At 31.8% G+C, this 72,089-nt stretch overlaps 1 protein-coding gene, 1 long non-coding RNA gene and 1 other non-coding gene across 3 annotated transcripts; 1 reads left to right on the top strand and 2 right to left on the bottom strand.

The window, feature by feature from the left end:
* Window positions 1-38,635: 38,635 nt before the first annotated feature.
* On the bottom strand, window positions 38,636-44,908 carry LOC128296499 (uncharacterized). Its single transcript, XR_008287115.1, has 3 exons — window positions 44,751-44,908; window positions 39,620-39,707; window positions 38,636-38,862 (listed from the first exon to the last, which is right to left on the bottom strand). It is a non-coding gene; the product is annotated as an uncharacterized LOC128296499 (long non-coding RNA).
* Window positions 44,909-51,289: 6,381 nt separating this feature from the next.
* LOC108462511 (UDP-glycosyltransferase 88A1) lies at window positions 51,290-52,942 on the top strand. Its single transcript, XM_017762454.2, has one exon. The coding sequence runs from the start codon at window positions 51,385-51,387 to the stop codon at window positions 52,822-52,824; it is 1,440 nt and encodes a 479-aa protein (XP_017617943.1). The 5' UTR covers window positions 51,290-51,384; the 3' UTR covers window positions 52,825-52,942.
* Window positions 52,943-67,090: 14,148 nt separating this feature from the next.
* Window positions 67,091-67,197, bottom strand: LOC128281411 (small nucleolar RNA R71). The gene has a single exon (XR_008271618.1). It is a non-coding gene; the product is annotated as a small nucleolar RNA R71 (small nucleolar RNA).
* Between the last annotated feature and the right edge of the window lie 4,892 nt (window positions 67,198-72,089).

Raw genomic sequence — 72,089 nt, 5'->3', positions numbered from 1 at the left:
TTCTTTTGTAACTAATGTACCCAGAAAAATGCACCAGTCTGATGTTCGGTATACATTGATGAACGATCAGTATAATTGCTTCTACCCTATGACATCAACCTAGTACTAAAGTTGAAATTGAATGTCAAGCCCAAGTGTCCAGACTAGGGTTATGCTCAAACTCTGACTAGTACTGGCCATTGAAGTTTAGATTTGAGCCGGAGACCAAAAAGTGTCTACTCATAGATTTTTCAGGAACATCATAGCATCCAATTTGTAACAGGCCAATGAACCTACCGTACAACTGTGTAGTAAGACTTTTTACCTTAACTTTGGTTCTCATATTTGTCGCAACAGTGGTCGAAGATTGGCCAGATCTATCAGCCCCCGTAAACTCGACGTATAACTCCATTACAACACTTTCGCTTAAGCAGTGCAATGATATGACTGTCTCGAGATGGATCTCTCCAGTCACATCAAATAGCTCATACCTATAGGAGTCAACAGAGGCAAGATATCTACATTGCAAATTTGAAATTTTTCACCGGGTCGATCCCCTGACTTTTCTCCTGATTTTGCTCTATAGCTCGCGCAATTGAATGGTAGGATTGAACACCAATTCTATAGACTTCGTTTCTACAAACACTACCCCGACCTCTGTATTACAGATTTGACTGTCATAGTAAATAACAGATTTCACTTGTCGACTCATTACCATATCGGGCACGAATTGGATGAGCAAACGCAAAAAAGAAGTACAAGATTGTCCAAAGTACACAGAATGAATTTCGAAACACAACTTTTTGGTAGTTTGATGTTAATTTGTTATGTGTCTAAGTTATGAAAATTACATCCCTTTTATAGGAAATAATATAGGGAGAAAGGGAATACGTGCTTCAACAAAAGTCATAATTTCATCGCACTCATGCTCCATAGGTATTTTGCACCTCATAACATGCTCCTCAAGTATTCTGCAAAGTTACTTTAACTTTTAGCAGGAAATAAAAATGTTGGAGAAAGCTCCCCCAACTGGGCGTGCTTTCTCTATCATTTGTCTTCTGCATATATTTAAAAGTATCTGACACTTCATATTTTTCAACCACTTTAAGCACGTTTTGAATATATTTTCCTATTTTTGTCTCGTGTTTTTGACCACGACAAATTTTTACTTTGTAATCCAACCTTTCCCTGCACCTATAAAAATGGTCTCACACACCAAGCTTCATCGTCCCTCAAACATCTTCTCCCCCACCCTCTTTCCTTCCTCAATAAAAAAATTTTTGGGTGTTAACAATTTTGGTCGCTAAAAATATTTTCTTAATGTTCAAGGTATTCTTAAGTCATCAGTGATGCAATATTGCTCAGAGTCACACAAATTTCATATATCATGCCGAGTGGGGACTATTACCTTCGAAACCTATCTTGGGGAACTCAGGTTCAAGAGTGGTTTTGCTTTGTACAGTTAAGGCTAAAAGTCTACATAGAGGTTTCAATCGACGGTTGTTATGAAACTACAAGCTCAAACTTTTCGGAAACCCGAAAATGTGGCTCTATAATACCAATAGAAGTTTGAGCGTATCATCATACAGAAAAACTCAAGGCTTCCTGCTATAATCGGTGTAGTTTTTATCTCCATTTTTAGACAGTCGATACATTCAACCTTCCTTCTTATTTGAAGGTCGGCACCATCATGGACGCAATAGAACTCTCAGGCAAGGAGTGGCTATTAGGGTGTAGTAAAGGTGAAGCTCATTTCGGGGCAACGATAGTTGCCGTTATTAAACAACCCATTAACAACTACAACCGCTGCCGCTCCAACTAGAGTTTGACATTTATTATTTTGGAACATCCCTCTCCACCTCAGAGCCATCTTGTGTCCACCTCAGTATCAGCCTTTAGATAAGAATGAAAGGTTTAAAATATCTGTTGCTTTGAAATAGAGAAAAAAAATTATGTTAATTACACTGAAAATCCCTAGCATTTTTTCTGTATAATTATGGCATCAGTCTTATGTATGGTATATATAAGGCACCATTTACAAGTATCCAAAAAGCTTAAACTTCTGATTGTATAACGATTGTAACTTGGCTGCTGTTATACTTGAACCTGTAATCACATCAAGACTATCGACTGAGACCTCCACTTAGACTTTCGAAACATAATCGTATCAAGCACCATCACCTCGAAACCTAATATCCCCAATATGCGTTTCTCAGGTGATGGTCCTATCCCGCGGTGACATATGAAGTGTAACAGCCCGTTTTTGCTCAAATCAAAATAGTAGTTTTGAAACCACAAATATGAAGACAAAATAATTATTATATTATTATTTTAATGTTTACAGTATGATGTCATGTTGGTGTGAAAATTTCGTTAAGAAATTTTATCGTTTAATTGCTCAATTTGAGAAAAAGGACTAAATCGCGTAAACTACAAAAGTGGAGTTCTATTAGCTAAAAGTATCTAATAGATATATAACCTTAAAGTGGAGTTCCTTATGTGATAATTAGACCATTAATGAGTTATTGGAATGTGTTGGCTTGGAAATTGAGTAATTTTTATATGTTTTAAAGGTTAATTAAGTAATTAGGTTATTAATGATAAAAATAAATAAAACAAATTTGTTATCATCTTCAACTATCATCTTCCACCTATTTTCATAAGGGAGAGAAGCCATTTTTGTGCTTGATATTCGGCCAAGCTTCCATTTCTAATATTGGTATGATTTTTGTCCCGTTTTTAATAATTCCTATGTTTTTATAATCGTTGCAACTAGTATTAGCTAGCCCAAGGGCTAATTTGCAAAACTGTTAAAGATTTTGAGTTTTTCCATTGATGAATATATGAGTATTTTAATGTTTAATTCTAGATTATGAATGTTTGATGTTAGTTAAACAAGTTTTGTTCAGTGATTTTTAGTGAAAATGTAAAATATGGATTAAATTGTGAAATGTGAAAAATGTGTGGTTAAAATGTGGAATAAATGAAAAATATGGGCTGTTAGGGGTATAATGGTAATTCTTCTAGCATGGGTTTAATTGGAATTTCATTAATTTTTGAATTCATGAATTAAGGACTAAATTCTAAAATATGTGAAATACGTGGGTCAAAAATGTAAATGTGTTTTAAAGTGTATTTTGGACTAAATTGAATGAATTGCTGATTAAATAAGTTGATTTTGATTACTTATATATCAATAAAAGAGGAATTTGAACTTAGATCGGGGAAAAAAGAAAAATAATTGAATAGTCGGTCTGTTTCATTATTTTCGTACACGAGGTAAGTTCGTATATTTGAACTTAAATGTATATTTATTCAATGGATGGATGGTATTGAGATTGTATTTATCCTATGGTTAAATGTGTAGAACTTAACTTAAATGTACGATTTAAGTGGACGAATTGTTGTAAAAGACCATAGCTGGGCTATGGCAAAACGAATAATAAAACCATGACAAGGTTATTTCTTGTGAATGTAAGACCACAGCAGGGCCTTGGCAACGTATGTGTAAGACCATAGTTGGACTATGGCATTTATAAGCTCAAAGTAATTTGGTAAGAGAGTCGGTGATAAATAGTTATGTATTAGTACAGGTATGTATTGAAATCTATTCAAGTAACGAGTTAGAAGTTGAGGACTTATGAGTTCGATATGGTTAAACTTTATGTTAGCTCATTGATTGATGCTTTAAATGTTAATTATGTTATCCATTTTGAAGTGCTAATGGTTGTTGAGATTAGTTCATATTTACATACGAACTTACTAAGTTTTATAGCTTACTTTGTTTAATTTTTGATGTTTTATAGTTCTACGAAGCTAGCTCGGATCCGGGGATCATCAAGGTCTTCATCGCACTATCGAACATCTATTTTGGTACTTTTGAAATGTGTTTATATGGAATATGTCATGTATAGGCTTGAGTCATTTTGGTATGTGATGAAAATGTATTTTGGCCACTTGAGTTGGCTTGTGGTGATGCATTTAATGATGTTTATAAATGTGCAAATGGTTTTGTTTTGAGTTTGGTAATTGACTTATATTGTGTGTTTGAAGTTGGATTTATGATTCCTAATGATATTAGGTAATTTGAAGGGTAAATGATTTATATTTGGGAAGCTTTATGCTTGTGAATTGGTACATGATAATGTATGATTGGAAGGGTATAGTTAGTTGAATTGTATATGTGAATTTAGGTATGAAATTAGATGGCAAATTGTAGCATATTTGTCATTGTATTGATGGTAAAGAAATGGTATGATTTGAACATTGGTTGATGGTATTTTGATGCATATTAGTGTCTTAAAATGGTACCATTTGAGCTTGAATAGGTATGTGTAAAGTGGGTGGTAAAATGGCTTGGTAAATAGCCTATTTTTATCCACACGGGTAGAGACACGGGCATGTGTCTCAGCCATGTGTGATACACGGTCGTGTGTCCCCTAGTGTTGAATTTGAAAACAAGTCAGTATGCTCCACACGGTCTCACACATAGGCGTGTGACTTAGCTGTGTGGTATAAGTTAGTATACCTTACAGGTTTGACACGGCCCAGCACATAGGTGTGTATGGCCATTTTTAGGGCACAAGGGCGTTTGTGTTGGCCGTGTGACCCAAGTCAGAGAGTTACACAGGATCAGACACGGGCTGGGACACGGCCATGTGCTTCCATTTCGAATGTCCACATGGCCTATGACACGGGCATGTCTGGTGGCCGTGTGTCTGGCCACATGGGAATGTGTCCCCTATTTTGAGAAAATTTTCAAAGTTTCTTGAAAGTTTCTTAAGTTATCGTTTAGTCCTGAACCACTCCCAAAGCATGTTTAGGAGCTTGTAGGCTCATAATAGAGACAAATTGATTGAGATTGAATGATGAATGGTTGAATTGAGAAAATGTATGCTAAATAGATGTTTAAAAGTATTATAAGTTCGGTAATGCTCTATAACCCTATTCTGGCATTGAATACGAGTGAGGGGTGTTTGATTTATTGGTATCAGTGCTACGGTTTAGTTGATTCTAGGACTAACGTAGCTTGTGTGAGAGTCTAGCTATACATGCCATATATATAACCCGTGATAGTGTAATGAATCCTGACATTTTAAACTATGTTTTTGTATAGTAATGAATCTGAACCAGCTGTAACAGATGATGTTGAGAGTAATGCGCCAGCTCCTGCTCAAGGGACAATGCCTTTTGAATCTAGACCTGTGTCGAGTAGTCACGAAGGTGAGGCTAAAGAAGCCTTCTTTCAAATGATGAACAAATGGTTCACACAACACATTCATATGAACCCTGCCGCTCAACAACCTCTACCCCTGCCAATTCCTCAACCAATCCTTAAGTTACTGATCCAATACGATTGAATAAGCCACCAATCTATAAAATTCATAAGCATAGGGCTGAAAAGTTCAAAGCTAATGTTGATGATAATCTTGAGAGAGTCGAGTTTTGGCTTCTAAATACGATCCGAGTGTTTGATGAACTTTCCTATACACCGGCTGAATGTTTAAACTATGTTATATCCCTTTTGAAAGACACTGCATACCGGTGGTGGAATATATTAATATTTATAGTACCGATAGAGAGAGTCAACTGGGAGTTCTTTCATACCGAGTTCTGAAAAAAGTACATAAGTCAACGATTTCTGGATCAAAAGCATAAAGAGTTTTTAGAATTGAAACAAGGCCGCATGTCTGTAACTGAATACGAAAGAGAATTTGTACGGTTGAGTAAGTATGCTCAGGGGTATGTTTCTATCGAAGAGATTATGTGCAAGTGATTTGTTGATGAGTTGAACGAAGATATTAAACTTTTGGTCAGGATATTGGATTTAACAGAATTCGTTGTGTTAGTTGAGCGTGCTTGCAAAGCTGAAGTACTGGGCAAAGAAAAGAGAAAGGCTGATTCTGAAGCTAGAGATTCGAGAAAGAGATTGGTGAATAAACCCTATCACTATTCATCAAAGAAATCCCGAGATTCATATAATCGATCATATGCATTAGTGGAGTACTCTAATAGATATCATGGGAAGCAATTTACGAGTTCAAAAACTCCAGCTACATTAATGGCAAGTATGGGTAATGCTAGACCGAATAAACCTGAATTTGGATGATGTGGAAAATGATATTTCGGAGAGCGTAGAATGAATGATAAAGCCTGTTTTAGATGTGGTTCACACAAACACTTTATTCGAGATTGTCCTGAGTTAGATGAGAAATATAAATCTCAGAGTGGAAGACAAAGCAACAGGACCGCGAGAGGAAGACCATTCTGTAATGTTGGAAATGTGAGTGCTGATAGAGGTGTAACATGAGATGCTGCTGTGAGATCAGAGGCTAGAGCACCTGCCAGAACTTATGCTATTCGCACTCGCGAAGAAGCGTCATATCCAGATGTTATTACCGGCACATTCTCTCTTTATGACACTGATGTAATTGCATTGATAGACCCCAGATCAACTAATTTATACATATGTGAGAACTCAATGTTTAGTAAGAATTTACTTGTTGATTTTACTGAGTTTGTTATAAAAGTGTCGAACCCCTCAGGCAAATATGTCCTAGTTGACAAAGTTTGCAAGAATTGTCAGTTAATGACTCAGGGTTACTGTTTTATGGCTGATTTGATGTTGTTACCTTTTGATGAGTTTGATGTTTTTCTGGGTATGGACTGGTTGACGTTGCATGATGCAATAGTAAATTGTAGACGAAAGACCAGTGAGTTGAAATGTCAGAATAATGAAACTCTCCGAATCAAATCAAATGATTTGAAGGGTTTACCAGCTATAATTTCGTCGATGTTAGCTTAGAAATATGTGAAAAAGGGATGCAATGCATATCTTGCATATGTACTTGATACAAAGTGTTAGAAACAAAGATTGAATCAGTACCAGTTGTTTACGAGTATCCAGATGTGTTTCTAGATGTAATATCCCGAAAATTTTTACAATAAAATATTATCCCTGATATAGTAAAATAAGGAAATAAAGTGACAAAAAGGGAAATTTTGAGTTATGACAATATTGGGAAGTATATTATGGTATATTAATTCAAGAAAGGACTAAATTGTAAAAGTGAGAAAAGTTTTGTTGCACAAGAGTAAATACTCAAAATTTGAGGGGTTAAAGTGTAAATATGAAAAATTTGAAGGACCAATAGTGTAAATATTTTAAGGGTGGAATGATCTAGAAACTAAGAAAAATTGATGAATTAGGACCAAATTGAATAGATGAAGAACTATGAGGGACTAAATTGTAATTTTACCAAATTAAATGATGACTCAAGGATGTAATTTTAAAAGAAAATGAAGGGAAAAATGGTCAATTGGAAGAGAGAGAAATCTAGAAAGTAATAATGATGCTAGAGATATTTTGATATTTTATAATTATTTAATTAGATAAATATTATTTTATTAATATTTTAATAAGATATTTTATTATTATTTTATTAGTATATAAAGAAAGAAAGATGAGAAATTCTCATCCATATTTCCCATGCACTAACGTGAGAGAAAGAGAGAAAGAAAGAAAATTTTACTTTCTTTACAATTTGGTCCTTTTACCAAAAATTCACCATTTTTACTCAAAAATCAAAAGAATTTCCATAGCTACTAAGAGAGAAAAATGTTAAGGAGACTATGGGAAGTTAGAATATCAAGTTGGATTCAAGAAATGGAAGCTGAAGGAGAGAGAAAATCAAGATGAAGATTGAAATCAATAGAACAAGGTAAGAACATCATGATTTCAATATATTTTTAAGTTTGATATTATTGAAAAAACATGGGATTAATGTTAATGTAGAGTTTCCTTACATATGGTCCTATGTTCTTGATATGTTAGTGAAGAGAAAACAAGAGAAAGTGGTGAGAAATAGTGTAGAGAAAGAAAATAAGGGTGTTATAAATATGGTAAATAATATCTTGCACTAAAACAGTTTTGGACAGCAGCAGTAGTCTAATTTTGAAAAATCACCAAAACTTGTATAAATCGAATTATAGGGTGAATAAAATATGAAATTAAAAATTATTGAGTCTAGTTTCTTATAGAGGAAATTATGTAAGCAATGGAATTATAAATCATGAGATATAATAAATTTTATGAGACAAGGTCAAAATGATTTCAGGTTCCCCTGTTCTGACTTTGGAAAATCATAAAAATATTGGATAAAAATAATTATGAGCTTAAATTTATATGTTTAGAATCCTGAATGAGTATATTTTAATATAAACAAACAAGAACATCATTTGAATTATGTACGAGGAGATAATTAATTTTTAGTGAAGAAGGGCCAGAATTGTCAGACAGCAGAACAAGGGTAATTTTAAAGAATAAACTGTACTTATTGGCTAAACCAAAAATTTTGAAAAGTTTATGGTAAGAAGATATATGAGTCTAGTTTCAAAAAAAATTAGCGGATCTTAATTTGAAGTTCTATAGCTCCAGATATGAATAATTTAGTGACTATGACACAGATGGACAGCTTGAATATTCATAAAAGTAAATAATAAAAAAATATAGATAATGTTACTTACAAGTGTGTCATATACATTAAGGATGTGGAATGGAGAGGAGGAGGAGGAAAACATATATGAATATTCATTTAGCATGGCTAATTTACTTTTAATAATACATATAACATAATATTCATCATTGACATGTATTATAAAACATTTATTCATACTTTTTTTTGTACCGATTCATCATAATCAACTTTCTACTCATATACTTGAGTATCGCTTTTATCATTATCGGAATTAGCTTGGTTAAAAAACATCTCTTTCTATAAATAAAACAAATCTCATCAGAGGCGAAAGGTATCATACTATCACATATTATAATGACATGTATTTTTAGACTTCACATATACTACGTTTGGTCTGAGAACCGACTAAACCTGGCTCTGATACCACTAAATGTAACACCCCCTTACCCTTATCCATTGCCGGAATAGGGTATGAGGCATTACCGAAGTTTACTAAATATTTTCAGATGATTCTGAGTCATTTATTATTCATATTTTGAAAATAATCATAACGTCTCTCTATTGGGCCCTCGAAGCCCCAAACATACATTAGTAACCAACCGGAATTAAATCGAGATTATAAAAAAATATTCACAAAATCTTAAATTTTATTTTCATCTAAGTACTTACTATTTCAATGCTCCTTATAATTAAACATGTTACCATTCAATCAATAGTTTGGCACTTGTCTAAGCGTCAAACAACATCATTGTTAATATACTTGCACATATTTCATCTAAATTCAACATTGATATACTTATTTTCTCTACATATCGCACTTGAGTTTAATAATAGTCTCAACTTATATAATTTCCTTGTATCAACATATCAAAGATAATCATATATGTACATGTCATGAAACATATCATACTCTTACCGTTTCTTTAGAAGCATATATCATTCATTTCATTATATCAATATTTCATGCTCCATCATTTCCATATATTTTATAGATATTTATTCCGGTAATAGTTTATATCAAACTTAACATAAATTATATTCCATGTACTTATACTTATTTCGTTTATCTATCTTCATAATTATTTCATACAACTATTTTGTACAAATATTTCCATATGACCAGTTCTTGTAAACATTTCACACAACCATTTCATATAACCATTCGTCATCTGATACATATTACCTGAATATCAATTGTTCAATAGATGTCATAGCGTCTCCCATTCACGGTCTTATTTATCTTTGACATGATGCCATAGTGTCTTTCAACTTTGGTCTTACTCATTTTCTGTCATGTTGCCATGGTATCTTTCAACCATGGTCTTATTCTTTTCATGTCACGTTGCCATGGTATCTTTCAACCATGGTCTTATACATTTCATATCATGTTGCCATGGTATCTTTCAACCATAGTCTTACACATTTCATATTAGGTTGCCGTGGTATCTTTCAACCATGGTCTTACACATTTCATATCAGGTTGCCATAGCATCTTTCAACTATGGTCTTACACATTTCATATCAGAGAGCACACTCTCGCGAACCTTATCCTTACAGTGGGATTACTAGTCCAGGCTAAATCCCCTGTAATATAAACTCATAGAGTATTGTCGGGATTACCAGTCCAGGCTAAATCCCCTGCAACGACAATTACTCTAAATGAGCTTGGATCTGAATTACCAGTCCAGGTTAAATTCAGACCCTAATTTGGATTACCCGTCCGGGCTAAATCCATTTTACACGTATTCTTTGAGAGGGCTATATCAGAATAGGATCACCCGTCTGAGCTAGATCCTTTTTACCGTCAATTCCTTTTCAGAGATCCATCGAATTTTCCTTTCATTCAACCGAGATTTATTTTCAATTTATATCGAGTATTAGCAATATTTCATCAATTATCATGAATTGAACATTCAAATCATATTTTCATCACATAACCACATATTTCAAGTATTTGAAATACAATTCAAGTTACACAAACTTACCTCATTGCTTGTTTGTGTTTATAATTTCATTAATCCGATATCTTTTCTTTTCCACGATCAAGTCTCATATTTGAGTCGTCCGGATCTTTATAAATATATTTGATCACCATTTTCATTCATTTCATATTCTAATACATTTAATTAATGCTCTAGGAAAAATTACCATTTTGCCCCTAAACTTTTAATTAATGACAATTTCATTCTTAGGGTCAGGAAAATAAAATTCTTGCAATTTAATCCTTATTTATAGATATTATTCTCACACATATTGATAACAATCCATGAATTCTATAAAATATCAGAATTTTCCATAATTTCAACACTTTTCAATTTAAACCCTAAAACATGTTTTCCCCCTATCTTGAACTAAATTAATAATTTCATTCAATTTTGTAATTTAAACAATAAAATTAATCCATTTCATGCAATTTGGTCATTTTTGAAATTTTTACAAAATTGCCCATAAAGTTTTACTTTTATTCAATTTAGTCCCTGAGCCTAAAATAAGCAAATTAGCCATGCTAAATGAATATTCATATATGTTTTCCTCCTCCTACTCCTCTCCATTCCACATCCTTAATGTATATAACACACTTGTAAGTAACATTATCTATATTTTTTTATTATTTACTTTTATGAATATTCAAGCTGTCCATCTGTGTCACAGTCACTAAATTATTCATATCTGGAGCTATAGAACTTCAAATTAAGATCCACTAATTTTCCCTGAGACTAGTCTCATATATATTCTTACCATAAAAATTTTATAATTTTTGGTTTAGCCAATAAGTTCAGTTTATTCTTTAAAGTTACCCCTGTTCTGCTGTCTGACAGTTCTGACCCTTCTTCACTAAAAATTAATTATATCCTCGTACAGAATTCAAATGACGTTCTTCTTTGTTTATATTAAAAAATTACTCATTCAGGATTCTAAACATATAAATTTAACTCATAATTATTTTTATCCAATTTTTGATGATTTTCCAAATTCAGAACAGGGGAACCCAAATTCATTCTAACCTTGTCTCATAAAATTAATTATATCTCATGATTTATAATTCCATTGCTTACATAATTTCTTCTATAAGAAACTAGACTCAATAGTTTTTAATTTCATATTCTATTCACCCTATAATTCGATTTATACAATTTTTGGTGATTTTTCAAATTTAGACTACTGCTGCTGTCCAAAACTGTTTTAGTGCAAGATATTATTTACCATATTTATAACACCCTTATTTTCTTTCTCACCACTTTCTCTTGTTTTCTCTTCACTAACATATCAAGAACATAGGACCATATGTAAGGAAACTCTACATTAACATTAATCCCATGCTTTTTCAATAATATCAAACTTAAAAATATATTGAAATCATGATGTTCTTAACTTGTTCTATTGATTTCAATATTCATCTTGATTTTCTCTCTCCTTCAGCTTCCATTTCTTGAATCCAACTTGATATTCTAACTTCCCATAGTCTCCTTAACATTTTTCTCTCTTAGTAGCTATGGAAATTCTTTTAATTTTTGGGTAAGAATGGTGAATTTTTGGTAAAAGGACCAAATTGTAAAGAAAGTAAAATTTTCTTTCTTTCTCTCTTTCTCTCACGTTAGTGCATGGGAAATATGGATGAGAATTTCTCATCTTTCTTTCTTTATATACTAATAAAATAATAATAAAATATCTTATTAAAATATTAATAAAATAATATTTATCTAATTAAATAATTATAAAATATCAAAATATCTCTAGCATTATTATTACTTTCTAGATTTCTCTCTCTTCCAATTGACCATTTTGCCCTTCATTATCTTTTAATTACATCCTTAAGTCATCATTTAATTTGGTAAAATTACAATTTAGTCCCTCATAGTTCTTCATCTATTCAATTTGGTCCTAATTCATCAATTTTTCTTAGTTTCTAGATCATTCCACCCTTAAAATATTTACACTATTGGTCCTTCAAATTTTTCATATTTACACTTTAACCCCTCAAATTTTGAGTATTTACTCTTGTGCAACAAAACTTTTCTCACTTTTACAATTTAGTCCTTTCTTGAATTAATATACCATAATATACTTCCCAATATTGTCATAACTCAAAATTTCCCTTTTTGTCACTTTATTTCCTTATTTTACTATATCACGGATAATATTTTACTGTAAAAATTTTTGGGATATTACACTAGAAGAGTTACCAGGTTTACCACCGATCAGAGAGGTTGAATTTGCTATTGATTTAGTACCGGGAACCTCACCGATATCGATAGCTTCATACAGAATGGCTTCGACAGAGTTCAAAGAGTTGAAAACTCAGTTGTAAGAATAAACTGATAGAGGATTCACAAGACCAAGTTTCTCTCCCGGGGGTGCACCAGTGTTGTTTGTAAAGAAAAAGGATAGTTCTATGAGAATGTGTATAGACTATCGACATCTCAACCAAGTGACAACAAAGAATAAATATCCTCTACCGAGATTTGATGATTTTTTTGATCAGTTAAAAAGAGCTATAGTGTTTTCTAATATTGATTTAAGATCTAGTTATTATCAGTTGCGAGTTAAAGATGCTGATGTACAGAAGACATCGTTTAGGACTAGGTACGGACATTATGAATTCCTTGCTATGCCTTTTGGATTAACTAATGCTCCTGCTATCTTTATGGATTTGATGAATTGGATTTTTAGACCGTATTTAGACAGATTTGTTGTTGTATTTATTGATGATATTATGATTTATTCTCGAGATAAATCCAAGCATGCTGAGCGTTTTATGATTTATTCTCAAGATAAATCCAAGCTTGCTAAGCATTTGAAAATAGCGTTACAAACCTTGAGAGATAAGCAATTGTTTGCAAAGTTCAATAAATGTGAATTTTGGCTCCCAAAGGTTGGATTTTTAGGGCATATCGTTTTAGCCAAAGGTATTAGAGTTGACCCGAGCAAGATTTCTGCAATTATAGATTGGAAACCTCTAAGAAATTTATCTGAAGTTCGAAGTTTTTTGGGACTAGCTGGCTATTACTGATGTTTTGTGAAAGGATTTTCTATGATTGCAACACCGATGACTCGATTACTTTAGAAAGATGTAAATTTTGAATGGTCTAAAAAGTGTCAACAAATTTTCCAACAGTTGAAAGTGTTATTGACAGAGGCACCAGTGTTAGTACAGCCTAAGTCGAGTACAGAATTCGTAATTTTTAGTGATGCATCATTGAATGGTCTAGGTTGTGTATTGATGCAGAAAGGCAAAGTAATAGCTTATGCTTCTAGACAGTTGAAGTCGCATGAAAAGAATTATTCGACATACGATTTAGAGTTGGCCGCGATTGTGTTTGCATTAAAGATTTGGCGACATCACTTGTTTGGTGAGAAATGTCACATTTATATAGATCACAAGAGTTTAAAATATTTAATGAATCAAACAGACTTGAATTTGCGACAACAAAGATGGCTTGAATTACTCTAATATTTAGTTGATTATCATCTCGGGAAAGCAAATGTAGTTACTGATAGCAGAAAGTTATTATTCGCTTCGCATGCGATGAATACACAGTTAGCTTTGTCTGATTATGGTTCAATTGTAGCTAAGTTGAAAGCGAGACTGTTATTTCTTTAGCAAATCGGTGAAGCCTAGAAATGTTATAAAGAATTGTAAGTTAAACGACTTCAGTAAGAGTCGACTTCTTATTCAAAGTTCCAAATCAGATCTAATGATTGTTTGATGTTCCGAGGTAGAATTTGAGTATCGAGATATCCAACGCTTATTCAGAAGATTTTAAATGAAGCATATAGTGGTTGTTTATCCGTACATCTGAAAAGCACTAAAATGTACAACGATTTGAAATAGTTATATTAGTGGTCAGGTTTGAAACGAGACATTTCAGAGTTTGTATCGAGATGTTTAGTTTGCCAACAAGTTAAAGCCTGATACGATCCGCCTCGGGGATGAGTCGAGTCGAATGTGAAATGCCCAATCGTCTAAGAAGAAGTATCGTTCAGTTTGTTCAAAAGGATGTTTTTTTTTAAGTAAATAATGCGGAAGCTTATTCAAGGGGTTTAAAGGTAGGGTTTAAAATATAAATATTAAAGGAAGAATGGAAAGAAGGAACTCAAAAGTAAGCACGAACCAATACTAAAGAGTATTGACCCAATTACTTATAGGCTTTTAAGGTGATTGAATGAAAGAAGGTAAACCTCGACCCACTACTTAGCAAAGTAAGAACCTTGGTATTGTTTTGAACGCCACACTATAAATAGTGATAAGTTCGGGATAAAAGAAAACAGGTTGATGCCACTAGGCTTCCTAGATAAGCCAACAAATTTCAACGAAATTAAGGAGAAAAGTATCTCACCAAATAGCTTCATTAACAAGAAACAATGACAAAAGTTCAACAACCTTTACAAATAAAAGTAAACAACTATTTATAGCCTAGTTCTTGGGGTAGCCGAATGGACATAAAACAATGCTTAAAGACTAAGTAAAATTCGGCTAGAAAATCCTAGAATAAACTAGAAGATAATTATTAAGTGACTAAGTCTAAATTCACTACTTGAAACACCAATGAGCATGCTTTGTAGAGAAGAAATTCGGCTGAATGAATGTGAAGCATGGAAGCTTAACAGCCATGTCTAGATTCGACTAAGGAGAGGATGAATGGAAGCCTTCATGCATGTTTTTTGGCCGAATGGTCACTTAGAAAATATCAACCAACATATGTCCATTGGTCTTCACGAAAAGGCGTATGGGAAGAAGGAAAATTCAGCAACTCATTTAAGTCGTCCATGCATGGTAAACACTTTAATAAATGCTGTCCATGAACATGTCTTGGCCATGCACAAAACACCCACTTAAATCCTGCACATTAAATTCGTTTCTTGCCATGAACCTACAACAAATTAATGCATCAAGTAAACAGTAATTAATTCAGCCATGCATGCTTGCCACAAACAGCCTCTTTAATGGACGCTCCTTGCATGCTGGACAAGTCCTTAAATTCGTCCCATGCTTGCTCCAACACCTCTTTAATTCGATCAGCCATCATGCACCATAAATTCGGCTGGACAAAGTAGCAACGTGCATTAAATTCGGTCAAGACATTAAACCAGCATCTCATTAAATTCATCCCAAGCTCCAACACTCATTGAATTCGGCTTTTTTAATGCTGATTCATTCATGTGCCTGAAAGCAATTTAATGAAGCAAATTAATTCATGTTAAACACATTAAATTCGGCACATTCAACCTACAGCAAAGTTGAGACAATTTAAATTCATGGTTTTAATCACAAAACATATTAATAACATGTCTGAAAAAGGACATATTCATGACCCACGTTTTAATGCTAGGACAACCATTAAATTCGGTTTAGACAAATAAATAGCAACAGTTAATTAATTTGTCTTAAACTTGACATATTAAATTCATGTCCTAAACTAAAACACATTAAAAACTTTATTTAATTATGTATTGATTTGACAAATTAAAATGAGCTAATTATTTTAAGCTACCTAAATAAACTCACTTAATTATTTCAGCAAATTAAAATGCAAGAAAATAATTTCGAATCGAGCTCAATGAGCTTGCGTCAAAAACAAAATTAAATCGGTAACAAGCTGAATTAAGCTGGACAAAGCTCGGGGAGCTAGAAACGAGCTAGGATTAGCTTGCCAACAGTGCAATGCTCGGCTTGGTAAGCTTGACCAAAGTAGTTCGCGAGGCGGGTTCGTATCATTCCCCCCATTTTGAGGGCGACTTGTCCTCAAGTCGAGCCGTTTGTCCGCTGGAAAATATTTTCTCTCACACGACTTTCCTCGGTCAAATGGAATAAAGGTTATCACACAAACTTTTCCTCATTTACTCACCAAATTTGGCAATGAAAAGTGCGACGAACTCAAATTCAAATAACACATATAAAATCCAGTCCAAAGATCATATGGCAAAAATTTTATTCATTCATAACATGGATGCTTCATATTATCACACAATTTCGATATGCCATCAATATGAACGATTGAACAGAGTGAAAACAGGGAATGATTAATCATGCAATTTAGCAAACAAGAATGCATTCCTCGTTTCAACCACAACATTCCAAATGGATCAAAACCAAGGACATATACGCTTGGCTTTTTTTATTTGAACAACCTCACCTTGCCGTATTCGATTGAATAGACTTACAGAAGCAGGATGAACAATATGACCACATTCCACAAAGTCATCATCAACAACACCGATTTCTTCATCTTTCAAACAAAACAAAGATATTGTTGACTTACCTTGATTATCTTGGAAGTTACATGATGAAAATTTGATTTTACCTCGTTTGCGCAAAACAAACCTTCTCTCCTTAGCAAGGTAATGTAATCGATATTTCAAACTCGAATAAACCTGAAAAGGTGAAAAATTAAAGAAGTAACTCGCGCTCTTCAAAATGTAATTTCCACAAAGATGGAAGATGTCAAGTCACCATTGTTAATGTACTTAAAAGGACATAATGAGATGCTATTCACAAGTTGATCACATGAATCAATTCTGGGATTAAAAAAAAAATTCCAGAATCAAAGGCTTGATTTTGACTTTGTAAACTAACCACAAGATTTATTTTCAGAAATGAAGATAAAAGTGGCAATGGATGAAAAGGTACAACAAATTTATTTACAAGGGAATTATGATGCTTACCTTCTCTTGGTAACAACTTAAAGTGGCTAGCTCCAGGCTTAAACACTCGATTTTGATCACTTATCCCAAAATACAGCAAGAATTTTGTTTTCTCAAATAAATCACAAAAGTATATCAAAGAAGGTTTAGGCAGACGAACATGCAACCATTCATACTTCACAAAACCCAATCGAATAGGCAGATCAATACATGGAAACTTCGCACAAAAATTTAAAGATTTCTCTTGAATGACAAAATCAAACGGATTATTCATTGTATGTGAAAACCTTTGAACACATATGTTGAACAAAGAAGTTGTGTACATGTGACCTTTAAAAAGTTCAAATCCATCACAGACCAATCGAATAGGCATGTTTAAGCAAAAAGGTTTTGCACATATATTCAAAGAGTTTAAGAATTCAAACACATCAAAATTTTTATGTGCAAAACTTTTATCACACACCTCCACGATTCGCATAGGCAAAACCAACTCAACAGAAGGGTTAAACATGTCATAAGACAAAATTTTCGTGGTTCTTCTTGTAACAAGGTCATTAACATCAAGAGTTGAACAGTAACTAACCAAATCAAAATTTTGAGACCTTTTAGAAATTGAACGACCAAAACCTTTATTAGCAGTTTTTAAATCAAATGATCATGACTCGATAATCATAGAATCCTTACCTCTCTTACCTTCAGACAAAAGTGGGCGGTTGTCTTTCTCGTTCTTACCTGTCTTGTACAACTGAAATCGCCGCTCGTTGGAAAGGTATTGAAGTTGTAATTGGTCATGCGGATTTTCAAAAACTTGGGAAAAAATATTACAAGAAGAACTAACAAGTGGGTTAGTGGAAACAATCCTCGCTTGCTCACTAACATCTTTTTCACTCGAATCTTTTTCTTCAAGATCACTTGTTTCTTCCACTCTTTCTTTTATCTCAATCTCTTTTTCAACTCTTTCCTTTTGTAAACATTCTTTTTCTTTTTCAATGTCTTTTTCGATTTTGTTTTCTTGTTCACTTTCTTTTCTTTGTTTTTCTCTCTTTTCTTTGTTTCTTCTCTCGATTTCATTCAAAATCTCCTCATTTTCCCTCATAATCTTTTCTTGCCTCTCTTTTCTTTTGATCTCTTTTTGCTTTTCGTCTTTTTCTTTTCTCATTTTCTTTTTCCAAGAGGTTACAAAAGATTTAGGAAAAAAATCATTTTGTTCTTTTCATTTACATATGATTCACGAACAATCCTTCGTGAAGATCTCTCTGTGGCTGTTTTCTTCGGAGCTCTTGAAGAGGTGTATCTTTCATCTCGCACATCTTCTCGGAATGATTTAAAATCAAAATCAGCTTCTCTTCTTTTTGAATTCCTTGATGAAAAGGAATCTCGATCCTAATCTCTTCCCGAGTAGTCGTTGGATATGTATCTCCGTGATGCTCTCGAATCCGCTTTTTGACTTGATAACATTCATTCCCGTTGGTCTCTTTTCTCCACACAGTCTAATCTCTCGTGCAATTTTTCAAACTTAGTCTTCACCATTCTTCGCATTTCTTGCACCAAATATTGATAATCTGATTCGGTAAATTCTTCGCAAGACATGATAGTGATCGTTGAAAAGGAAACTTGTTAAGTAAAATAGAAATAAAGTCCTCACTACAAAACCCTCACGAGTTCACTTGGAAAGAAAGAAGGAAAGTGACACTCACGCTCGTGTTTACACTCTTTATAGGCTTTTTCTTCACTCGCATAATCTCACACGCTCGTGCCTTTTACATCTCAAACTTTTCTCTTGCAACTTCGTAGTCGGACTTGCCTAGGCCTTATCGTAGGCTTAGGGGTTGGTTGCAAATGGTTTAACAAAGGATAAAGATGAGGGGGTTAAGGGTAGGCTGAAAAAAACAATTAGAAAGGTTTTGAGTGTGGCGATGGAGTAGGAAGTGAATGGTAGAAAATCAAACATACTTGATTGGGAATACAAAAAAAAAATCAACAAACACCATAAACTTTCACACACTCTTTTTTTTTTTGATAACTTTGAATATATTTTTTTAACATTTTTTTTCTCTTCGATTTTTTTTAACTTCGATTTTTTTAACACTTTTTTTTTTGCTTTTTTTTATATTTCTCCTTTTTTTTCCAACAAAAATGCTAAATACAATGCTTTTGTTACAAAAAAATTAAAAAAAATTTTGAATTTTTTTATTTTTACTTTACGAACCTACTCTCGATGCTCTGATACCAAATGATACAATCCGCCTCGGGGATGAGTTGATTCGTATGTGAAATGCCCAATCGTCTACGAAGAAGTATCATTCAGTTTGTTCAAAAGGAGTTTTTTTTTAAGTAAATAATGCAGAAGCTTATTCAAGGGGTTCAAAGGTAGGGTTTAAAATATAAATATTAAAGGAAGAATGGAAAGAAGGAACTCAAAAGCAAGCACGAACCAATACTAAAGAGTATTGACCCAATTGCTTATAGGCTTTTAAGGTGATTGAATGAAAGAAGGTAAACCTCGACCCACTACTTAGCAAAGTAGGAACCTTGGTATAGTTTTGAACGCCACACTATAAATAGTGATAAGTTCGGGATAAAAGAAAATAGGTTGACGCCACTAGGCTTCCTAGATAAGCCAACAAATTTCAACGAAATTAGGGAGAAAAGTATTTCACCAAATAGTTTCATTAACAAGAAACAATTACAAAAGTTCAACAACCTTTACAAATGAAAGTAAACAACTATTTATAGCCTAGTTCTTGGGGTAGCCGAATGGACATAAAACAATGCTTAAAGACTAAGCAAAATTCGGCTATAAAATCCTAGAATAAACTAGAAGACAATCATTAAGTGACTAAGTCTAAATTCAACTACCTGGAACGCCAATGAGCATGCTTTGTGGAGAATAAATTCGGCTGAATGAATGTGAAGCATGGAAGCTTAACAGCCATGCCTAGATTCGGCTAAGGAGAGGATGAATGGAAGCCTTCATACATGCTTTTTGGTCGAATGGTCACTTAGAAAATATCAACCAACATATGTCCATTGGTCTTCACGAAAAGGCGTATGGGAAGAAGGAAAATTCAACAACTCATTTAAGTCGTCCATGCATGGTAAACACTTTAATAAATGCTGTCCATGAACATGTCTTGGCCATGCACAAAACACCCACTTAAATCCTACGCATTAAATTCGTTTCTTGCCATGAACCTATAACAAATTAATGCATCAAGTAAACAGCAATTAATTCAGCCATGCATGCTTGCCACAAACAGCCTCTTTAATGGACGCCCCTTGCATGCTGAACAAGTCCTTAAATTCGTCCCATGCTTGCTCCAACACCTCTTTAATTCGATCAGCCATCATGCACCATAAATTCGGCTGGACAAAGTAGCAACGTGCATTAAATTCGGTCAAGACATTAAACCAGCATCTCATTAAATTTGTCCCAAGCTCCAACACTCATTGAATTCGGCTTCTTTAATGCTGATTCATTCATGTGCTTGAAAGCAATTTAATGAAGGAAATTAATTCATGTTAAACACATTAAATTCGGCACATTCAACCTACAGCAAAGTTGAGACAATTTAAATTTATGGTTTTAATTACAAAACATATTAATAACATGTCTAAACAAGGACATATTCATGACCCACATTTTAATGGTAGGACAACCATTAAATTTGGTTTAGACAAATAAATAGCAGCAGCTAATTAATTTGTCTTAAACTTGACATATTAAATTCATGTCCTAAACTAAGACACATTAAAAACTTTATTTAATTATGTATTGATTTGAGAAATTAAAATGAGCTAATTATTTTAAGCTAACTAAATAAACTAACTTAATTATTTCAGCAAATTAAAATGCAAGAAAATAATTTCGAATCGAGCTCAATGAGCTTACGTCAAAAACAAAATTAAATCGGTAACAAGCTGAATTAAGCTGGACAAAGCTCGAGGAGCTCAAAACGAGCTAGGATTAGCTTGCCAACAGTGCAATGCTCGGCTTGGTAAGCTTGACCAAAGTAGTTCGCGAGGCGGGTTCGTATCAAAGATAAACATCAAGTACCATCAGGACTACTTCAACCAGTGATGATACCTGAGTGGAAATGGAATAGAATTACGATGGATATCGTATCGGGGTTGCTCCTGTCATTGAAAAAGAAAGATGCAATTTGGGTTGTCGTTGATAGATTAATGAAATCTACAGATTTCATTCCTGTGCGTACTGATTTTTCACTCGATAAATTGGCTGAGTTGTATATTTTTGAAATCGTTAGACTATGCGGGGTGCCAGTTTCAATTATTTTGGATAGAGATCCGAGGTTTATGTAGCAGTTTTGGAAGAAATTGTAAGAAGCTCTGGGTAAGAAGTTGAATTTTAGTACAGTTTTTCATCCTCAAATTGACAGTCAGTCTGAGAGAGTAATTCGAATTCTTGAAGATATGCTACGATGTTGTGTTTTGGAGTTCGAACGCAACTGGGAAAATATTTTGCCACTGGTTGAATTTGTGTATAATAACAGCTTTCAATCGAGTATAAAGATGGCACCGTACGAAGCTTTGTATAGTCGCAAATGCTGAACTCAATTGTATTGGACTGACATTGGCGAGAAACAGATTCACGAGGTTGATTTAGTTAGAGAAACTGAAGAAAAAGTGAAAATGATTCGCAATTATTTGAAAGTAGATTCTGATCGACAGAAATCATATGCAGATTTAAAACAAAAAGACATTGAATTTTAGATCGGTGAAAAAGTGTTTCTAAAAGTATCTTTGTGGAAGAAAATACTTAGATTTGGTCACAAAGGCAAATTAAGTCCGAGATTTATCGGGTCGTATAAAATCATTGAAAGAATAGGCTCAGTAGCATATCGATTATCTCTACCATCAGAGTTAAAAAAGATCCACAACGTGATTCATTTACCGATGCTACATCAATATAGATCTTATCCATCATATGTGATTTCTTGTCCGAGATTGAAATTCAACCTGATATGACGTACAATAAAGAACCAGTCATAATTCTAGCTCAAGAGGATAAAGAATTGAGAAATAAATGCATAGGTTTAGTGAAAGTTTTTTGCCAACGTCATGGTATTGAAGAGGCTACGTGGGAGCCCGAGGAAGCAATAGGAAAAAAGTACCCTACCTTTTTCACTTGTAAGATTTTCGGGGACTACAATCCTGAAGGGAGGAGAGTTGTAACAGCTCGTTTTTGGTCAAATTGGAACAGTGGTTTTGAAACCACAAATTTGAAGTCAAAATAATTATTCTATTATTATTTTAATGTTTACAGTATGATATCATGTTGGTGTGAAAATTTCGTTAAGAAATTTATCGTTTAATTGCTCAATTTGAGAAAAAGGACTAAATCGCGTAAAGTGTAAAAGTGGAGTTCTGTTAGCTAAAAGCATCTAATAGCTATAGAACCTTAAAGTGGAGGTCCTTATGTGATAATTAGACCATTAATGAGTTAGTGGAATGTGTTGGTTTGGCAATTGAGTAATTTTTATATGTTTTAAAGGTTAATTAAGTAATTAGGTTATTAATGATAAAAATAAATAAAACAAATTTGTTATCATCTTCAACTATCATCTTCCACCGATTTTCATAAGGGAGAGAAGCCATTTTTGTGCTTGATATTCGGCCAAGCTTCCATTGCTAATATTGGTATGATTTTTATCCCGTTTTTAATAATTTCTATGTTTTTATAATCGTTGCAACTAGTATTAGCTAGCCCAGGGGCTAATTTGCAAAATTGTTAAAGATTTTGAGTTTTTCCATTGATGAATATATGAGTATTTTAATGTTTAATGCTAGATTATGAATATTTGATGTTAGTTAAACAAGTTTTGTTAAGTGATTTTTAGTGAAAATGTAAGACCACGGCAGGGCCTTGGCAACGTATGTGTAAGACCATAGTTGGACTATGGCATCGGAAAATCAAAGTATTTGTATTGTAAACATTTATAAGCTCGAAGTAATTTGGTGAGAGAGTCGGTGATTAATAGTTATGTATCAGTATAGGTATGTACTGAAAACTATTCAAGTAACAAGTTAGAAAAAGTTGAGGACTTATGAGTTCGATATGGTTAAAGTTTATGTTAGCTCATTGATTGATGCTTTAAATGTTAATTATGTTATCCATTTTGAAGTGCTAATGATTGTTGAGATTATTTCATATTTACATACGAACTTACTAAGCTTTATAGCTTACTTTGTTTAATTTTTGATGTTTTATAGTTCTACGAAGCTAGCTCGGATCCATGGATCATCAAGGACTTCATCGCATTATCAAACATCTATTTTGGTACTTTAGAAATGTGTTTATGTGGTATATGGCATGTATAGGCTTGAGTCATTTTGGTATGTAATGAAAATGTATTTTGGCCAATTGAGTTGGCTTGTGATGATGCATTTAATGATATTTATAAATGTGCAAATGGTTTTGTTTTGAGTTTGGTAATTGACTTATATTGTGTGTTTGAATTTGGATTTATGATGCTTAATGATATTAGGTAATTTGAAGGGTAAAGGATTGATATTTGGGAAGCTTTATACTTGTGAATTGGTACACGATAATACATGATTGGAAGGGTATAGTTAGTTAAATTGTATATGTGAATTTAGGTATGAAATTAGATGGAAAATTGTAGCATATTTGTGATTGTATTGATGGTGAAGAATTGGTATTATTTGAACATTGATTGATGGTATTTTGATGCATATTAGTGTCTTGAAATGGTACCATTTGAGCTTGAATAGTTATGTGCAAAGTGGGTGGCAAAATGGCTTAGTAAATAGCCTATTTTTGTCCACACAGGCAAAGACACGGGCGTGTGTCTCAGTCGTGTGTGACACACGGTCATGTTACATGACCGTGTGTCCCCTAATGTTGAATTTGAAAACAAGTCAATATGCTCCACACGGTCTCACACACAGGCATGTGACTTGGCCGTGTGGTATAAGTCAGTGTACCCTACATGTTTGACATGGCGTAGTACACGGCCTAGCACACGGGCTTGTATGGCCATTTTTAGGGCACACAATCGTGTGTTTTGGCCGTGTGACCTAAGTCAAAAAGTTACACGGGTTCGGACACGGGCTGGGACACGGCAATGTGCTTCCATTTTGAATGTCCACACGGCTTGCGACATGGGCATGTCTGGTGGCCGTGTAAGACACACGGCTTGACCACACGGGCGTGTGTCCCCTGTTTTGAGAAAATTTTTAAAGCTTCATGAAAGTTTCTTAAGTTATCAATTTAGTCCCGAAGCACTTCCAAAGCATGTTTAGGGCCTTGGAGGCTCATAATAGAGACAAATTTATTGAGATTGAATGATGAATGGTTGAATTGAGAAAATGTATGTTAAATAGATGTTTAAATGTATTGTAAGTTTGGTAATACTCCATAACCCTAGCATTGAATATGGGTGAGGGGTGTTACATGAAATGTATGTGTTCTGAGGTGCGTTACCACATCCCCAACTCTTCAAATCTACTTATGAACTGTCGAGGTTTTAAACGAAAACACTAAACCAATTTTAAAAACCCTGAACCCTAAAAATATTAAAAATCCTAACACTACCCCTAAAATATTAAAAACCTTAAGCTTAAAAATTAAAAACCTTAACCCTATGAAAGAGAAAGGGAAAGCGCATTGGAACGACAGAAATGTGCAAGTGTACATAATCGCAACACGGAATAAAGTGACAAGTAAATGACAAGTAACAAAGTGAACATACTCACCTACCAAAATCCATTTATCTATTGATTATATCTCTATGTCAATTCAACCGATTAAACAAATTTTAGTAAGCAAATGTATTAACTCACATACATACTTATGAAATTAAAAATAATCTCTTGTACAAATCTCTATGCCAATTCAAACTATTAATTCAATCTCATAAGCACATAAAAGATTACGTGAGGTAACAATGTATTCCTACCTTGAAACAATTTAATCACAATAATCCTGCAAGTTATGCAAGGCTAATGTATCGTTAGATACTATTGCTAATTTAACCCTCACCTACCTTAGATGATTAAACATGCACTGATTAAGTATTGTGTCAATTAACTACAATTTCAATCAATTTAAATAATTAATTCAATAGTTATCTTACAATTGTAATGCAAGAATAAGTTAGTCAAAGTTTTACTTAATCAAACATCTTACCAAGGCCTATAACAACACAAACATAATTTTAATAAATTAAGTGGACAAAATGCAATCAACCTAACACAAATTAAATTTCATCCATATTAATTAAATTAAACATATCAACATCATAAATATTCATAGGCGTGTTCATAACAACAACAATAAAATTAAAAGGATAAGGAACAAGAATCAAATCCGGTGTTTCTCCGAGGCTTGACTAGTTTGCTTTACTCCTCCTTCTCTACTTGTCTTTGTTGAAGCGTGGCTTCCATGAACACTTGAACGATGCTTCCAATGATGGTTGAAAGACTCTTTCTCAAGAGGTGAAATCGGTAAGGGAATGGGGAAAAATATAAAGAACAAGGAAGGGATTTTGAAAGGAAAGAGTGAGAAAGAAGTGAAAGGATGAGAGGGTTTGAGATGTGTTTCAAATGAACAGCCAATGGGAGTTTTTATAGGTTTAGTATGCTGCTAAAAATAGTAAAAATCAGCAGCCATAGAGTCCTCCCATGGCTAGCCACACATGTGGAAAGTTTGAAGGTTTCAAACTTGCTATTTTAAGGTAGGGGAAAATCTAGAAAGGCATGAACAGTGAAGGGGTTTGAATGCAAATTCAAGGATATTCAAGGGCTATTTTGTAAGCCAAATAATCAGCCAAACAAAAAGATTGGGTTAGCATGTGGGACAATTTTGGGCTGCCCAATTCTCAGTCGGATCGGTTTTCTCGGTTCAGCTCAACTAAGCCTCTTTTCATAATTAATTAATAATAATTTAATTAACCCAAAATAATTTGGATTAAAATTAAAATTAATTATATTATGAATTAATATTCATAATTTGGACCGTCTTCTGCTGAAAAATTAATTCGTTTCGAAAAATCACTTCTCAGTTTTGCGCTTCTAGCAATGTTTGCCGAGTCAATTTTAGCTCTTTGTGCGAATCTATTGAAAAATGATGAAAATTTATAAAAATTTATTATAAAATTAATTAAAATTAAACATGTTAATAATTTAAGTACAATTCAATTATTTTATAATTATTATATATTTTTTGAGTTAAAAAGGGCATGAAAAAGTGTGTATATTTTCGTGTTTCCACACATGTAGCTGGGCGCGCTTTCGCCTCATCTAACAGGAAAGTGTGCCCAATTGGATGCGCTTTCCCCTTCTCTTTCCTAAAAATGACTTATTTCCATAAATTAAAAAAAAATGGCGCAAAAGCCTAATTTAAAAAAATCGGCATACATCTAATTTAGCCTAACTTTTATTACAATAATACTAACTAAATTTTGAATAATCACATTACATAGTTGTTAATTTATTTCAATAAATATTTTCTTTGTTTCAATCATCTTCACTTGAATCAGGTATATCGAGAATCTTGTGATATTCAACTTCGCAAAATTTAGGTCCATCACGATTTTTGTGCCCCAAGGGTGCAATTAATGAGACAAAGTTCGATTGGCCTTCAACAAATACACCAGTGTTCTCTTTCGTGCTAATATATTTTAATAAGTATTTTCTCTAGTTCAATTATCTTTTGGTTGAATTAAGTCCATTGAGAATCCCTTGTTATTCAACTTTGCCTGATTTGGGTTTCATTAAGAATCTTGTGCCCCAAGGGTGCTTTTAGTGAGACAATGTTCGGTCGACCTTCATGGATTACACCACTTTAATAACTAGAATCATGGCCACACCAAAACTGCCATCAACTTGTGTCCACTGTAATCGACATCTCCTCTCTAAAGGGTTCCTTTGACAGCAAAAACTCTATAGCACTCGTGACCGCATAACCAATGCAAACCTAGAGCTATCAACTAAAAGCCCTATTTATACTTGAACCCGTGATCGCATAACTATCAAATAAGAAATGAAATATCCAAGTGTGATACACTCCCCAAAACAGCAAGTGAAATCTTCCGATGTCCGAACTTTGCCAGATCACCATTAAATAAAACAAACTTTGAACCTATCAAGATTTCTATCTATAACACAAACACAAATTTAAGATAAATATTCTTCTCCCTCCCTTTTCTCAACAATTAATATTTTTTCCTATTCTCTCCCTTTCCTTCATCTAGACAAAATTTGGAGGAAAAAAAAAGGTCATTTTTTCCTTTATGTTTTCTCAATACTGATGTTCCACCGAGGATAGTATATATAGACTAGTGGTGTTGCCAACGAGAAAGTTGACACAAAAACTTTCCAAGAAAAACACTTGTGTTGGTAATAAGAAAACCAATACACAAAAAAAAAAAAACAATTTTTACGATTTCCTAGCACTAGTGTTACCAAAAAAGAAATTCTGACATCGATGTCAACAACAGGAACACTAACACCAAAAAAATTATTTTTGAAAATTTAAACCAGTGTCGACAAAGTGAACACCAACACCTATTAAATTTTTATTTTTTTTATTTTTTTTAAATCCAAAATATGAGAATTTTTAATAGGTATTTGGGAAACTTGCATACCATTGTCGACGATCCCAGTGTCGACACCAATTTTTTTATAATGGATAAAGCAATCACGGGTCAATGATTAGAGGATGATGGAGGGTGGTGCCAGCGGTGAGATGGCCAGCACCTAGGTGCATTATAGAAAATAAGTCATTTTCATACAAGATTTTGCACCTGAATAATTTTCGTTAATAATCATTTTATTTAGGTCAATTTTGAAAAAAAAAACTTAAAAAACCAAACTAATCAATTATAAAACAGAACCAAACTATTACAATAGAAATAAATAAACAACTGGAACAATTTAGACTGAAACTGACTAATTGACTACTTGGACTAAAACCCACACATGACAATAGCACATGTTAATACTCAAAGACCTGCACATGTAATTGCATATGGTAGGTCTCGTACCTGAATACTTAAGACTTTTTGTACTAATTTCACTAAGAGAAGTGTTCACCAAGACCAAATCTTGTTAGAAATATCATATAACCTCCATAAAATTCAAAAATATTCTCTCCTTCATTCATTTTAAAAAATTTTAACCTGGTAGTTAGAATTCGTAGTTTAGTCATTTTAACAACTATATTCCTTTCATGTCAACTCCACTAAATATAACATGGAACGACCCAGTGTCCAGTGGTGTCAGAAACTCCAGTTCTGAAACGCCATTTCAGTAAACAGTGTTCGTAAATTTAATATTTATGAGGCTAGAATAGAAATATATTAAATTCTGGTCTAATAATTTTGTTTGATTGATATTAATTAAAGTACAAGTGTAACGATCATAAAGTCAATGGTATCAAAAAATGCAGTTTCGATACCCCGTTTTCGTAAACCAGACCGTAAATATTTTTATTATATATTTTTGGAGATTATATTAGAAGTAAATTGAATTTCGGTCTAGTAAATTTTGGCGAATTAGGGGTTAACTAAAGTATAGGGACTAAATCGCATAAATGATAAAAGTGTAATTTGCTTAAGGAGAAATAATTAAAATTCAAATAAGGGGTTTATATAATAATTGTCCCCTATATTATGTGTGATTTTATATTATAAAAATTAATAAATTAATAATAAAATATAATAATAATACATTAATAAAGTTTAAGTAATAATGGCTTTAGTAGAGTGAAAGAGAAAATAAAAATTTCTCTCATCCTCCTTGCATTTTGTAAATAGAGAAAGCAAAACCAAAAATTCGACCAAGGGAATCTAGACTTTGAAGCTAAATTTGATTAGTGTAGTTTAGTCATTTTTCTTGTATTTTTTTATGTTTTTGAAATTTCGAGAACTCAAGCTAGTTGATTCATGTTGTATTTTTCATTACTATTAAAGTTTGTGGATGTAACCATTATTGAGTAATTGAAGTTTTAGGGATCAATTTGATAGATTTTAAGTTTAGTATTGAAAAAGGACTAAATTGTAAAGTCAATTGAAGATTTTGTGCAATAGGAACTAAATTGCACAAATTTCAAAATTATAGAAATAAAAAATAGGAACTTAAATTAGGTCTAGAGTGAAATTGGTATAAAAATTAGAGGTTTAATTTGAAAGTTATGTTAGTCCCGGTTTTAAAGACTAAATTGAATTAAATTAAAAAGTCACATAAATTAGCAATTGAATGTTATAATGATTGTGCATTGAGGATTTAGTGTATTTATGTTATTTTGTAACTAACGTTGACCCGAATTCCTCAAAATAGAAAGGAAAAGATAAAGTCATCGACAAATAGTTCAGAGTTTATGCTTTGTATTTTTATAACCTAAACCTTTTCAATTGTTGTAATTACGAACTGCATTGCATGGTAATAACATAAGGTAAGCTAAAAATGATTGAACAAGCTGAATTGAATCGATTTGAATTAGCTGATTGTGATAAAGACTAAATTGAATAGAATTGAAAAAATGATATATCGTTATAATTGTGTAATTGAATTTAGTTGGTGTTGAATTATGCTATCACATTTGTGAATTGATGATTGATTGATGATATTATGTTGTGGAATTGTGAAATCATGTATAAAAGAAATTGAAATAAGGGTGGATAGTGGATATTAGTTTATAAGCTCGGTTTAAGATATGTAAATAGATTGAATAATTAAGTAATGTATTATGACTTGTAGATTGACATGTTGAAATGCATTATAAACTTTATATTATTTTTTAATATTTGATTATAGAAATATTACTGAGTATACTTAGTGTACGGTTTTGTTTTTTGTGCACAAGCTAGGTATTTTAAGATTGCGGTTGTCGACTCAACATCAAGCGGCAATCCTGAACTCAAGTGTTGGTGATGTTTTCATTTTAGTTTTGACATGTACCTAGGATGTCTTATGGTTATAATGATCATTTTGGAATTTATTGGCATTTTTGGGATTATGGATATATATATATATATATATATATATATATTTGTAAGTGTTGGAAATGGTCATGTTGTTATCTTGTTAAAGTAGTTTTAGCTATATACATAATGGTTTAATGGTTGAGAAAGTGATATGCTAGATGATGTGTTTTGGTTGATACTTGGTTATAGAAATAAAGATCGATATTTATGCTTATAAGTTGTTTAGATAATATGCTATGCAATAAGTACAGAAAAATGCATGTTTTATAAGGTTGGGGTGAGATTGCTCATATGGCAAAAATTGGATGTAAAATTGTTGATTGTGCTGAAGTGTCTTTGAAAGCATATTGAAATGAGTTGAATGTGGCAATTTGGTTGCTTTTGAATTGCTGAATTGGGGTGCCTTATGAGACATATTTGTATGCATTGTTTAGGTCTATAATTATAGCTAAGGTTATCATTTAAGTTGTAGGTGATTTGGGCATGAAATGGACATTTTAAATATTGCTCTTTATTATTTTTGAGTTTAAGTATAGATAATTTAACATTTGGTATCAATACTTAACTATATGAACAGCTTTAAAACAAATAGAATGTTAAAATAGTATCGATATTTATTTAAGTATCAATGCTTTAAAATAAATATCAATACTCTTATTTTGTAAAATAATTTAAACTAAAGTCTAAAACGTATTAAACATTAGTTTTTTTTCTTAAAAAGGGAAAGAAAAAGTAAGTGTTAATAGTGAAAAGGTAGAACTGTGGATGATAGTGGAAAACTTGTGATATTTAATTACAATGAAACTTTTCAAGTGAATACAATTTTTCATCGTGATTTTGATCCTTTTTACTCTCTACTCTTTATTATTATTATTTTATTATTAAAAATTGTGCTTGTGTTATTAGTTATTTGTAATTTACTCTTAAGTAATGTGTACTTTTATTTTTATTTGATTCGATTTGGAATCTTTCAATTTAACTTATAATTAAATTTTGATAATAAAATTAGAGTTATTAACTCAATTTTTTTCTACTCAAATTCTACCTTACTGGATAAGATAAAATGACATCAGTTGTCAGCATGTTCTGTCTAAAAATTGATCTCACAGAGTCACAGCAAACCCTTGTTACCCATTCCATTCTTAAAATATTATGGGAATCTCATATCTTGAAAATATATAATAATATTTCACCAAAAAATCCATCATTGCATTCATTCTTGATTCAATCAAATAATTTTTAAATACTAACAATTGTTCATACAGTATCGTAAGTCAATTAATTCAATTTTATTTGGACCAAATAATTCGATTGGTTTCCAATCCAATACTGTTTTGAAAAGAAAGAGTAAAGAAAAAGGTGGTTGTGATAGTAGAAACTTATCCTTTTGCCGCCAGGGTCAGTGTTAAAACTCCACAATTACTTTTTTACAGATGAAAAGGACTGAATTGCAGAACCCAGAATTGGGTAATGCTTCCATTGTAAAATCACTTGCGTGATAGTGTAGGGGGGACCTTTTCATTAATCAACTTCTATTTCACAGTCTTTCTTCACTTGTAAAAAGAAGCTTTGACCTTCATCCATACCTCCCCCACATCATATTTCTATGGCAAAGTTCCCTTACCTGAAGGATAATGACTGCTTGATTTCTGGGTTTCATGTTCTTAAATTATTTTAACGCACCGATGATTGATAGCAACCTTTCCATGAAGTACTGTCTTTGGAACAACCCCCATTGATATTATTATTACTTCTGCCAACTATGAAAAAGGGTTTCTTTAAAATAGACACAACATTACAAGCTTCCAACCCCTTCAATCCAACCTAATTTATAAAACATGTTCTTCAACAATGTCCTGCAGTAGAAGTTTTTGTGTTTCTCCCAGGGCCATGGGTTGTTGTTTCGGCTTGCTTTTAAGTTCCTAAAAAGGCCTAATTTAAGGTTCTCCATTTTTATTTTTATTTTTATTTTTATTTTTATTTTTATTTTATTTTTATTTTTATTTTTATATATAAAATCGAAGTTTAACTCAAAACAACTAAAATCACATAATACATATTAATGCGGGATGAGGAATAGAATTGTAGAATCAAATTCAAAACTTCCATCCAAAACACACAAAGCATGAAAAGCTTCAAGAAATGTAGATCTGAAAATTTTGGAATTATATAGAATCAAATAATGTAGAAATGAAAACTTAAAGGAAAACTTTAATCATAATATAAATGATGAACAATTATTCTGGAAGAATTTAGAAAAAAACTTCAAGAAACGGTGGTTTTATGGAGAAATGAACAGTAATTCTAGCCTATTCATCCTGAACGGTGATTAATATATTTTATTAGCAATTATTTAATTTAATTTAAAATATATTTCATTTAAATACTTTTATTTATATTAATAATATAAATAAAATGCTTTTTATTTTAAGGGTAAAGTTATCATTTAGAAGCTATTCTTAATTTATTCAATGTTATTATTCTATTCAACTAAATCATGTAATATTTAAATTTTATTTTATTTCGTTACAGTTTTATTTTAAAACTTAGTGTTTGTTTATAAATAAGTACTAAGTCAAATCCAAAAATAAAATAACAAAACCTAATTCCTTCCGCTCATTATCATTTTTTATTTTCCCTAATTTCCTTGCCGCTTAGATTTTTTCAGTTTTCTCTCTTTTTTTTTTCATTTCTAAAAGTCTCCTTGGGTTCGTTAGAAGGCGATAGTCGGTTGCAGATTGAAATGGTCGTTGGTCAGCAGGTACAAGAAAGCAACATACGACAGTGGAAAGAGCCGGACGGCAGTGTCACCATTAAAGCCTTTTGGTTTTTGGTTTTTGTTTTTTGTTTTTTTTATTTATTTCCTTTATGTTAAAATGCAAAAACCGATTTCCATCCTGTTCAATTGCAGTTTTGATCAGATGGCGACTCAATCAACTTTTTTTTTTTTTATTATCTATTATTAGATCGATCTACCAATTATTTCTGGGTCCGATTCCAAAAACTGTGGTAGAAGAAATTTAATCTACAATTTACATCCAAATGCACCCATCATTTATAAGTGTTTCGTTGGGTTGAGTTTGAAATTTCGCGTCACTTATGAATGAAGCAACTATTGTGAATTAGATGAACTGTTCATAAGTAAAGCTACTAAAAGAGAATTTGGATAAAGAATTTATACTTATTTAAAATATATGATGAGATGAAGTTTGAATATTTAAGTTTCGACTTGTTTTTAGTTTATAATATTTTATATTAGATTATTTTTATATTTTATTTACTTTATAACACCTTAAAAAATAAAACTTATATTAAATATATAAAATTGTTAAAAATTAAAATAATATAATATAAATATTTAAAAATTAAAATAAATAATATGAATAGATCTAAAATGAGTTTGGGTTAATATGAGTGGATTTAAATAAAATCACATGTTTGTAGAACTAAGCTTAAACAAATACAAAATATATTAATATTATACTTAGGTTGAATTTAATCTATAAACACTTGCTCCAAAATTTATGGAGTTTGGGCAGTTTCATATTGTTGTTTGTAGTAATTTTGGAAGATTTAGGCTTCTTATTTTGCAACGAAAGCTCTGGTTGAATTCTCGTTATGCTAGGGATCCTCCTTAGCACTTATATTCAATACAAAATCTATAGAGAATTAAGAGTTTTTTTTTTCCTTAAAAAGTTAGTCATCTCTCCCATTGCATGTTGAAATGTATATGTGCTTATTTTTCAAAATTACTAATTCTATCAAGTAATACAAAGTTTGTGTTGCGAGAGAGAAAAAATTTAGACTATAGGCTTCAACTACATTTTTTTATTTTTTCCTTTAAAATACGTAGTTGCGAAATAAAAAACTAACAGAACCTGACCCTTAAAATTAAAAATTTTCTATTTAAACTTTTATAATTTTATAATTTTAAATTTTAAATTAGTAATAGTAAAATTACATTTTGATCCCTAAAATAATAAAAATTTGATTTAATCTTTTAAAATTTTAAAGATATAAACTATTAAAATAATAAAATTACATTTTACTATTATAAAAATATACAATTTAATTCCTTAAATCCACCACTGAAAATACAAGTTGTCATAAATAATGAAATAGCAAAATAACATTATTGAGTATTATATAGACACAATATGTTATTTTTCTCAAAAAAAAAAAGTATCACTTAGCAAATAACTTATGGTACAAATTATATTTCTCCATAACATAACATTTTCCTAAAAAAAATCATGCTACTTTTCTTCAAAACGTTTGTGAGAGTTATGTTATTCGAATAATTTAGTTCAGATATAAATAAAATAATAACTAAATTTTTATTATACATATAAATAAACTCATTCATTGAATAAGTAAAGCTTGGGCTAAAATGCATTATTATTATTGAGGTTGAAAAGGTGATTTTCAAAATGATTATAAAAAAATTTTGTTTTCTTAAATTTAAGTGTTAAAATGAATACTTTGAGGTTGAAAAATGAAAATTAAATTAAATTTATCCATATTCATTAATGTTATAATAGATTAAATATAAATTTTAGATATTATTTAATCAATTAATATAATTTGTTTATGAACTTTAATTTTGAATATGTTTTATAGGCTTAGTATATCATTTGGTATCTGAGTTTGACTATTTTTTCTAATGCGGTATTTAATGTTATTTTTGGTTAATTTTGGTACATGTATTTGACAAAAGTTATATATCTTGGTACTTAAAAGTAACAATATTAAATTTCTAGTGTTTAATTTTAGCTTTATGGTTGATTTGATGAAAATTAATTTGTAATATTATTAATTTTAAAATTTTTATGACTTTGTTAATAGAATAAATTTAGTGTTTATTTCAATTTGTTTAATTTTTAAAATACAGTTCGATCGATCTTATTTAATTCAGTTTTAGAATTGATTTGATGAAAGTTAATTGCTAATTTAATTAACTAATTATGAATTTTCATCAAATTAACTCTACAACACAATTAAGCACTAAAAAGTTAACACTGTTATATTTATGTATAATTAACAATTGTCAAATATAAGTACATCAACTTCAAGTACCTAACTATGTATTAAACCTATTTTATATTAATATTTTTATATAAAGTAGCATACAAACATAACCCTTACAATTTTAAATACATAATGTTATACATTCGACATAAAATTCAAAAGAAAAATAATTGCATAATTAATTAAATATTTTAAAAATAAATATGTTTAATTTTAAAATGTAAAATTTAAAGTAAATTGTATACCAAATATACAGTAATGAAATTGAGTAGGACATGTTTCGTCCTACACTCCCTCTTCTTTTTGTTAATTACTGTTGTATTCTTATTAATTGATTTAAGAATTCCACCATAACACTTATAGTACATTAACATGTTTCGTCCTACACTCCCTCTTCTTTTTGTTAATTACTGTTGTATTCTTATTAATTGATTTAAGAATTCCACCATAACACTTATAGTACATTAACATTCAAATTTATAACCTAATTTTTTCTTTTTTTTATAATATTTGAGTATTTAAAATATTATATATTTGTATTATTATTATTTTTCACACGCTATAGTTTTTTATTTAGATGATTATTTTTATGTAAATTTTGAGATGTTGGTTTAAACACAGTCTCTGTGGAGACGATACTCTTTTTACTTATTTATTACTTGATAATAATTGTGCTTACTTGCACATTCAGTCGCGAATCAAGTTTTTTGCGTCGTTGCCGAGGACTGTTAATTTAATCAAGTTTTGTAAGTTTTGAATTTGGATTGAAGATTACATAGATAATGGAAGAAGAACTGGCAAATCTCAACATCTCAAATAATTAAGAGGAGATTTTAGAAGGATAACGGAACGAAGATGGGAGTGAGGAGAAGCATAGGCTGTGTTTGGTAGGGAGAGTTTTGACAGATAGTGTTGTCCAATTTCCATCCATGAGAAGCACCGTGACAAATCTATGACGCTCGATGGAAGGAATATCCATTACAAATATTGGGGAGAAGAGGAGTTTGTTTAAGTTCTACCATGAGATAGATCTAAAGAGGGTTATTTGGGGCAGAGTTAAGTAGAGGTGCCATATAGGTAATCTCTACCTAGCTTTTTTCATTGCTTATATCGACTCTCCATCCAATTCTTTGATGGTATATTTCACTACTAGAAAATGGTTTAATATATACTTTGGCTTTTGAATATGTGTACTTGTACTTAATTAATATTTGAACTTTTTTTATGGATTTAACTCGTACTTTAACTTGGATTTCATTACAATTTCGTGCTTTTATAGTAAAGCCGTTAAAATTTTATTATGTAATATTAGAAATCAATCGAAAAATAACATGTAACAGTCTCATATCATAACACGGGTAATCCTTAATAAAAATTTAAAATATATAAATTTGTAAAACTTATTTATAAAATTTATTTTTGTTCAAAATAAACTTAGATAAATAGTTGTTGAAATTAAAATGAACTTGGACATTCATTCATCTAGAGTCATTATGGGCTCACTTTTTGGTAATTTTATATATTTTTAATTTCCTTATAAAACACCGACTTTATATATTATTTTAAAATTAAAAATATATAATATATATTTATAAAAAAAAGAGTAAATATAAGATGTTGTAATAAATTTATAAATTATAATTATAATAATTTATGAAAAATTATGCCATTACCTGCCATAATTATAATCATAATTAATATATTAATAAATAAAGAATAAAGTATTAGAGTAAATATAATAATTATAATTTTAAAATATGATATTTATAGTTACACATTTGAGAAAAAATATTTTTATTTTTAATTAATCTAAAATTTTAATTGAGAGGCTAAAATGATTAAAATAATAAAAATAATACCTTGTATTATAGTATCATTACGCTAGTTAGGAATATTAACTGAAATGTTGTGAAATATAATATTTAACCAACTGAGCACACCCTTATATTCTCTAACAATATTTGTTTTGTGTATGTGAGGTGGAGGCAGGAAAATGAGAGAAGGATTAGAGATAAGATTTTAGTTCTTATTAATCCACTAATCTAAAGGTTGAAAACAGTTGAGCATTAAGATTAAAGAAAGAGTAAGGTGGGGGAAATAAGGAATTGATAAATTACTAAACAAATGGTTTTCCAATTCTAAGTGTCTCTTTACATTTTTAGATAATATATTAATTTTTGAATTTTTGAATTTTCGAAAGATTTTATTTTATTTTGCCAAACTAATTGTTTAATATCTATTTTCTCAATTAATGTAGAAAAACAAGGGTTAATTAAATAATTTTAAAAATTTGTAGAACCACATTGGGACTATTTATTAAAAAAAATGCCCATTTCCAATTTTATTTATGGAAATGGGCCACTTAAAACTTTATTTATCGGAATAGGCTAAAAAACTCAAAAACATGCCATGTGGAAACGTTTTAAGGGGAAATTTCAAAAAAGCCTGCTGACGGGGATGCGCTGACGGGAACGCGCTTTACCCTGTGTCAGCAAAAACGCACTAACGTGGGCGTGCTTTTGCTCATGCTTGGACTAAAATTTCAAAAAAAGATCATTTTTTAAAAATATTATAAAAAATAGACAATTTTTTTGAAAATTTACAAGAATAAGCCTTTATAAAAACCAAATTTGGCTCACCCAAATTATATTTCCAAAAATGATGTTTGACAATTTAGTCCGAGAACGGGCAAAAGCGCGCCCATGTCAGAGCGTTCTTAGCTGACACGGGGTAAAGCGCATCCCCGTTAGTGCGCTTTTCTGAAATTTCTCCTTAAAACGCTTCCACGTAGACGCGTTTTGATTTTTTTCAGCCCATTCTGATAAATAAAATTTTAAGTGGCCTGTTTCCGTAAATAAAGTTAGAAATGAGCATTTGTTAATAAAATAGTCCCACATTGGAGCACAATTCAACAATTATATTTCAAAAAATGATGTTTGCACATCTCATACGAAAAAGGGAGGCTTTTTTTATCTAAATAATATAAAAATTAAAACCAATAACTTAAATGGTATGCCCATAAGATTATTTTTCAAAATGGTATCGTTTTACTAGTGCCACTTGTCAAATTGGCAGCACCGAACTGAAATGTAATGATCTAAAATATTCAGGGACTTGTTATGCATTTTTTTTATTTAGAATGGCTGCTAAAAAAAGGAAAAGGGTGCCGCCTGACAATGTGGTGGCACCAAACTTTAAATATGGCTAATTGCCTTATAAGCCCTCCTTATTTATTATTTTCTTTTTATTTCCCTCCAACTCACTATATTGTGTTTAAACAAGCCATTAACCTAATTTTGTAGTTAAATAAACCCTTAACTTATGGTTTTTACTCATAAAAGCCCTTTATTTTAATATTAAAGTAAATCTATTTGTAATACCCCTACCCGTATTCATTGTCGGAATAGGGTACGAGGCATTACCGGAGTTTACGAATTAAATTTTTTTTATATTCAATATAGCCCTTTTATAAATATCTAACCTTCCCTGTAATATTAAATCGAGACCAATCCACATCAACCAAATCAATTCAACATATTTTCATGATAGATTCATGCATTTATATAAGATAACGTCATCACATATCTATAACCAGGTTTGTTAACCATACTAATGGCTAACTTTACATTCATTTCACGTTAACATTTACTTTGTTAGCTTATACATGCCATTGATTTCCAAAATAAAGTTTCTTTATATATCGAAATCCTGAGGTTGACAGTGTGATGTGTCTCCGACCAAATCCGACCTCCGAGCTCTTAACACTACAAAACAGGGAAAAAGGAAATGGGGTAAGCACTTTGTGCTTAGTAAGCTCATGTAACAAGAATTATACTTACCTAATATTTTCAATACAATACAATAAACATCCATATATCCATTCAATGCATTATTACCCTAATATGCACAAACTCAACATTCAAGTTAGTACAATAATTTCCATGTACCAATAATATATACTATGATTGATGAGCTCGTCAATACCATGATTTTCATTTCCTTGTTATTTTTCCATATTTATCCCGTTGAATTTCTTGGAATTTTCGATAGATTTTCATAGGTACACTTTTAGTGTACAATTCCGGGTCCGTCAATTCATATTCATGTGCACACATTTCCATTTCAGAGAGCACACTCCCTCGAACCTCAACCTTGCAATGGATTACCAGTCGAGCTAAATCCCACGCAACGACAATTACTCTAATGAGCTTGAATCAATTACCAGTCCAGGCTAAATTCAGACCCTAATTCGGATTACCCGTCCGGCTAAATCCATTTTACACATATTCTTCGGAGGGCTATATCAGATAGGATGACCCGTCCGGGTTAGATCCTTTTTACCGTCAATTCCTTTTCAGAGATCCATCGAATTTTCCTTTCATTCAACCGGGATTTCTTCCCATTTTATCAAATATATCAATGTTTCATTAACTTTCATACAATGAACACTCAAATCATATTCACATCAATAACATACAATCTCAAGCATTTCAGAATATAATTCAAGTTACACGAACTTACCTTGATACTTGTTTGTAAACAGTAAAAATCTACTAATCCCGAACTTTTTCCTTTCCTCGATCTAGCTTCGTATTTGAATCTTCTGGATCTAAATAAATAAATTTAATTTTCAATTTAATACATTTCATGTTCATATGCAACATTCTCTATAATTCAACTATTATTTATAGTTCATTCAAAGCTGTCTACTTGAGTCATAGTCACTAAATTATTTATAACTTGAGCTACGGAACTCCAAATTAAGATTCGTTAATTTTACCTGAAACTAAACTCATATATATTTTTACCATAAAATTTTCAGAATTTTTGGTTTAGCCAATCAGTACAGTTTATTCTTCAAAGTCACCCCTGTTTTGTTGTCTAACAGTTCTGACCCTTCTTCACTAAAAATAAATATCTCTTTATACAGAATTCAAATGATGTTCTCGTTTGTTTATATTAAAAATAGACTCATTCATAATTCTATACATATAAATTTAAGTCCCTAATTATTTTTATTAAATTTTTATAATTTTTCAAAGTCAGAACGGGGGAACCCGAATTCATTCTGAAATTGTCTCACAAAATTCATTATATCTCAAAATTTACAAATCCATTGCTTACAATATTTCTTCTATGAGAAACTAGACTCAATAAGCTTTAATTCCATATTTTGTTCATCTTCTAATTCGATTCCTACAATTTTGGTGATTTTTCAAAGTTAGTCTACTGCTGCTGTCCAAACCGTTTTAGTGCAAGTCGTTTATTACCATTTTTCCCTAAGCTTTTAATAAATGATAATTTCGTCCCTACTCAATTAGCCTCTCAATTGAGCTGATTTTTCTCAATTAACATTTTATTCTATCACCTTAAACTAATTTACAACCTTTAGGAATCATAATTTCAGCAATAGATTTTAATTCCAAACATTTTCACAATTAGGTCCTAAAAATCAATTTCCATTGAAATTGCCTAATAAAATCATCTCATAAACAAATTAAAGCTTTAATTTCATTCTATTTCATCATAAAATTACAGCACTCAACCATGGTGACTTTCAATTTCATCCATGAAATCAAAAACTAATGAATTTAATAGTAGGACCTAGTTGTAAAAGTCTTAGAAACACAAAATTACAAGAAAAGGCAAGGATTAACTCACTTGGTGCAAAATTATGAAATACCAGCTTAGAGAACCCTCCTATGGCGTTTTTAGCTGCTGGAATTGAAGAGAAATGAAGAAAAATCTAGATATTTCCTACTTAGTCCTAGTTTTATTTAGTTAATTTTGCAATATTCCAATTTTACCCTTAATTTATCAATTTTTCTGCTGTTTTCATACCCTTGCCGTCCAGCCCAAATAACTTTTGGGTCTAATTGCCTTTTAAATCCTTTCTCATTAGACTCTTAAGCTATTTAATCACTCTAGCAACTTTTACACCTATTACAATTTAGTCCTTTTCATTTAATTGATTACCCAAACATTAAAATTTCCTAGCGAAATTTTAATATCACATTAATAACATTTCATAAATATTTATAAAATTATTTTCGACTTGGTTTTACGAGATAGAGGTCCCGATACCTTATTTTACCCAATTTCTTCAATAATTTCTTTTTCTAACTAATCACTAAATCGATAAAATTTTCCTATCAATATTTTCATACGATTTTCCTATCATATCAATTTTCAAGCAAAAATATTGAAATAAATTTCTCTTTAAATCGGATCTATGGTTACGAAACCATTGTTCCGATAACCTTGAATTTAGGCCATTACAACTCTCCTCCCCTTTTTAAGGATTTTCGTCCTCGAAAATCTTACCAATAAAGAGGTTTGGGTATTGTTTCCTCATTGCCTCCTCCGGTTCCCATGTTGCTTCCTCAATCCCATACTTTTGCCACAATACTTTCACCAAATTTATCTTTTTCTTTCTAAGCTCTTTTGTCTCCCTTGCCAATATCTTGACCGGTTCTTCACTGTAAGTCATATCCGGTTGAATCTCTACTTCTATCAGAGAAATAACATGTGAAGGATCTGATCGATATCGTCGTAACATAGATACATGAAAAACATTATGGATTCTATCAAGTTCCGGTGGTAATGCCAATCGATAAGCGACCGGTCCAATTCTTTCTATGATTTCATAGGGCCCGATAAATCTTGGACTCAATTTACCCTTTCGACCGAATCGAAGAACTTTCTTCCAAGGAGACACTTTCAGAAATACCTTGTCACCTACTTGAAATTCAATCTCTTTTCGCTTAAGGTCGGCATATGATTTTTGACGATCGGAAGCTGCTTTTAGACTATCTCGAATAACCTTTACTTTTTCTTCTATTTCCCGGATCAAATCAACCCCATGTATCTTCCTTTCACTAAGCTCATCCAATATAACGGTGTTCTACATTTTCTACCATACAAAGCTTCATACGGAGCCATTTTAATACTAGATCGATAATCATTATTGTAAACAAATTCAATCAAAGGTAGATACCTCTCCCAATTACCTTCAAACTCTAGAATACAACATCGAGCATATCTTCCAATACTTGAATTACACGCCAGATTGACCATCTGTCGAGGATGAAATGCAATCTTGAAATACAACCGAGTACCCAAGGCTTCTTGCAATTTGTCCCGAAACGAGGCGTAAATCGGGGATCTCTATCTGATATAATGGAGACAGGTACTCCATGTAACCTGACAATCTCAGATATGTATAGTTCAGCTAGTTTATCTAAAGAATAATCCATACGTACCGAAATAAAGTGAGCTGATTTTGTTAATCGATCAACAATCACCCAAATAACATCTTTTTTCCTCGGAGACAAAGGTAACCCCGATACAAAATCCATAGTGATTCTTTCCCATTTCCATTCCGGTATAGTGATTGGCTAAAGTAACCCCGAAGGTACCTGATGTTCAGCTTTAACTTGTTGACATATTAAACACCTTGATACAAACTCAGAGATATCACGTTTCATTCCCGACCACCAGTACATCTTTTTCAGATCATTATACATTTTATTACTCCCCGGATGTACAGACATAATACCGCTGTGAGCCTCGCGTTGAATCTTCTGTATGAGCTCTGAATTCTGAGGTACACATACCCTACCTCTGAATAATAAACAACCATCAGAACCAATCTAAAATTCAGAATCATTACCTGACTCACACTGTGCCCGTTTAACTTGTACCTTATCATCATTCTTCTGAGCTTCACATATTTACTGTAAAAATATCAATTTAGCTCTTAATTCTACTAGGATTGAACCATCATCAGTCAATGATAAGGTATTCATAGCTCGTAAAGCAAACAGAGATTTCCAGCTCAAAGCATCAGCTACAACATTAGCCTTACCCGGATGGTAATCAATAATCAAATCATAGTCCTTTATCAGTTCAAGCCACCTGCGCTGTCTCAAATTCAAATCTTTCTGTGTCATCAAATATTTCAAGCTTTTATGATCATTATAAATATGACACTTCTCACCGTACAAGTAATGCCGCCATATCTTCAGCGCAAATACAATAGCAGCTAATTCAAGATCATGTACTGGGTAATTTCTTTCATGTGGTTTAAGTTGTCTTGAAGCATAGGCTATTACTTTACCTTCTTGCATCAAAACACAACCTAAACCATTTAATGAGGCATCACTGTAAATAATAAATTCCTTACCCGGTTCAGGCTGCACTAATACAGGTGCTTTCATTAATAGGTCTTTCAATCGGTTGAAACTTTGTTGACATTCATCAGTCCATTCAAACTTTACATCTTTCTACAATAATTAAGTCATTGGAGAAGCTATCATAGAGAATCCCTGTACAAATCTCCGATAATAGCCAGCTAAACCCAAGAAACTTCTAATTTCAGATACATTCTTCGGTGGATTCCAATTAACAATAGTTGATATTTTACTTGGATCTACCCTGATGCCTTCGGCAGATACAATGTGTCCAAGAAAACCCACTTCTCGAAGCCAAAATTCACATTTACTGAATTTAGTATATAACTGCTTCTCTCGTAGAATTTGCAACACAATTCTCAAATGTTTTGTATGTTCTTCTTCATCCCGAAAATAAACCAAAATATCATCAATGAATACTACTACAAATCTGTCTAAGTACGGTCTGAATATCCGGTTCATCAAATCCATGAATACTGCAGGTGCATTAGTTAGCCCAAACGACATAACTAGAAACTCATAATGCTCGTACTTGGTTCTAAAGGCTGTTTTTGGCACATCTGACTCTTTTATCCGTAATTGATAATAACCTGATCGAAGATCAATATTTGAAAACATAGTAGCACCTTTCAGCTGATCAAATAAATCATCAATCCAGGGTAACGGGTACTTATTCTTTATGGTTACTTTATTAAGCTACCGGTAGTCGATACATAATCTCAAGGACCCGTCTTTCTTTTTCACAAACAGAACCGGAGCACTCCAAAGTGAATGACTCGGTCGAATAAAACCTCTATCAACAAGCTCTTGCAACTGTGTCTTTAACTTTTTTAATTCTGTAGGAGCCATACGATATGGAGCTATGGAGATCGGAGTAATTCCCGGAATCAAATCTATAGAAAATTCCACTTCTCTTTCTGGTGGCAATCCTGGTAATTCCTCTGGAAACATATCGGAAAATTCACATACCACTAGAACTGCCTGTATTTTTGACTTAGATACTTTGGTGTCAAGTACATAAGCCAAGTAAGCATCATACCCTTTTTTGACATACCTCTGTGCTGCTATTATCGAAATCATATCAGATAACCCCTCTGTCTGATCAGATTTAACCCGGAGCAACTCACCATTCTGACATTTTAGCACAATATATTTTTGTCTACAATTTATTACCGCATCATGTTGGGTTAACCAATCCATGCCCAATATCATGTCAAATTCATCAAATGGCAGTAACATCAAATCAACCAGGGAACAATAACCTCTTACCATTAGTGGACAATTTTTACAAATTTTATCCACCAACACAGACTAGCCCAGGGGGTTCGAGACTTTAACCACAAATTCAGTAGGTTCAACAGATAAATTTTTAATAATTGTAAGTTTAACACATATATATGAATGCGTAGAACCAGGATCAATCAATGCAGTAATATCAGTATCAAGTAAAGAAAATGTACCAGTAATAACATCGGGTGCTGAGGCATCTTCTCTGGCACGAATGGCATATGTCCTAGTAGGTGCTCGTGTCTCAAGCCTACCTGCAGTATCTTTTGTAGCTCATCGACTACCACTGACATTACCGGATGGTCGAGGTGGTTTACCTCTCGAAACTGGATTACTCGACCGATATCTGCTCACTTCTTTTCACCCCTTCTCGGACAATCTCTTAGGAAATGGTCAAAAGAACCACATCGGTAACAAGCCCCGCTCTTTAATCGACATTCACCAAAATGAGCTTTATTACAGTACTGGCATCTCGGTTTAGGAGTGCCAACATTGCCAACACTGGTCACTGATAGAGTAGAAGGCCTTGGATTAGTGCGTTGAGAACCTCGCTCTTTGCCCGAATACCCAATGGCTAAAGTAGAACGATCCTGATATTTCTTCAATTTCTTTGAAGCAGAAAACTGGGATTTTCCCATCGGTCTTTTACTAAAAATTCGAGCTTCCCTCTCAGCCTGTTTCTTTTCTTTGCTCAATTCTTCTGCTTTATAAGCTCTCTCTGCCAATGTAGCAAACTCTCGAATTTCAAGAATTCCGATCAGTAACTTAATGTCTTCATTCAACCCTTCTTGAATCGTTTGCACATTTCACTTCCACTGTACCCATTCTCGAGCATATTTACTCAATCGAACAAATTCTCTTTCATATTCAGATCTTGATCTATTGCCTGTTTCACTCAAGAAATTCTTTTCTTTTACGGTCAAGGAACCTCTGGTGATATATTTTTTTCGAACTCGATCCAAAGAATTCCCATGTAATTTCTTCTTTGAACAACTGAAGCTTTAGTATTCTACCAATGGTAAGTCAGTACCTTTTAGCGGTGAGACGGCACATTTCGGACATTCTTCGGTGTACAAGATAATTCTTCCGAACCCGAGTAGTGTTTTCTAACCGAATTTAGCCTGTTCGAATCATCACCAACTGCTTTCAAATTCTTCTACCCCATATTTTCAATTTTATCTCTGGAGCTTTCCTTTTCGATGACTTAATACACTGCACCTTGTGGGATCTCGGAACCGCGGAGGAGCGGGAGGGGAGCTTGAACTTGCTGCACTCTGAGGTTAGTTCTTAAGTATTGATTAAACCATTCATTCATCATTTGAAAGAAGGTCGTTTTTGCCTTCTCCCTCGACCCTCTCTCTCGGGCCTTCTATCGCTAGTTTCTTCTCTTTGTCTTCAAGTCGGAGCATGACTCCCGGCTTCCTCAGATTGACCTCATCGGATGACATTACTATAAGAAAACACATTTTAAATGGTCGGAGATATCACACTATCAATAATAATTTAAATGGCATGTATAGCTAATCCCGTAGTTGCTACATCGGTCCTAGAATCAGCTAAACTGTAGCTCTGATACCAATAAATGTAATACCCCTACCCGTATTCATTGTCGGAATAGGGTACGAGGCATTACCGGAGTTTACGAATTAATTTTTTTTTTATATTCAATATAGCCCTTTTATAAATATCTAACCTTCCTATAATATTAAATCGAGACCAATCCACATCAACCAAATCAATTCAACATATTTTCATGATAGATTCATGCATTTATATAAGATAACGTCATCACATATCTATAACTGTGTTTGTTAACCATACTAATGGCTAACTTTACATTCATTTCACGCTAACATTTACTTTGTTAGCTTATACATGCCATTGATTTCCAAAATAAAGTTTCTTTATATACCGAAATCCACGAGGTTGATAAAGTGATGTGTCTCCACCAAATCCGACCTCCGAGCTCTTAACACTACAAAACAGGGAAAAAGGAAACGGGGTAAGCACTTTATGCTTAGTAAGCTCATGTAACAAGAATTATACTTACCTAATATTTTCAATACAATACAATAAACATCCATATATCCATTCAATGCATTATTACCCTAATATGCACAAACTCAACATTCAAGTTAGTACAATAATTTTCATGTACCAATAATATATACTATGATTGATGAGCTCGTCAATACTATGATTTCCATTTTCTTGTTATTTTTCCATATTTATCTCGTTGAATTTCTTGGAATTTTCGATAGATTTTCAGAGGTACACTTTTAGTGTACAATTCCGGGTCTGTCAATTCATATTCATGTGCGCAAATTTCCATTTCAGAGAGCACACTCCATGAACCTCAACCTTGCAAATGGATTACCATCGAGCTAAATCCTACAATATAAACTCATAGAGTATTGTCGGGATTACCATCCCAGCTAAATCCTCAACGACAATTACTCTAATGAGCTTGGATCCAATTACCAGTCAGGCTAAATTCAGACCCTAATTCGGATTACCCGTCCGGCTAAATCCATTTTACACATATTCTTCGGAGGGCTATATCGGATAGGATCACTCATCCGGTTAGATCCTTTTACCGTCAATTCCTTTTCGAGATCCATCGAATTTTCCTTTCATTCAACCGGATTTCTTCCCATTTTATCAAATATATCAATGTTTCATTAATTTTCATACAATGAACACTCAAATCATATTCACATCAATAACATACAATCTCAAGCATTTCAGAATATAATTCAAGTTACATGAACTTACCTTGATACTTGTTTGTAAACAGTAAAAATCTACTAATCCCGAACTTTTTCCTTTCCTCGATCTAGCTTCGTATTTGAATCTTCTGGATCTAAATAAATAAATTTAATTTTCAATTTAATACATTTCATGTTCATATGCAACATTCTCTATAATTCAACTATTATTTATAGTTCATTCAAAGCTGTCTACTTGAGTCATAGTCACTAAATTATTTATAACTTGAGCTACGGAACTCCAAATTAAGATCCGTTAATTTTACCTGAAACTAAACTCATATATATTTTTACCATAAAATTTTCAAAATTTTTGGTTTAGCCAATCAGTAGAGTTTATTCTTCAAAGTCACCCTTGTTCTGTTGTCTAACAGTTCTGACCCTTCTTCACTAAAAATAAATTATCTCTTTTTACAGAATTCAAATGATGTTCTCGTTTGTTTATATTAAAAATAAACTCATTCATAATTCTATACATATAAATTTAAGTCCCTAATTATTTTTATTAAATTTTTTATAATTTTTCAAAGTCAGAATGGGGGAACCCGAATTCATTCTGAAATTGTCTCACAAAATTCATTATATCTCAAAATTTACAAATCCATTGCTTACAATATTTCTTCTATGAGAAACTAGACTCAATAAGCTTTAATTCCATATTTTGTTCATCTTCTAATTCGATTCCTACAATTTTTGGTGATTTTTCAAAGTTAGTCTACTGCTGCTGTCCAAACCGTTTTAGTGCAAGCTGTTTATTACCATTTTTCCCCTAAGCTTTTAATAAATGATAATTTCGTCCCTACTCAATTAGCCTCTCAATTGAGCTGATTTTTCTCAATTAACATTTTATTCTATCACCTTAAACTAATTTACAACCTTTAGGAATCATAATTTCAGCAATAGATTTTAATTCCAAACATTTTCACAATTAGGTCCTAAAAATCAATTTCCATTGAAATTGCCTAATAAAATCATCTCATAAACAAATTAAAGCTTTAATTTCATTCTATTTCATCATAAACTTACAGCACTCAACCATGGTGACTTTCAATTTCATCCATGAAATCAAAAACTAATGAATTTAATAGTAGGACCTAGTTGTAAAAGTCTTAGAAACACAAAAATTACAATAAAAAGGAAAGGATTAACTCACTTGGTGCAAAAATTATGAAATACCAGTTTAGAGAACCCTCTTATGGCGTTTTTAGCTGCTGGAATTGAAGAGAAATGAAGAAAAATCTAGATATTTCCTACTTTGTCCTAGTTTTATTTAGTTAATTTTGCAATATTCCAATTTTACCCTTAATTTATCAATTTTTCTGCTGATTTCATACCCTTGCCGTCCAGCCCAAATAACTTTTGGGTCTAATTGCCTTTTAAATCCTTTCTCATTAGACTCTTAAGCTATTTAATCACTCTAGCAACTTTTACACCTATTACAATTTAGTCCTTTTCATTTAATTGACTACCCAAACATTAAAATTTCCTAACGAAATTTTAATACCACATTAATAAAATTTGATAAATATTTATAAAATTATTTTCGACTCGGTTTTACGAGATAGAGGTCCCGATACCTTATTTTACCCAATTTCTTCAATAATTTCTTTTTCTAACTAATCACTAAATCGATAAAATTTTTCTATCAATATTTTCATACGATTTTCCTATCATATCAATTTTCAAGCAAAAATATTGAAATAAATTTCTCTTTAAATCGGATCTATGGTTACGAAACCATTGTTCCGATAACCTTGAAGTTAGGCCATTACACTATTTTACCCAAAGTAAAGCTATTTTAAAAAATATAAACTAATTCACATTTTATGTTGATGTGAATAATTTATTAAATAAAAAATAAAATTTTTAAATTTCTTGAGAGTGCTTATATACATTATATTCTTAACTACTCTTTTGAAATTTTTGAGTACTTTTTAGATTTTATGTTGAAGTTAAAGTGTATCTAATTTTATTGCATCAACAAAAATTAAGATAAGAGCTTGAAATTCAAAATAAATATATTTACTTTAATATTAAAATAAAGAGATTTTATGAGTAAAAACAATAAGTTAGGCTTATTTAATTACAAAATAGGTTAAGGGCTTGTTTAAACACAATATAGTGAGTTGAAGGAGAATAAAAAGAAAATAATAAATAAGGAAGGCTTACAAGGCAATTAGTCATATTTAAAGTTTGGTGCCACCACACTGTTAGGCTAAGACCTTCCCCCCTTTTTTTTTCAAAGAACCATTCTAAATGGAAAAATTGTAACATGTCCCTGAATACTTTAGATCATTACATTTCAGTCTAGTGTCGCTAATTTGACATGCGGCACCAGTAAAACCATACCGTTTTGGTAAATAATCTTATGGGCATACCATTTTAGTTATTAATTTTATTTTTTGTATTATTTAGGTAAAAAAGCCAAAAAAGGATAAGGGTCTGTTTGTTTACATGTAAAAAGTTTTACGGAAAATGTTTTCTGTATTTTTCTGTGTTTGTTTCACAAAAAATAGTTTGGCCAACGGAACATGACTTACAAGTCAAGGTAAAATAAGTCATTTTTCTTGTAAAATGACTTACCATTTTGAAAAGCATAAGTCATTTTTCGAAAAGAGTTCATTTATAGACAATTTTATTTTTATATAAAATTAACTTAAATTAAGCTTAATATTATTATATTGATAATAAATTTTATTTTTATTTTTAAAATATTTAAAATATTATATTTTTCAATATTATTAAACATACATATTTAATTATTTATATTTAGTCATATAATAAATTATTAATATAATAAATATAATGTATTATTTTAATAAATTATTTAATATTTTATTTTTATTTTAATAATAAATTTTAAAATAATAATTTTAAATAATATTATTCACATATTATTGAAAATATTCAATAATAATATTTTAATAATAAATATTTATTATAATTATAAATATATTACTAATAAATGTTTTGTAGTATAAAAATAAAATATGTCATAAGTCTATGTACACTTCATAGATTTGTAATTTAGTCTTTGTACTTTTATTTTCAAGAATTTAGTCCTTTTACTTTTCAAATTTAAAATTAAGTCTAATTGTTGACATCGTTAATTTTTTTTGTTAATTTTGTGAATGTCATATTTTTAAATAAAAATACTCACTTAGTAGTCATGTAATTAAAAATGACGTTGTAATGAATATGATATTAACATAATATCTTTAATACATGCAAAAACTATGTAAAATATAAAATTATAGATAAAAATAAATTCAATTAAATAATAAAAATAAAAAATCTCAAATGTATGTTTGTTTAATTGAAAATAACTTTTATAAAATATTTTAAGAAATCTACCAAATAACGAAATATATTTTACATGATTTCAAATACGAGAAAATATTAACTTTTTCATAAAGATAAATCGATTTTCAAAAGTTATTTTAATGAAATAAATAGACTTAAATTGAAATTTAAGTTTTAACATATTTGTCGGACGATATATATTTAAAATTTTTAAGGAAATTGTTTACTAGAAATGAATGAGGTATGGAGAGTGAATGACAAAAATGTTTTACTCCTCTTCAATGTATATAACATTTTACGTGGATTTTACTTTCACCAATTTTATTTTTCGTAAACAAACCCCAAAAATGAGGAAAATATTTTTCATAGATAAATGTACTTACACCTTTAATTTAAGCTGTTGATTTTAAAATATACGCTTTTTTTTTTTAAATCCCTTGCCTCTCTCACCACATTAGGAAAAAATGCCACTTCCAAATAAAATAGTCGTCAATTAAAAGTCGACTTTTAGAGCAAATATAATAATTATAATTTTAAAGTATAACAGTTATAATTTAAAAAAATGTTTATTTTAGTCTTAAAAAATCTATTCCCCCTTTTATTATTATTATTATTATTATTATTATTATTATTATTATTATTATTATAAATCCGCATATTTAGCGTTGATGAGTGAGGATAAGAGATAGGGCTGAGCTTGGTTGCGGTTGTCTTTTACTGTAATAGGTTGTTAGCAATGGAGGCCGTAGTTCTTTACCCGTCACCACCAATTGGCCACCTGCTAGCCATGGTGGAGTTAGGCAAGCTTCTATTATCTCACCAACCTTCACTCTCTATCCACATCCTCATCGCTACACCACCTTACCAAGCTGAATCCACCGCTCCTTATATTGCTGCCGTCTCTTCCACTATTCCTTCCATTGTTTTTCACAAGCTACCCAAAGTCACCCTCCTTCCATCCACTGATGTTACCCACCATGAGTTCCTTACTTTTGAGGTCCTCCGCCTTAGCAACCCCAATGTCCATGAAACTCTCCTTTCCATCTCCAAGGATTACAAAGTCCATGCCTTTACCATTGATTTTTTCTGTACTGTTGCTTTCAAAGTCGCCGTTGATCTTAGTATCCCTCCTTACTTCTTCTACACCTCCGGCGTTGCTACTCTTTCCTCCTTCTTTTATCTACCAACCCTTCATAATAACACCACTAAAAGCTTCAAAGAACTTAACCTTCTCCTCAACATCCCGGGTGTCCCACCGGTGCCATCTGCCGATATGCCTAAGCCAGTACTCGATCGCAACGATCAAGTCTATCACATCTTCATTAACAACTCCATGTATTTGCCCAAGTCAGCTGGGATTATAATCAACAGTTTTGAATCCCTCGAACCAAGAGCCATCAAAGCAATTCGCGATGGACTCTGTGTTCCAGATGGCCCCACACCTCCACTGTACTGCATCGGACCGTTGATTGCTGACGTTGATCGGAGAAGTGGAGCTAGATCTAATGCTGCCGGTGAAGGTGCCCCTAATGATTGCTTAATGTGGCTTGACAAGCAACCAAGTAAAAGTGTAGTGTTCCTTTGTTTTGGTAGCCTGGGACTGTTTTCAGCTCAACAATTGAAAGAAATAGCTGAGGGGTTAGAGAGAAGTGAGCAAAGATTCTTGTGGGTGATGAGAAACCCTCCTTCGGAGAACCTAAGTGTGGCGATAAAGGAACAATCGGAACCAGATTTGAACGCTTTGTTACCTATGGGGTTCTTGGAGAGGACGAAGGAGAGGGGAAAGGTGGTCAAGTCATGGGCGCCACAGGTGACGGTGTTGAACCATGATTCCATCGGTGGGTTCGTGACACACTGTGGGTGGAATTCGGTGCTGGAATCTGTTTGTGCGGGGGTTCCGATGGTGGCATGGCCACTCTACGCAGAGCAAAGGTTCAACCGGGTGTTGCTAGTGGAGGAAATGAAGATAGCCTTGCCGATGGTGGAGTCAGAAACAGGGTTCGTAGATTCAAGTGAAGTGGAGAAGCGAGTTAGAGAATTAGTGGAGTGGGAACAAGGTAAAGTGGTTAGGAAGCGAACCGTAGCTATGAAACACGCTGCCAAGGCTGCTATGAGTGAGGGAGGTTCCTCTCGTCTCGCACTAGCCAAACTCTTTGAGTCGTGGAAGCAGGAATAATGCCTGAATTCTGGTGCGGTTTCAATTAGAATCAAGTGTAAGGATATTTTTTAGCTATCATGAATAAAATGTTTGGATTGTGTCTATATAATAAAATTGAAAAATATTACCAGTAAAATATTTTTCAAAATAAATAGAGTTATTTATAATCAGCAAATATAATTTAAAAATATTTTTTAGAATATTTCTTACAAATATATGTTTTACAAACGATATAGATGAAAATTTTCTTATTATTAAATTTAGACTTGATTATAAACCATTTGATATAAAAGTCAAAAAATAGTAGTTCAATTTTTTTTCATTTATTAAAAGATTTTCCTGTAATTATTAAGTCTATATTATCACAAAAAGTAAATCAAGATGATTTTTCTACTAATTTTATATTCAAATAAGTAGCCTTATTGGTATTGTTGAAATAGAAAGATTTTATCACCATATCAAATTTGGATTATTTAAAGAATGATTCGAAATCCCAAATTATCAGCTGTCAAACAAGATAAAGAACACTTGACAAAAAATATTGACAAGTATTATAATAATTTTAATTATTATCGACTCAAGCAGGAAAACATGTTACATTATTGAATATATTATAATTATTACTTTTATAATATATATTATAAAGTCTTTTAATATCTAGCAATAGGTTAAACTTTCTCCATATTAATTTTTTTAGATAATATTGTTTAGCTCTGATACTAATTACAGGGGAATAAGGGATGCGGAATAAGAAGGATTATATTATTACAAAAGAAAATTTACAAGGAGAGGATATTTGAAAGGAAAGTTAAAAGTTTCTAAAACTATTTTGGATTTTGATATTGATGGATGCCTTGTTTAGGCTACATATATTTTTTTTATAGTAAAATTTCTAAACTCTATTTAATTTTTCTTCAATCTCGTACAGTGGTTTTGACAAGAATCCTGTCTTGTCATCAACATAGTTACTTCCACGTTGCATAGTCTTATCACATCATTTGTCTTCCACGTTGCAACCTTTTCTGATGCATTTTTCTTCAAGTTATCTTCTTTTTGTCCATTAGTGTTTCTTGGACATTATTTCTTCACGTGACTGATATGTTTTGGCTTATCCTTCTTGGATATTATCTAGATTCATTAACTTTATTTTATCTAGATGTAATGAATCTGGTGACAGTTTTGGCGAGTTCCAAAGCTCCCACGTATTTCTGATTTCCTCTATTATTTGTGATGAGAAATCATCAATCTCCATATCATCAATCTTTTTTAATAGTCGTATGGATTCTTCGTCTCTATTATTCTGGATAATTCCAGTTTCATCTGCTATTATTCTTCTTCCATCGGTAATCAATCTATAAGTCTGATGTCGAAGAACATGTTGAGCTGTTGACATTAAATCAATCCCTACTTGGGTTTGATATAATTAAAATTATTATAACACTTGTCAATATTTTTTGTCAAGTGTTCTTTATCTTCTTTGACAGCTGATAACTTGGGGCTTCCAATCATTCTTTGAATAATTCAAATTTGATATGGCTGATAAAATCTTTCTCTTTCAGTAATACCAATAAGGTTATTTATTTGAATATAAAAATAGTAGAAAAAATCATCTTGATTTACTATTTGTGATAATATAGACATAATAATTGCAGGAAAATCTTTTAATAAATGAAAAGAAAAATTTTGAACTACTATTTCTTTGACAAAACCCCATTCAATACTTTTTATAGTAAATGGTTCATGATAAAGTCTAAATTTAATAGTAGGAAAATTTTATCTATATCATTTGTAAAAACATATGCTTGTAAGAAGTATTCGAAAAAGTATTTTTAAATTGAGTTTCTTTGTTGCAAATAACTCTATTTATTTTTGAAAAATTTCTACTAGTAATATTTTCCTAGCTTTATTATATAGACACAATCTAAACATTTTATTCATGATAGGACTATTTGTCCCTTTATTAATAAAATATTGAAATATATCAAGAAGATTCTTTATCTCCTTAATATTTATCTATTCTATTTCAAGCTTATACCAATCTCTATATAAAATAGATTTTAATAATAAATCGTGAGCTTCATTTTTTAGTTGTTTTTTCAACTAAGAATCCTGAGAATTTTGTAAGAACTCTTCTAAAATTAGCTCTTTGTTTAGAAATATGGGTTTTCCGTATTTCATTTATAAAATTATACAATTCTGGCGATAGTCCTGGATTATAAAAATCTTTTATTTCTGGAATTTGTTGTTGTTTCAACAAATTTTTCGCTCCTTTTATAATTTTAGAATAACTGGCTTGAAATGCCGAATTTGGATCTTGAGACCAAGGGTATTGGCTTACCGTTCTTGGTGTAAAAGATAATTGATATCTAACTGGTTGTCTTACCAGTGGCTAAGGAACATAGTATCCCTGATTAGGATAAAATGATGCTTGTGGAGATATTGTAACAAATCCTTGATTAGGATTTGTTGTCTTCCCTTTGTTGGGTTTTTTTTATGGACAGTAGTCCATTCTTCTACTTGTTTTAGAGGTTTTTTTACCTCTATCCATAGGGCCTGCTAAGATAATCAACAAGAGTATTATCAGTGCCTTTTACATATAAAACTTCAAAATTAAAAGTATATATTTCATTATACCATCTAATTCTCCTAGGTACAGTTTTTAAACTTTTATTAGTAAGAAATTGTTTAACTTAATAAAATTTTCAGATGCCAAATATATAAGAAAAGTCTTTATTCCTTTTTAATAGCTAATAATTCTTTTTGATATATAGCATAAATAATTTCATTTGGTTTAAATTTATCCGAACTATATCTACATATTAATTCTTCATTTTATAACTGTTTTAGCTTTTAAAATACATCCCCAATAATTACGTGATGCATCTGCTTCTAAAATTAATTTATCTCATTGTTTAGGTAAATAAACCTTTGGAGTATAATTTATTTCGATTTTATATTTTTTAATAATTTTGAATCTTTTTAGACCGGATAAAAGGTTTATCCTTTTTAATTTTTCATATAACTCACCTACGTTTTCAGATAAGTTAGGAAAGAAATTTCTTCCATAATTAACTATTCCTAAAAATTGTTGAAGTTGTTTTTGATCTTTAATATTTTCAGAAATTCTTTTATTTTATAATAATATGATCTTGTAGTTTAAGACCATTTCTTGATAAATTTAACCTTAAAAATTCTATTTCTGTTTTTTCTAATTCTATTTTCTTACGACTCAAGATTATTCCATGTTTTATGAATTCTTGAGAAATGATATTTAAATGTTTTCTATGTTTTTCTAATGTACTTGAAAATACTAAAATATCATCTATATAAACTATACTGAAATTTTTATATTTATTAAATATAGAATCCATCCATCTTTAAAAGATTTGAGGTGTATTACATAATCCAAATGGCATTACTCTCCATTGATAATGACCACTAGGTGCACTAAAAGTTGTTAAAGGTTTAGATTCATCAGTTAGCATTATTTGCCAAAATCCCTATTTACAATAAAATTTACTAAAATATTTTGCTTGTTTAGCTTGATAAATTAAAACATCCTTTCTTGGAATAAAATATCCATAAAAAATAATATTTTGATTTAATCTTTTATAATTAATTACCATCCTAGCTTTTTCTCTTTTTATTTCAAAGATGGTTTCTTACCATGAAAGCGTGACTAGAATGTGGACTATTAGTTTTTTTATTAATCCTTTTCTAATAATTCTTTGATTTGTATATCAAAATTCATCTATATCTTGTTTAATATAGATCATAGGTTTTACTCTAATAATATTATTGGAATTTTCTAATATTATTTCACAATATCTAGGACTATTTTGCCATAATTTTAATGGTTCTTCACTAAAATTATCTTCTAAAATTTTAAACAACCAATGATCTGTTTCTAGTTGTTTAATCTGTTCTTTTCTTGGTGGTGTAAAATTTTATCACACACAAACTTATGATTTTCTACTAAAGGTATTTCTACAAAAAAATTTCTGCAGATAATATTATTAAAATTTTTATCTATAGAAGATGGTAAATCTTGATATATAAAATTATTTCCTAATAATATGTTTCCATGCATTTCAAGAAAACATAATATTTTAGGAATAACAAATTTAACATTATTTATGTAGATTGGTGTATTTCTAGCCTTAAATCCTATTATGGTTTCGTTATTATCTATTCCTATAGCTCTAATTGGATTTTTCATTGGTTCCCATTTTTCTACAGGAATGGCTTTTTTTCTACAACTACTGGTGGTAACTCTAGTCTCTAATAAAGCATGTAAAGAATATGTTTTATATTCTCTAAATTGAAATGTAATTTCAATATATGTATAATATTTTCTAGGTTGAAAATTTGAAAATGTATAACATCACTATTTCCAATTTTCATCTATTGAATAATTGTTGAGGTTTGAATTTCTTTCATTTTAGTGTTTCTAGAATTTCTACTAGTTTCAGTTGGAAAAATAGGTATTTGAACTGTTTTCATTCCTATTGGTGTTGAACTTGTACTTATATTATCCTCGTCTTCCTCTGTTTGAATATTTGAGGGTAAAACTAAATTATCATTTGTATTTATTATAGCATTATTTTTAAAATATAATTTATCTCTTGACGACATATATTCTATAATACTTATAAATTTTGAAGTACTAGTACCACTTACTCTATCTATCGTCCAGTCTCTTGGTATTGCTACATCCCTTAAATGTAATAATTTTATACATATATGCTGTGAGAAAGTATATTGTTTTTTGAGAGAATAAAAACGCCTATAATTGAGTTTCCTAATTTCCATGTCAGGAGTTCCTTATTACTCAACAAATTTAGGAATACTTTTGTAATAACCAATTCATCTAACGCTTCTTTTACTTAAGCAACACTCTTATAATTCTAAAATGCTATTATCAACTGTTGTGCATAAAATTTTTATAATTACTAAAATACCATAAAATGAGCAATAGCATAACTAATGAAAATTACAAAATATAATAAATAGACTTGCTCCACTGGATAATTTAAAAACAAAAAAGAAGTATATAATTTTATTTTATCATGAATATATATCTATAAATAACATCTAGGGTGCTCAAAAGGAGACATTAATGGTTATAATTTCTATAATTTTACAAATGTATGCTTAGCATTGTAAAAAAACGTTAATGATATCTTTACAACTTCAAAAAAAAATATTATTATGCATCAAATAAATATAATTACTAAAATAACAATAACATTTTATGAAAAATATAAATAGTTTACAAATATTACTTAATATAAATCATATCTCTAAAACTTATAAATAAATAAAAATCTCCACTACTTATATTATGATCATAAAAATAAAGGAACTTTTGATTGGGTGGTTATGATAAATGTGACTTTTGCCACCCGATGTGACAACAATTTCTGCCACACATAACTATTCAAACATGCGCATCTTTTACCCATTTGCCTTTAAACTTAGGCTTCCTTTAGTTCTCCGTCTAACATCAGTACAGTGCATTTTTTATTAATTTTTGTGCAATTACAGTACAAAGTTGCCTTTAGATGACTAAATTTTAGATAGATTGCGTCACACCTTAAAATTTCCATTGCTCCATTTATGTCCAAGCTCCATTTATGTCCAAGCTGCAAACGCTTATATGCCTTTTTTGTTCTTTTACATTTATTAATAAATTGAATAAAAAGTAAAAAATACTTTAATGGTTAAAGAAAAATAATAAACATTTTCCCTTTATTTTATAACAAACTAATATACGTTATTATCAAAAGAAATTTTAATTTATCATTCCTTGAATTAACTACTTTTAGATTATTTATTTTAATTTTTAATTTTAATTATTTTGATTTAAAATGTTAAAATTCCCATTTTATATAATAAAATATCGAAGATATATTTTAATATTTTATTAAATGAATTTATAAATTCACATATTTTTAATAATTTTGTAAAAGTAAAATAATTTTAAAACTTCTATTATATATTATTTCTAATATAATGTCCTTAATAGTCATTTTTCTATTCTCACCTCATCATTACAATTTGCGTTTGAATCCAAACACTCATTCCATGTACCGTTGTTTCCAATCTCACCATTCAAAGATTCAATCTCACCGCTTCAATAACTAATTTTATCGCCACTCTCGTTTTTAACCACAGGAGGTAAACATACCGCCCATCCAAACTAAAGGTGAGTTTGGATGGTGTGTGTTTACCTGCTGTTAGTGTAAAAACAAAGAAGGGCGATGAGATTAGATATCTTGTAGCGATACTGTAGTGTGAGACAAAAAGTAAGCTAAACGCACCGCACTGCACCGCCGCCCCAAACCCACCCTAAGCCTTAGCCTAGCAGCATTAACTTTTTTGCAGAAAAAAAAAGACTGAATCTCGAGGTCCACGCACTTCAAAGTTGCAGAACCCAGAGTTGGCTAGTGCTTCCATTCTATAACCATGTGCATGTAGTGTAGTGTAGGGCACCTTTGCTTTGTGTTAATCCACTTATAAAACAAAAAGCTTTGACCTTGATCTTTTTCCCTCATGATATGATCGGTTGGTTTCTAGGTTTCATACTCTTAAATTATTTTTTTGGAAAAATTGTAATTTTTTAAAAATTTTGGGCCATATTCTCGATTGATAAAGGTGAAGAATTCAATCATAAAATTATGGTTTTATATTCTACTCTATGAGCCTTTACAACGGTATATCATATGTTCAAAATAGTTGAGTGGTGAATGAGAAATTTATGCTTAAAATAAGTTACTTGTGAATATTTGTCGAGGAAAAGAAAAGCTTAGATCTCATATTAGTTAAATACCAAGCGTGAGATGTGTATATATTTGAGAACCCACTTAAAGAGAAATTGAATGACTAAGCTTGTAACCTTGCCTCGCGTGCATGAGGGGTTCAGATCCAAACCCATCAAGGTTGGGGTGCACTCTCACGACGTGGGCGACGCGAAATGTCCCAACACGAAATTTATTTTTTTCTCAGCAAATATACAAAATCTAGTTTAAATGGACAAATATCCTAATTTTATTTGATTCCAATCAATTTGATTTGATTTTAATAAAATTAATTTAATTACTCCTTTAATGCAGATTTTGTATCCTTATTCATGGATATTTTCAAAATTCCTCCATATTGAATGCCTATAAAAGCCTAAGAAATCTTCAGAATTGTAACAGGCCAATTTTGGGGCTAGTCAGAAAAGTGGTTTCGAAACCACTAACTCGAGGTTGAGGAAATTATTTTAAATATTATTTTATGTATTGTAGCGAAATTTAGATAAGTGCATGAAAATTTTGGTGAATTAATTTTAGCGATTGCTTGCTTAATTACGAAAAAAGACTAAATCGCATAAAGTGCAAAAGTCCTATTTTGTTAGATAAGGGTGTCAATTAGCTAAAGAACCTAAATTGGGAGCCTTTAAAGTGTAGTTAAACCCCCAATGCTTAGGCTAGCCGGCCATAGGAGACAAAAGAAAGAGAAATGGTCAAAATTAGGTGGGTTGGTGACCAATTTTGACAAAAATAAGAATAAAATAAAGAGAAAAAGATATCATCTTTTCCTCTTCTTCTTCACCACCAAAAAATGTAGCCATTAGAGGATTTTTTAGCTTCAAAATTTCAACCATTTAGTCTCTCTACAAGTAAGTGATTTTAATGAGTTGCTTAATGATTTTTACATTTTTGAGACCCTTGTGTCATGAGCTTTCTAATGAGGGGACTATTTTATAAAATGGTTGAAAGTCTAGGGTTTTTCCATGAGAGCATTTAGGTTGTTTTTTAAATTTTTTTGGAAGAATATGAGTCTTAGATGAGTAATAAACAACTTTTGTGAAGGGATTTCTCATGAAAACCCTAAGAGGGACTATTTTGCATAAGTTGTAAAATAGATGATACATGTGTGAAATAGAAGAAATTTTGGATTGATATAAGAGTAAAAAGGGTTCATCTAGGCTTATAATGGGGAGAAATTCGATAAAAATTGACTTTCGAGCATAGGGGTAAAATGGTCATTTTGTGAAAGTCTAGGGGCAAAATAGTCATTTTGCCCAATTATGAAATTTGGAGTGTCTAAATTGATGTGCTGATGTAATAAATTAATTTTATTAATTTAGATCAAGAGAAACATGATTCGAGTTTTGATCAGGGTAAGAACAAAGTTTACGAGGATTAAGCTCATCTTCATCATTTTGTATCGAGGTAAGTACATATGTGAATAATGTGTTATTGAAGCTTCCTTTGGAATATTTTGATAATAAACACGTGTAATTAGCTCATTGTTGTTATGTATTTAAATTTTATTTGTCGCCATGAATGTATAAATGACATGTTATGTGAATAAAGTACATTATGAGCAAGGACAATGTTGTTCGGCTAGTTATGAAACCCCGTTGGACCTTAGACATAGCATAGGATACAAAGGGATATGTTATAAAAATTATGTAGTCTGAACTCATGAGTTGAGTTTGAGTTCATGAGATAAATGCTATAGGTAACGTGGGTTCGGGTACTGACTTTGTGTACAGACCCGTGAGTGGCTCAATGAGCAAACGTTACATAATAGCTATGGGTCCGGGTCCTGACTTGATAAAAGGCCCGTGAGTAGCTCAAAAGTGAGTGTTTCATAGCACGAGGTAGCTCTGACTACTTATATGGCATTTAAAACTCCCTGCGTATCCGTATGTATTCCGAGAGTTCAACGGGTAACTCAAAGATTTAGTTGATGGGAACCTTGATGAGGTATGTATATTGAACTCATGGTTAAGACCTGAGTAAAGAGCGTGGTGTATTAAGTATATATGAATGAAAGGAAGAGTAAGATAGAGATGTTAAGTGATTTATATCTTTTGAGTGTGATAAGTCTTCGTTTGACGATATGATTTTCTTTTAATTACACTTTATTTGCATATATGTACTTACTAAGCTCCCATGCATACCCTCCTTTCTTTTCTTTCCTTATAGTGCCACTAAGCTAACATCAGGGATCCAGTGACATCTCAAAGCTTCGATCACACTATCACTTAAGACCTTGGTATAGTTAGTTTCATTGTTTTGTTTCCTAGCATGTATAAGGACTCGAGTCTTTGTTTAGTGTTTTGTTAGCTAGCCATAATGTGTTGGCTCATATGATGAACATGATACTCATTTTGTATAAGGCCATGGATGATGGTCAATACTCATTTTGATTTATAAATAGAAGATGATATTTTCATGGATGAGTAAATTGCATAAATGATATGTTGTCCATTGTGGTTATTTTGGCTATGTGATGTGCCCTTATATTAGTATAGAGTGATTTTGTGCAGGTTACATAAGTAAGGGTAACAAAAAGGCTTGGTAAATAGCCTTATTTTGTCCATACGGGTAGACACACAGGCGTGTGTCTAGGCCGTATGTGACACACGGTCAACCCCATGGGCGTGTTGTTCAGCCGTGTGTCCCCTGTACGTAAAAATTTCAAGTCAGTATGCATGGTAGTAAACACACGAGCAGAGACACGACCGTGTGTTTTAGCCATGTGAAGGGCACGACCTAGCACACTGGCATATGCCTTAGCCATGTGGCCTTTAAGGATTGCTGACGTCAGAAACAGAATGTCCAAGTTTTTACGCACGGGCTAAGACACAAGCGTGTCATGGCTGTGTAAAGGAAATGGTTCATGGACACGGACGTGTGTCAAGCCATGCGAAAACCCCTGTAGGTTCGAATTAGAAAATAAGTCTACACGGGTAAGGGACACGAGCGTGTCCCAATGTGCCTAGGCCGTGCGAGCCGCACGGCCCATCAGCACGACCATGCCTAAATGGTCACACAGGCGTGTTGCCCCTCTCACACGGGTGTGTGCCCCTATGTTAAGTGTTATTTTTAGAATACTTTGTAGGACTCGGATTAATTCCGAATGGGTTCCAATCGATATTTTGAGCCTTGTAGGCTCTTATTATGGAGTTTATAATAAAAAAACTAAAAAAGTTTTTAATTTAACCATGTTTTGGTGATATGAAAATGTTTGTATGCATGAGTTCAAGTTGGGGTAATGCCTCATATTCCGTCCCAACGTAGGGTACGGGTGTGGGTTGTTACAAGAATTTTTTGTACAATCACACTCTCTCACACCGAGTTTATTTTGCTCTCCAAAATTCTTCTATTCCCCTCTCCATTTTTTCCAACGTTTCGATGATAGAAAAAGGCAACGTTTGTTCATTGATCGTTGTAAAGGTGCTACTGCTTCGATCATCGTGTTGTTGTATCCTGAGAGACAGTCGATCAACGTTTCTCCCAGTACCATAGGAGCTGCTAATCTATCTTAAGAAAATTATGTAAAACAAGCCTCAACATCTAGGAAAACTCAATTCTTCTTTTTAATTTTTGGTTTTCGTCATGTTATTTATTGGTTTTTCGTATCTAATAAATTAAATATAAATTATTCAATTTATTTTTTACATAAATATTTTTTTATTTATATTTATATATTTGTTCGCTAACGTATTTTCCCAATAATCTTAAGACAGGTTTCCTTTATTATTTTTGCAATTCTCTAATCCAAGACGAACGAGACACCAAGGCGAAAAGAAAAAAGAATGTTTTTTATTTTAAAATAAAAATAAAAATTGAATAAATTCTATTTCAGGATTTATTCCCGCTGTTCAACAGATTTTATTCCATCTTTGATTTTGTTTCCAAACGAGTATTAAAATTAAATAAATTTTATTTCAGGATTTATTCCTGTCGTTTAATAGATTTTATTCGATCTTGATTTGTTTCCAAATGAAGACTTAATCAAATAATTCTATTTCGGGATTTATTCCCAACGTTCAACAGAATTGGTTTTGATTTTGTTTCAGAATTTTAATTCTGCCATTAAACAAATAAAAGAGAAATATTTCTATTTATAGTGGCCTTAATTGTTGCTTTAAATTGTGAAAGCTTAATTTGTAGCTTCAAAATTGTGACATCAAAGGAAAAAAAAAATTATCAACGGTGATTTAAAAAGACAATATGAGAGTGCATGTCTAGGGTTGGTTCTTTGAAAGACTTGGTATTTAAGTGTGCAATTTAAGCGTGCCAAGTGCACCACCTCTCTTTTAGGGTTGCCTACTTAGTGCATTGTTTTATTGTATTTTTTATTAGATCGTATACAATTTTGTTTCGGGTTTTATAGATTCCTGCCGTCTAACAAAAGTTGATAATTTTTTTAATTCTGATTTTGGTTCTTAACAGAAAATGGAAACTCTCACCAATTTAATTAATTCGTAGTCTAAAGCTTTGGATCAAACGCAATCTTCAATTCAAAACTCAATGTTGCTGGTGGCGGCTGCTGTAAGCCACAACGAGAAACCTGCAAAATTATCAGAACAGAATTTCAAGACTTGGCAACAAAAAATGTTGTTTTATTTGAGCATGTTGAACTTGGCCAAATTTTTGAAAGATGACCCTCCTACTATTAAAGAGGGCGAGGTAGATGAAATTACCGCTTTCACTACTTTTGAAGCTTGGAACCATTCAGATTTCCTATGCTGAAACTACATCCTGAATGGATTATTGGATGTATTGTACAAAGTGTATAGTGTTAAGAAAACAACTAGGGAATTATGGATATCATTGGACCATAAATACAAAACCGAAGATGTTGGAGCTAAAAAGTTTTTAATTACTAAATTCTTGAATTTTGTAATGATTGATTCTAAACTAGTTGTGAATCTAGTGTAGGAACTTCAACTGATTGTTCAAGGAATTCTTGTTGAAGGGATGGTGATAAATGAATCCTTCCAAGTGGCAGCCATTATTGAGAAGCTACCTTTTGCTTGGAATGACTTCAAGAATTACCTAAAACACAAAACAAAGAAAATATGAGTGGAAGATTTAATTGTCAGATTTCGGATTGAAGAAGACAATAGAGGTATGGAAAAAAGGCTCAATAAAGCAACAAATGTCAATGATGTTAGGACAAACATCATAGAAGTCAAGGACTTCAAAAAAGGGAAAACAATCTTAGAGTGGGTCTAAATTAGGACCAAAAGGTGGTGTTTACAAGAAGTAAAAATTTCAAGGAAAATGATTCAATTACAACAAGATGGGGCACAAATCATCTGGTTGTAAGATTCCAAAGAAAGTTAGAGCTAACGAGGCCAATGTTGTGGAAGAAATTTCCAAGGAAGTTTCCGATATGGACTTATGTGCTTAACATATGCAAGAACTATGAATAAGAATGTTTCTTCTAAATGGGGAATGTTTGTGAAAAGTGGATATGTAATGCAATCTCTGTAAAAGGAAAAACTATGAATAAGAATGTTCCTTCTTTTTCTTTTTATATACTTGAGTCATTTGATTTATGGTATGGTAGGCACGAACATGTTAATTATGATACTTTACATTGATTAATTAATTTAGAGCACATTCCTTCTGATAAGTGATAAAAGTAAAATATTTTAATCTTGTTCTTAATGCATTTTTACGTGATTATTTATGCAAATTGGCAGATTTTATGCTCCTAATCCTTTGAATTCATGTTCCTATACTTAGAAGAGCATTTGGGAGCGAAAGGAGTGAAAAACAAGCGAAAATTGGACAAAAGAGCAGATTGAAGGAGCCACAAGAGTTGGATACACGGCCATGTGAGCCACACGGTCTGGACACACGGTCATGTGCCAGACCGTGTCGATTTCTCAACTTGCTTCCTAAACACGTGGAAAAACATAATTTTTAGGCTTTCTAGGCATTCTAAAGTCTATAAATACCAAATAGAAAAAGAGAATAGGGAGCCATCAAAGAATATTGAAGAAAACAACTCGAAGAACAACATTGGAGCCAACTCTAAAGTAGATTTCCATTAAGATCGAAGACCTTTTAATTTCCTTTGAAGTTTTTATGAGTTTCATTATTTCTTGTAGTTATTTTGACTTTGAGATATTTTTATTCAGAATTATGAACTAATTCCCTAGATACTTAAGGAGGATGAAACCTATGATGATTTCGATTATTTGATTTCTGTTTTACGCGATAAATACTTGATTCTTGTTCTCAGTTATGTGTGTTTATCTCTTGTTTTAATATTTTTCGGATATTAATTCATGTTTAATGTGCTTAAATTAGAGGAGGAAAAGTTTATATTTAAGAGTAGATCTAGCATAATTGAGTGGAGTTGCATGCAATCCTAGAAATAGGACGACATAAATCTACCAGATTAGAGTCAAATCTAATAGGAGAATCCATAGATCGAGTTAATACGATAATATGAGTTTTAATTAGAAAGAAATTTTAATTAATCAACTTAGAGTTAGTTGTTCTTACTCTCGAAAAAGATATTAGCATAATTTTAAGGATTTCTATAGATCAAGATACCAAGTGAATAAATCGTTTAATTTAGATTCTTAATAATAGATGAAATCTAAGTGGAATCTTTCTTGGGTATTGTCTTTCTCATTAGTTATTATTCAATTATTTTCCTGATTTTTTCTATGTTTAGTTCTTAGTTAAATTAATCTAATAATTTTAGTTTAAAACCAATCACTCCAATTTGTCAGCTAAATAATAGGAAAACGGTAATTACTAATACTTTGTCCTTATGGATACGATATCTCTACTTACCATAGCTATACTATTTATCGATATATGCACTTGCCTTTATCGTATTTTTAGTTAGTTTCCTGACACATCTAGTTTTTAGCGCCATTGCTAGGGACTAAAATATTAGGAACACTTTCTTTTTATTAATTTATTAATTTTTTATTTAATTTTTTATTTTTTAAATTTAATTTCTACATTCTAATTATTTTCTTTTGCTTGCTTCTGACAGGTTATTTTAGTTTATGACTAGAGAAAACTTGTCGAGACCATTGCTTTTCGACAATGGGATTAAAAGTACTGCCCACAAAAATCGTAGAGAGATTAGAGAAGTAAGGCAGAGTCAACAAAATATAGCAGATGAACAGAAGGACAATGTTATTATTGAGGAGATAAGAGATAATCAAAATATTCAACTACCTCTTGCAGTACATGTTCCTTGTACTACGTACGATTATGCCAAGCTTACTCTGATTGGGGTTGAATTGAGTATTGTGCGACCTACCATTGCTGCAAATAATTTTGAACTGAAGTCAAACACTATTCAGATGGTAAACAGTATGTTCAGTTCGATGGTTTGCAAGATGAAGACTCAAATACTCATTTGGCCTCTTAGAGATTTGCGACACTATTTGTTTATGGTTGTTCTCATTCTCGTTGAGAAGTTTCTTCTAAAGTACTTCCTACCGGCTAAGACAGCTAAGTTGAGGAATGACATCTCTTCTTTTATTCAGATTGATTTAAATACATTATATCTTGCATGGGAGAGATACAAAGATTTATTGAGAAAGTGCCCTCATCATGTAACACCCCTCGCCCGTATCCGACGCCGGGACAGGGTTCGAGGTGCTACCGGACTTAAACTCAATCAACTATATAAAACCGGGCCGTAAAATTTTGATCAATTTAAAACTTTTCATTTCACATACATTTTGTCCCTTAAACGGGCTCACGAGGCCCAAAACATGCGTTAGAGGCAGTTCGGGACTAAACCGAGCTTTAAAGCTTGACATGCCTGTGTGAATATAGACCGTGTGGTCACACACGCCCGTGTGGCTTGGGACACGCCCGTGCCCTTAGCCCGTGTGCAACACTGACTTTAGAACACGGCCATGACACATGCCCATGGGGCAGACCATGTGTGACACACGGTCTAGACACATGCCCGTGTGTCTACCCGTGTAAACAATTATAAGGCTACTTTCCAAGCCATTTGTCACCTTCACAACATATGCACACATACTTATCCAATAACATACAACATGGCATAAGTGAGCTCTTAAACATCTACAAATATATTATGCTCATGTCAATTTCTTATGCAATAAATATCATAGAATTTACTCACATCATTACCACATACTTGTCATAACTATCATTATGTCACAAACCTCATGTCCATCATTAAGCATGCATAATCATATCCACAAATCATTCGTGAGGCATTATTAATTATTTACCAATCACTTAATCTTGCATCAATTACTAACTCATCAATGAATCTCAATTCAATCTCTAGTCATCCATGCCGTGAGCCACATCACAAGAGATAATAACATACATGCATAAGAATAATTATATAGACCCATAACGTCATTAGCCGACATAGGCCAATTTACATGACTACATACTACCTTAATAACAAGCCAATGTCTTTGGCTGAACCATAATATCACATACTCAACATTAAAACCCCATACAAGTCATAGACTCGAAACACTAGGATTTACTTACGCGGATAGCGTTAACTCGATAATGTGATAATATCTCTGATAGCCTCCAACCCGAGCTAACCTGGCAACCCTAGGGAACATGGGAAAGAAAGGGGGGGTAAGCTTTACGCTTAGTAAGTTCATATGAAAAAAATAAGCAACTCATTAACATGTAATGTTTACAACATATTCTCAAGTTCACTACAAGCTGTCTTCCTGAGCAACAGCCACTAAATTATTTATATCTAGAGCTACAAAACACAAAATTAAGTTCTGTTAATTTTCCTTTCTACCATAAAATTTCCAAAATTTTTGGTTTAGCCAATTAGTATAGTTTATTCATCAAAGTTACCCCTGATTCACTGTCTGACAGTTTCGACCCTTTTGTACTAAAGTTCAATTATCTCATAGCACAGGACTCGAATAATGTTCTTGTATATTTCTCTTGAAACTAGACTCATTAAGAATTCTAGAAATATAAATAATAACTCATAAACATTTTTCTACAATTTATAATGAATTTATAAAATCAGAATAGGGGATCTTGAGGTCATTCTGACTCTATCCCACGCAACTTCAAGTATCTCATTATAGGAAATTCTTTTGCTTACATGGTTTCTTTTATAAGAAACTAGACTCAATAAGCTTTATTTCCATATTTTATTCAGCTTCTAACTCATTTTCCACTGTTTTTAGTTTATTTTCAAATTTAAATTACCGCAGTAACTTAAATCTGTCAAGGCTAAGTTACTCATTCACGATTATTGCTCACAAAATTAATACAACATCATTTCATCCATCATAGTAAAAACACATATTTATGCATCATAGATCATTCAAATACAAGGCATTCTCATAGGCTTAGTGTACATACCTGTACAACTCGTAATATAACTCAAGTGCATACTCACCAATGACTTACCTTATTGGGACCATCATCAACTCTTTCCTCGGATTACCAGTTGAACACTCAGAATACTAATTGGATACTCGGAAAAACCTTTGCACATAAGTGCCTCAATTGTAGCTAAAGCTACCTCATATCTCATGACATTTAAATGCTCACTCTTGAGCTAGTCATCTAGACTAATAATTCCTAGTGACATGTCACTCGTATCCTATTTTGTTCCTAAGGTTCAAACGGGATTTTTCCTCGTCTATTAAGGCTTTGTCTTATCATATTTCTATTAATCACATACATTTAATACCTGTACAATTCATGTAATGATAACATTTAAATACATGTATAGCATGGTATTGTTTACATACAAACTTACCTCGATACCACAAAGGTGAAAAAGACGTAATCGTCCATAAATCGATTTTCCCCGTTTTAGGCCCAAATCAAATTTTTCAACATCTAAAACATCACATTTAGCTAATAAAAACAATGTACTAATCAAATTAGTCCATTTGCACACTTTGGAAAAATTTATAATTTTACCCCTCTATTTTGCCAAAATTACCAATTGCCCCTAGGCTCAAAACAAGGTTTTTATTCAACTTCCTTACTCTTTAAGCCTAGATAAACCATTTTCATAACTATGGCAACTCATAAAAATCATTATTACACACACTAACACCTTATCTTACAACTTAGCAAGCTAGCCCTTTTTAGGGTATTTTCATGCAATTTCTTTCACAAAAGTTGTTTATTAGACAACTACAACCCATATTCTTCCATAAAAACTCAGCAAACAACACATATACATTCATGGAAAAACCCTAGACTCTTTATCATTTTGCAAACTAGACCCTTCATTTGAAAGCTCATGCTTTAGGGGTTCCAAAAATGTAAAAATCATCAAGAAACAACCAAAGATCACTTACTTGTTAGGGCTTAAAGTGGCTGAAAGTTTAAAGCTCAAAACCCCCATTCTTTGCTGCCATTTTTGGTGGAGAGAAGATGAAGAATGAAAGATAAAATGACAACTTTTTCTTTATTTTATTTTATTACCCAAAAAGTCACTTTAAATCCCATAAAATATGGCTTTTTGGCCAATCTTGTCTCCCTTGGCCGGCCACCTCAATAAAAAGGGTCTAATTGCCATTTAAAAGCCCCTAATTTTAGTTATCTAGCTATTAAACACCTTTAGGCACTAAAATACAACTTTTACGTTTTACGCTATTTAGTCCTTTTTCGAAATTGGACTAGAAATCGCTAAAATTAACTTACCAAAATTTACATGCACTTATAAAATTATATTATAACACATAAAATAACATCAAAATAATTTTCTCTAGCCTCAAAATAGTGGTTCCGAAACCACTGTTCCGACAAGGCCCAAAATCGGGCTATTACATTTCTTCCCCCTTTAGGGATTTTCGTCCCCAGAAATCTTACTAGAAAAAGTTGCTCTCTACTTTCACAAGTCACTTATATCTTTTTCTCACAACTTACAAAACAACTCAACTCAAGCTCATACTCAGGATTTTTGTAACCTTTCCATAGTTACCATAAAAGTCTCGGCTCAATGCGAAATACTGAAAACTGACATTCTAAAAATTACAAGCTTAGAAACACAACTCGTCCAAATCCATCTAACAATACCTCTGTATATACCAAAATAGTCATGCGGACTACTACCATCAATATCTCACAATCCAATATGGTATCTCTAATTTACCCGGAGAAGAGAGACATCCCGTTACGAAATTCATATTAGTCCTTTCTCATTTTCTTCTTCTTCTTATTTTTTTTATCAACTGCCATCACTGACAATCATAAATCTCGAATATATCTGATATTTGGCCTTACCTTGTAGACAATTCACTACCCTTTGGAAGAACAGATAGGATGCTACTGAGAACTCTCTACATAATTCTCTACATAACTCGGAGCTTCTCGGTACTCAAATGTTACTCATTTATAGCCTCCTCCCTATGCTCAGGCCCTTAACTGTTTCGAAACTTTACTATAACCACATCTCTCGAATAACAGAAATCCAACTAATTAGGTTTTTCGTATCTTACTTATAAGAATAAAACCTCATCATTTCTGACTGTACGACTACTTACCAAAGAACACGTAACGGTATTCTCGAACCAGAGAATAAACTTAAATGCACATAACTCAGATATACTTTTGCAGAATAACCATTCTTTACCTCAAGAATTTTAAAGAAATCTCGACACTGAAATCCCCACACTTCTATAGTCGAGCCAGAAGCATAATCATAACAGATTCTAATATCGTAAGTCAAAGATTACTCGTAAAAATAAGCCAAGCTCGATAATTCTCGGAACAAGAACGAGAGAAAAAAAATATAAGAAATTCCAAGATATAAGACTGTACCAGAAATCTGAGAATATAATCCAGAAGAAAATAATAAAGATGATCCGAAAAATCCCTCAGAGAAAACCAGGAGGAAACTACTGTCTATACGCTCTTGAATTCCTCATAACAGAGATAATATAATTCCCGCATAAATATAAACCATAATCAATAGAACATCAGAATAATCTCACATAGATTTTTACTATCAACTTCATTTCAATATATCAAAATAGAAATCTGAAGAGATGGAGAAATTTCGATCATAACTAACTGGACCAATAGAGCTTTTCACCTAATATCACAGTCACTAGCATCCTCATACGATAGAATTCCCACTTGAAAGGGATAATCATGCGTATTCCCCAAAATAAAGGAAAACATAGAATACTCAGAAGAGAAAGATAGCCATAACTTTTATTTAATTGAATCCGACATACTCAGACATCTGTGCTAGTCTGACGTTACTCCTTTAACTAATTCTGTCTTCACTAATCCCATACTATTCCATTATTGTACTATTTAATTTCACTTTTGCAAGCTTATGCAATATATCTCTCTAGAATCTCATCGTATAACTCTATTCTGGTAAGGGGGCGAAGATTGTAAACCTTCTAAACTTTTGACTCTCAAGCAAATACATAGTCGACAACAACATAGCATTGCGCGCATTGATTCAAACATTTCAAATTTCCAACTTGTTATAAACACATT

This window comes from Gossypium arboreum, chromosome 1 (assembly GCF_025698485.1).
Source record: "Gossypium arboreum isolate Shixiya-1 chromosome 1, ASM2569848v2, whole genome shotgun sequence".
NCBI lineage: Eukaryota > Viridiplantae > Streptophyta > Magnoliopsida > Malvales > Malvaceae > Gossypium > Gossypium arboreum.
The sequence above is the reverse complement of the archived record's forward strand: the minus strand, read 5'-3'. Positions and strand labels throughout refer to the sequence as shown.

Bases quoted from the DNA above. Each gene is read 5' to 3' on its own strand.
- LOC108462511 (XM_017762454.2), top strand. From the start codon at position 51,385: ATGGAGGCCGTAGTTCTTTACCCGTCACCACCAATTGGCCACCTGCTA.